The 72,089-nt window shown below is 37.3% G+C and overlaps 2 protein-coding genes and 1 long non-coding RNA gene across 5 annotated transcripts in view; 1 reads left to right on the top strand and 2 right to left on the bottom strand.

Moving 5' to 3' along the window:
- KAT2B (lysine acetyltransferase 2B) overlaps window positions 1–23,590 on the top strand; it is a 54,266-nt gene extending 30,676 nt beyond the window's left edge. Inside the window, exons 7-18 of one of the 2 annotated variants that reach the window (XM_072412419.1) lie at window positions 354–460; window positions 1,823–1,942; window positions 4,210–4,346; window positions 5,333–5,541; window positions 8,298–8,424; window positions 8,925–9,035; window positions 10,971–11,114; window positions 11,742–11,856; window positions 12,310–12,346; window positions 14,484–14,547; window positions 16,540–16,624; window positions 18,103–23,590. In XM_072412419.1, the coding sequence (XP_072268520.1) occupies window positions 354–460; window positions 1,823–1,942; window positions 4,210–4,346; window positions 5,333–5,541; window positions 8,298–8,424; window positions 8,925–9,035; window positions 10,971–11,114; window positions 11,742–11,856; window positions 12,310–12,346; window positions 14,484–14,547; window positions 16,540–16,624; window positions 18,103–18,296 (1,450 nt within the window). In that variant the 3' untranslated portion in view covers window positions 18,297–23,590. The remainder of the gene's footprint in view (window positions 1–353; window positions 461–1,822; window positions 1,943–4,209; window positions 4,347–5,332; window positions 5,542–8,297; window positions 8,425–8,924; window positions 9,036–10,970; window positions 11,115–11,741; window positions 11,857–12,309; window positions 12,347–14,483; window positions 14,548–16,539; window positions 16,625–18,102) is intronic. The other variant, XM_072412420.1, reaches the window with a different exon arrangement.
- Window positions 23,591–26,059: 2,469 nt separating this feature from the next.
- SGO1 (shugoshin 1) lies at window positions 26,060–41,916 on the bottom strand. Of its 2 annotated transcripts, none has more exons than XM_072412417.1 (10): window positions 41,799–41,916; window positions 40,414–40,570; window positions 40,137–40,333; window positions 36,684–36,785; window positions 35,782–35,846; window positions 33,894–34,039; window positions 31,128–31,982; window positions 30,336–30,548; window positions 29,804–30,002; window positions 26,060–28,477 (listed from the first exon to the last, which is right to left on the bottom strand). In XM_072412417.1, the coding sequence occupies exons 2-10, from the start codon at window positions 40,553–40,555 to the stop codon at window positions 28,348–28,350; spliced, it is 2,049 nt and encodes a 682-aa protein (XP_072268518.1). In that variant the 5' UTR covers window positions 40,556–40,570; window positions 41,799–41,916; the 3' UTR covers window positions 26,060–28,347. The 2 variants fall into 2 exon arrangements, with proteins under 2 accessions (XP_072268518.1, XP_072268519.1); XM_072412418.1 differs by having other exon boundaries at window positions 29,804–29,930.
- Window positions 41,917–47,630: 5,714 nt separating this feature from the next.
- LOC140332154 (uncharacterized) lies at window positions 47,631–66,764 on the bottom strand. The gene is made up of 3 exons (XR_011921038.1): window positions 66,245–66,764; window positions 62,357–62,472; window positions 47,631–48,188 (listed from the first exon to the last, which is right to left on the bottom strand). It is a non-coding gene; the product is annotated as an uncharacterized lncRNA (long non-coding RNA).
- Window positions 66,765–72,089: the final 5,325 nt, after the last annotated feature.

Here is a 72,089-nt window from a genome sequence, read left to right as displayed (position 1 = left end):
TTTGATATGTATTAGGGAATACCTAAAATACCAGTATACTTTACGGGGCAACGTAAGACAGTAATGGGGGAATGATCAACTGCAGGTAGACTATAGCAATACTTGGTATTAGTCTTCTGCCATCTGCCTATCTTTGTTTTGGACAAAACTTCCAGAGTGAGTTCCTATTTAGGGGAATATCCTTGCTGTTTGAAATGAGTGTAAATGTAATACTTGCAGTTTGCTGCAATTGACGAATACATGTGGCTAGCATAATCAGATAAGCCTTTGTGTGTTATAAAAGTTACTATTTTTTTTGAATATTCTTTAAATTTGCCACTTGATTTAACCAATGTTTTTGATTTTTGATTTAGATTCCTATCTATGCTGGAAGAAGAAGTTTACAGTCCAAATTCTCCTATATGGGATGAAGATTTTATGTCATCATCTTCTCGAACAAATGAGCTTGGAATCCAAGCAGGTATTTTTTATTTCAGAAAACAAAACTTTCCAGAGAGTCAAAAACTTTCCAGACATCCTTAAAATCTACTATTTTATTAGGTCTATTATCTTTCATATATATAACAGTTGAAAAAATAAATCAGGTTCAATCAGGCTAAATTTTATATACATTGGATTACAGATGTATTGTAATTACAAATCATTTGTTTCCTTTGTTAAAAATAGTGAAGATTTTGCATATATTTTATTTTTACTTTTTTTGTTTGACTTAGTCAAGGTACTGTATGAGAGAAAACTCAACTAAAAGCTGTTCATAGAGACAGCTTAGTAAGAATCAGGAAAGATTTACAATTATGCGCACAAACACTTTTCTATGACCTCAAGACAAAACTATATTTTTGCTTGGAGTTTTGAGGATGGATTTTTAGAAAACGTAGTTTAGCAATTTAGCTATTTAGATGGGAAGAATTCCCGAACTCTTTCCAAGGAATTGACACTTTCAACTTTTATTGGTCACTAAATAGTTAGGATTATTACTATTACTATTAATAATCCTAGCTATTTAGGGACCAATAAAAGTTGAAAGTGTCAATTCCTTGGAAAGAGTACAGGAATTTTTTAATGTCTCTTTTCAATGATAACATGTTTAAAGATAGCTTCTTATTGGTCTCTCTCTAAGGAAGTGGGATTGTTTTAGGTGCTTATACATCACCCAGTAAATGTGATCAGGTGCCTTTACACCACCCAGCAGTGACACACAGCACACTTTTATCATTTCAAATAGGGTGAACTGGGTATTGAAAATGATAAGATGTATCTGCAATCCCTTAAGCGGAAACTCTTCCAAAACATCTGTGGTGTAATATGTGAGGTAGAAACATGAGAACCATTTTTGAGATCTGTCAGTTGTGCGGTGACTGTGATGGTTTTATATTTATAAAGATAAACAGATGCATGAAAAAAAATGAAAGCCCAACTGCAGTGGGAATGAGGAGGACCCAAGGAGATAGGATAGTATATAAAAATGAAATCAATCATTAATGAAAGAAATGGTACCTCATTGCACCTATCATCTAAACTCCGTATAAATGTTCCTTATTGTTTGCAGTGCTCTTACTATTGCTGGTCTATGGGGTTGGTATTGTTAAGTGAGGGTTATCTGTAGGTTCACCTATTTGATAAAAATCCACATAATTATCACTATTAGTGGCATAAAATCTATGAACAGAACTTGAAGGCAAAAAAAGTTCTTCTGAAATTATACTGTGGTTATATGGTGTCAGTAGTATTGATATCAGGAGTTTTTTTTTTGCTTGTAGTAGCAAAGAATTTAACTCTGAATTTGATATTTTTTACACTTTCTTTTATTTGAACATTGTAGTTATCACCAATCCCCCTGTTTCAAGAACAGTCGCATATGTGGCCAGCCCATCATCAATGGATCAATCCAATAGTGGAAATTTGAGTCCCTCTGGCAAACCAGCACTTGAATCAAGCCTCAGTAAGTTAAAACTGGCCTGTGGTTTTGACCTAAAAAAGTCGTTATCATGCTCACAACTTTTTTTTTTTTTACAAAGCTCAGACAAGAAGCACTGTGTAGGACAAACATGTATACAGTTGTTTTCCTAAAAAAAAAACCTCCAAGATTCCCTGCTTATTGCACCAGCATGTTTGCATGTTCCACTGTCACAATAGATTACATATTGGCATTGGCAATATTACATATTATTCTATTAGCAGGAGCTTGAATTCCCAGTAGGGCAACCCAAACCAGACAGGTATCTTAAGAAGGATATTTGGGAAAAAATGAAATAACAGAATGATGAGAAGGGTATACAAGTATAAACAGATAATAATATCTTTTGTCTAGTGGTCCTTGCCCTAATTAACAATATAGAGGAAAAAAAAACACTTTGTTTCCTCGAAGATCATACATACATACATCATAAATATCAGAACACTAGATCAAATAAGTGTGAATATGTTCTAATGAATACAAAATGTGGGTTAAGGTTGAAGAATATTTGGAAATATAGGGGTGCTAATATAAACTCAGATAATTACATTATTTACTGGCTAGCGTCAAAGATACTTGCAAGGATGCCCAATGTTAAAGGAATCCATAGGAATAATCATGTAATACCGAAAACTTGAAGCATGGAGAAAAACAGAGGATATATTAGAAAACTAGCAGAGAAGATGAATGGAAATGGGAACAATAGGATTGTACAGGACACTGGATAAACTTAATAGATTTATGGTGCAGGCAACAGATATGATGATAGTAAAGAAAAAGCAAGAGAAAAGAAAAGAATGGTTTATTGAATAGTGCAAGAGAGTGGCTCAAAGGAGAAAGAATACAGGCTGATCTGCAAGATGGAAAGGAAACTACATTAAAAGCAGGGGGAATATAAAAGAGAATGTGATAGAAGTTAAACAGCTGAGGGGAAATAAACATTCTATTTTTACTAAGATCTGGACTAAGAGCTAAAGGCTGAATTGTACCCCAAGGGCACCATGTTTAAAGAGAAAAGAGTGGGATCTTATAACAGATATAAGGAGTGTCCTAAAAGGCCGACAAAACACTTCAATGAACTTTGAAGCAAGATTCAGACATTACTGTTGCAATAAATACTGTTTCACTTCTCATCAGGAGAGTCGAAGGGAGAGAAACTGACCATTGATTGGTTTAAAGAGACACCCATTGAGAAATAGCTAAGCACAAGAAAAAGATAACACCCAAGCAATGACTGCATGGAAGCAGGAGCTAAAAAACTAATGAAAAAGTCCTTTCTCTTAATTAAGAGAAGTTTTAGTAACACTCACCTGTTCCTGCTCCACCAAGCACTCGTCATCTTCATCTGGTGTCCAGGTGTCAGATCTTCAGCCATCTTGATTTGCCAGGTTAGGATGATGTAACATTAATTTAGTCTCCGCAGCCCTGGGTGATTTCTGGGATACCCAGCATCTTCCAGTATCCTACACTGAGCTGTGCGTGTGCTAAGTTCTGAGTATAAATGATGTAGCATATTAAAGCTTCATGGCCAAATCATATGTATAAAATGAGCTTGAAGAACAACAAGATGGTTTTAGAGCTGGAAAATCAACAACAGATTGTATCCCAGAAAATTCACAAAGAAAAACTTAGGGATCTTTTTATGATTTGTTCCAGTAAAAGTGATTTTTTTTTTATCTGAGGTGGGCAAATATTTTTGAAAAAATATAATAAAGATTGAAAATTGTATGTTCATGTACTTGAAATGTGTTTGGTAGAAATGTGTAAATGTACTGAGCACATATCATTTTCAGCGCATTTATACCCCTGACTGAAAAAAACATATTGCCTGACTTAGTCAACAGTCATGTAAAGTTATCTAATAAGATCTGTGAGGCTGCTAAAAAGATAGCAATATCTAAGATTGTATGCTCTTTATGGTAATGTCCTCTCCTCCTCCTGTGTCATTGTCTGTATCTGTCTGTCATTTGCAACCCCTATTTGTGTACAGCCCTGCATAATATGTTGGCATACATACTATAGTTTAATGATAAGACATGATGTCTGATGGCAAAGTATACAGAAAGCTATACCTCCAAAACACGTGGTGAATTGAAGATGAAAGCCAAAATGGTCAGTCATATTCTTTTATCTTTTAAAGGATTGGATTTACACTGTATATTTGTAAAATAGTACTCCTTTTCCACTTTCAAAAGAAAATCCAGGAAGATATTTTCTAGTGTTCACTAAAAAAATCACTGTTCATTTTCAAGGTGAGAAAAGGAAAAGTAGTGAACCTTATTCTGCAGAAGATTCCAAAAGACCCCGAGTGGTAGGAGACATTCCTATTGAACTGATCAATGAAGTAATGTCTACTATCACAGATCCAGCTGCCATGTTGGGCCCTGAGGTGAGTGTAATTTACCAATTAAGGTTAAGTCTGTTTTATTTTGTTTTCTCGTCATGCTCTTTTTCTTTTGTTGCTGCATTAACAACCCAAAAGGCTTTCGGCTAAATGAAAAACTCAGATGAAGAAAGTAAATTATTTGTTATGTAGCAATACTGGATTTAGACTGATGTCATTCAGATGCTATCTATAAAACATCCAGCAAAAAATATTATCATGGAAATGTTAGCCTTGTCAAATAAGGGTTATCTGTTTGCTGTGATTAAAAAGAAATATACTTAGGACAGGACAAATCCAAGGAGTCAGGTAGTCAATTCATTTCTTTTGGAACTATTAGTTTTGTAGTATTGTGTATAAGTGAGGCTATCATTAAAACTGTTATAAAACACATGAATCTGTAGGCACCAAGGTCAGCAAATCATATACCTCTAGCTTGATGATAAAAAAAAAAAATGCCACTATGCCTGAGCTTCCAAAGTGACTCAGAGCCTAGTCATATGGCCTGTGGCTACCAGGAGCATTTTGGGTGTTTTTGTATGTAGAGCTTGCAACAGGGAGAACTTGTTTTGCAAACTTACAGTGATATAACTGGCAAAACACAACCAGGAAACAGAACCTGTAACGATCCAATATGGTGAATCTGGTTTTATATATATATATATATATATATATATACACACACACACACACAAACACTCTGTGTATATCCGAAGAAAAAAAAACAGTAAGTATTTAATATTTATAGCTTCTAAAAGATCACTAGTTGTCTTTGAAGGGCTTGATCTGCTTACCTGTATTTCACAGTTTTATTATCATGTGCAAATTATGTGCAATTATCATCATGTACAATTATTTTAGATAGTTGTAAACCACAACTGAATAGTATTTGTTGCTAAAGCTTTGTGTGTCATACTATTCCTTTTCATAGTATATAATAATATTTATGTACAAAATATTCTGTAGTTTATTTCTTTTTTATTTTTCTTTAGACCAGTTTTCTGTCTGCTATTTCTGCAAGGGATGAGGCAGCCAGGCTAGAAGAGCGCAGAGGTGTGATTGAGTTTCATGTTGTTGGGAACTCTCTTAACCAGAAACCCAATAAAAAGATCATGATCTGGCTTGTTGGCTTACAAAACGTCTTCTCACATCAGCTACCAAGGATGCCAAAGGAATATATCACCCGCCTTGTCTTTGACCCGTGAGTTCTTTGTGCATGTTAAAAGATATCGTTATATTTTGAGAATTGGTATGCTGATATTTCATTACAGTAAAAGGAACAGTAGTCAGTTGTCTAGGACTGTTTTGTTCTCTAAGGACAATAGTTTAAATAAGAATTGTTCAAAGACAGACTTTATGCTATTGTATTTTGTACTGCTCAGAGACATGCTTGTGTTCTACATTGTTAACTGAAGTAACCTGCAGTTATTTATTTGTATTCCAAGCCAGGAATCATGCTTTTGTATTTGTACAAATTTCAATAGCTAGTCCACCTTCCGATGTAATGTAAAACCCCATGCTGAAACCAGTAACATAAACTTTTAGATCCACTATCCTTTGGGCACTGATTAGAATTAAAAATATATTCAACATGCCATCCATCAAAGACAGGTGTCTTCCTGGAGAAGAGCATCTATTCATTTTGTATGTCCTCATTATATCAAAGAAAAATCTCTGCCAGGTGAGGAAAAGATCCATGAATGTGCAAGTAAAGAAGATTTTCTGCTCTTGTAAAACCTGAACTGTAATGCAGAAAAAAAGTGTTTGCTTTGTATGGGTTTTTCTAGTGAGAAAAATATTAATATTCCAAAAATGAGCTCCGGTTCTCCATGATTCTGATCAGATCCACTCACACTTGTTACACCCACCTAAAGGAGTTGTTGTTAATATTATTAATACATTTATTAATAATAATCAACAGGATTTATATAGCACCGACATATTATGCAGCGCTGTACATGACAGACATATACAGACAGTGAGACAAGAGGAGGAGAGGACCCTGCCCAGAAGAGCTTACAGTCTAGGAGTTGTGTATGGAAATTACAAATTGTAAAAAATAAACTAAGGTTAACATAGGAGATGGATACAAAACCATTTTTTTACCAAATAAAGCTAGTAGAATAAAGATGTAAATAAAAACATACTGCAATGATTTCAAATCAATAGAATTATATTTAATTGATAATAAATTTAATGAAGATATCAAATGTCAAAAGCGAAAAGTGTTATTGTTGGGGCTACAAAAGACTGGAAAAGTTTTGTAATGGTAGGAAATAATGTCTGGTGGAATTTCAGGCAGCAAAATCAGGTTTTTTGGCAAAAGGTCAGTAACATAATTGGACATAAAAACAGCATCCCAAAGAGGCTAGGTCTTTCAAAAGTAAAGATTGGGGGGAGAGTACACCACTCTGTAGAAAAATGTGTGAGCAAATATTGAAACAATTCAAAAAGAGGATTTCTTAGCATAAAAAGGCAAAGAATTCGGGTATTATGTCAACAGTGGTACATTATATCATTGAACTATTAAGAGAATCCAGGGAAATATCTTTACACAAGAGACAAGGCTGAAAACCAGTATTGGATGGTCATGATCTTTGGTTCCTCAGGAGACAATTCATTAAAAAACAGTCACAATTCTGTAGTGGCAAGTCACTGCTTTTACAAGTCATAGTTAACATGCAAAGAAGAAAACCTGTATAAATGTGAACCCGAAAAACTGCCATTTTCTTTAGCCCGGAGGTAATCTAAATTGAGCTGAGAGGCAAAGTGAAAAACTGTTCTATGATCTAACAATACAAAATGTTTAAAGCTAATTGGAAAATATGGATTTTGTGTTCTCCAAACTTAAAAAAGACAAACTGTCAGCACAAAATTCAAAAGCAAGGAACTGTGATGGCAGTGCTTTAATGCATATGGTATGGGTACCTTGCAAATCTGGAAGACACCATTACCAGTGAATGATATATACAGGTTTTGGAGTAGAATATGCTGCATTTTGGATGTCTTTTTGAGGGAATGATCTGCCTATTTCAGCAAGACAATGACAAACCTTGTTTTGTAGGTAGTACAATGCCATGGCTTGGTATGGATGCTAATATGTCCTGCTAGCAGTTCAGACCTGCAACCCATTGCAAACAATTGGCACATTTTGAAATTAAAATTTGAAGAAGGAAACTTAAACTTTGAGCATATTAAATCCTAAATCAGACAAAAGTTAGCCAACAATTGGCCAATTACAGATTTTTTTTTATCCTTAGTTCCCAATAATTTAAAAAGAATAAAAGGAGGATTCAACACAATGGTAAGCATGCTCCTGTCACAACGTTCTTTTGAAACATTGCTATCAAATTCAAAAAAAGCATTTATTACAGAAAAAACAATATGGTTTGATATGTTGTCCTTGTAAAAGGGGTTTGTATGATTACCACAATAAATATGTATTTCACTGATCACTGGATCATATGCTGCCAAAATTGGTTTCTGGCAGCGACCAACTACACTTCATTAGTGGAGAGGGCAGCACAGATACTGAGTTCTGCAGAAAGAGTCAAAAGAACAGCAGATAGTACTTGATCTGTCTCATGAATTTATGCAGAAAGTTTATTTGGAGTTTTCTCTGTCACTAAAAAAAACCCAGTATAGTTGTGTACAGAAAACTCTATTAAAAAGTTTTTTTTCTGTTTTTACCAGGACACGTAGATATTCATTGTGCATGGCTGTGAGTGTACATAGCAACTTCCACTAAAACAGCTCTATAAGGTTGTCCTAAATGCTTAAAGGAAAGCTCACTGTAGTGTACAGCATCCATATAGAGATAGAAGTTAATATAGATCACTAAAAATAACGGCATGAATAAATAGAACATTCTTAAAGCTAATTTCTCCCTTATGTTTTTAGGAGTTGTGATTCTACAATCTGAGCAATTGATGTTTCTAAGAACATTTCTGTTTTTAGGAAACATAAAACACTTGCTCTCATCAAGGATGGACGTGTCATTGGGGGCATCTGCTTTCGAATGTTTCCAAGCCAGGGATTCACAGAGATAGTGTTCTGTGCTGTGACTTCAAATGAGCAAGTAAAGGTGAGATATAATTTTCAGAGTTGCTCCTTGCTCCATGTTTCTAATCACAGCTTTTTGTTGAACATCTGTTTAAGGATGAAGCAGGGTGGTGCATTTTTCTTTGGTACATTGCAGCAAATTTTACCAACCAAGGGGTGATGCTGTTTTTGCTTTTTAGCAGGGAAGAAATCAGTGTATTTATTAGGAGAGGTAGAGAAAGATCAGTAGTTCAGCAGGCAGGACCGACAATTGGTTGGTTGCTGAAACTGACTTTGTATGTAAGGTAATCTTTTATTGTACAGTTGTTCACTTTCTGCACACCCTAAAAATATACTGTACATGTTTAGTTATGGCTTTTGATCTTCCCTTACCTGAGTACAGATAACTGCAGCAGAGAAATAAATAGGAAAAGCAAAAGCATAGTATGTAACATTAAATAGATTGTCATACTTTTTATAAGTGTACTTTCAGAGAGCAATCTTACTGCACAGAAGTCATTTCTTTGTGTTTTTATTTTGCAGGGTTATGGTACTCATTTAATGAATCATTTGAAGGAATATCACATTAAACATAATATACTGAATTTCCTTACCTACGCTGATGAATATGCAATAGGCTATTTCAAGAAACAGGTAAAATGAGTTACTGCAAAAAACCATTGCAAATGCATGTGAGCATATATTGTTCTTTACAGCCAGAGTTTGGTTGTATTTTATTCAGAGCTTTATTCAGTAGGGCATACAGAGTTCCCTTGCTCTTAAATCCAAAATGTCTTCTTCCACAGTTCAGTCAGATATTTCATTTTATTTTACTACGGATAAGACACTTACAGTCACAGACATTCACTTGGAAAGAAATATGTAAAAGCAAATATACTTTGTAAAACTGTGAGTCACAAAAAAATGACATTATGGTAAAAACTGCAATAATGTTCCCATATGTGTTTACACACGACCATTTCAGTTCTCACACTTGTACACCCCCTATAGCCCTGAGCAAAGTATGGGCCAGTGCTTTGTTTTGGCAAAACTTAGCAAAAATCATTTTTTGCAATTTTTAGACGAGAAAAAAAACCTACTAAACATAAATATTTTTTACCATAGATCACATGTACACATTTTATTTTATGGACCTGAAATTTAAATCATGATCCTTGTATATAGCATCACAAAGTTATTTACAAATAAAATAAAGGCCTTTTTCTGGGGTTTCTTTTTTAAAGGGCCACTAAAAAAATTTAAATTGTAAAAAGTGCAAATATTATGGTTACAAATGTGCAAATAAAAGCTCATCCCCTTGATCTGCTAAATGATGAATAAAATAGAGTAGATACAAAAGTACCATTGATCATTTTATATTGCTATCTTCTGTATGTTTTTTTATTTTACAGAAGCAGCTTCTACAGTAGAGTAGTGGGTATGGAATAATATCTCAGCATGTCCATCCCTCTCTATTCACCCCCAGGGGTTTGGTGTGATGATCCAAAATAAATGGAGATATGTGGAGATTCTGTTACTATGCACACTTTTTTTCTACAACTTTAGTATTTATACAACAACCTTTGCTCTGTCATTTTGACAGCTGTCAATTTCTAGCAAGTGCAAAAGGTGAACCAGCAGTTGCACAGGACATTGTGTACTAGAGATGGCTTTTGTAACTTTGAATAAACTTTTTGTCCACAAATATTTAAAATAAATCTATTACTAGAAAATTCAGGAATTTGCATTGCTGACCTACTTCTAAAAATGCTATTTCCTGCTGGTTTTAACAGTGTGTAGTTTCTTTCTCGAAGTCAGAAGTCCATATTAGTGATATTGTGTGTGTGTATATGTATGTATGTGTGTGTGTGTGTATATATATATATATATATATATATATATATATATATATATATAGCATTTTAATTTTAGAAGATAATATGACAGTACTGCCACATAAAGAAAGGCTGATTAGATACCCAGAGCTGACACTTTGGAAGAAGGAGATTAAGTCACATACCCTCTGTGACCAGAAGTACACTGGTGATTCTGATTCTGATGCTTATTGGGTTTATTGAAGCTGGTGAGACAGCATAACAACCAGTCAGCATTTTCAGAAGATCAGTAATGACAGCCCTTTATTGTTCTCCACTCCACTGGTCTTGTTGCAGTGTGTCCTTACTACCATATACTGCTCTACAAACATTGAAATATTATTTCATGTAGATAATTTGGCTAAACATCATATTTACTTATATGACCCTCTGGGTGCTTATGGTGTTGACACCTTCATTCAGTAGGCAGTGCCCATGCTATATTTAGACTGTGACATGGTCAGTGTATACTGAGTCTTCAGTTTATTTTTTTATATAAAAAGGTTTAAGTAGCTGGGATGTAGGTAGAGCTTTAAACTTAGCTTTTATTTATTATCTATTCCTTGACCTAATCTTGCATATGTCATGCATTCTTTTCTTTAGTGCATGAACTATATTATGACTAAGCTGACCAGACTTCTTCACATTAATAATGAAAAGTTGTATTGTATACTTAATAGTATGTTTATTTCTTTTTCATTCTTACATATTTTAGGGGTTTTCTAAAGACATTAAAGTACCTAAAGCAAGATATGTTGGATACATAAAGGATTATGAAGGAGCCACTTTAATGGGATGTGAGTTAAATCCCAGAATACCGTATACAGAATTTTCTGTCATTATAAAAAAGCAGAAAGAGGTAAAGTACCATTACTGCTGGATCATTCTGTGTTAAATATACTCATAGTTGAATTTCTGTACATAAAAAAGGTTTACTAGTTGTGCCTTTACCTTTATTACTGTTTGTGTTCCATTGAACATCAACTTTGGAAACCTTGATTTTCCCAGAGGAGGTTCTTAGTAACCCCTTATACCTATTGGACGCATGTATGTAACCACATGTTTGTATGTACTGTGACCTCCGATACTGTTCATTTGTATAGACATACAAAGGCCATTGAATGCAGTTGTAGGTATCTCATAGACTGACTATATTACATCTTCTAATGTTGACCTACTTTGTAGTATGTGTGATTTGCTTTACTGTAACTTTCCTACCATCTTCAAGTTAAATTTCAAAAGTGACAATAGACTGGGGTTGGGGCAAACTTTAAAACTGATAGTTGACTTTTAAAGTGTTTAATTTTGAAAATTGTGAAATATAGTAAAAACATTGGTCAAGTTTTAACTGTGATTTCTGTCCTCCTTTGGGTAGAATGCACTACACTTTTTGTCCTGATAAAATGGTTCCAATAAAATTGGCTACAGTATTACTTTAAGCAAATACATTAGAATAGTGAACAGACATCTGCATTTACATTTACAGATCATCAAGAAAATGATTGAAAGGAAGCAAGCACAAATAAGAAAAGTATATCCAGGACTGTCATGTTTTAAAGAAGGAGTACGGCAAATACCTATTGAAAGCATCCCAGGAATTAGTATGTATTGCTTTTGAATTTTGCTCTTGGAATGTGCTTGTAAATAATCTAAGACAGTAGAGTAATAATATGAAATATTCATTTATCTTGTGCCTGGGGTCCCAGTCAATGCCGTATGCCCAATTTGTTGTTTTACAGACCGCATTTATATTGCAGCAGCTTCTTAGTACTGTCACAATACATGCTTTAAAGATTGTAAATACACATTTAGAGACTATTCCTTTAAAGTCATAGCATTTGCAACCATATTAAAATTTACCGCCACAGGAATAAGGATCTTTACTTGCCATGCTATGTAAATTTTAATTAAACACTACTGAAATTTTATTTTAAACACATGGATCCTTATCTTTGTATATTGGGTATTGTGTGTTATGTAAGTTCTAGTAATATGCATATGTTACCAATATGAAACTGAAGTATGCCCAAACTGTCTTGTTTTTTTATTTTTAGAAGAAACAGGTTGGAAGCCAAGCATCAAAGAAAAGAGGTAATTTATATTAAAGTTGCACACTAAGCCTTACAGTACAGTAGAAGTATTTTTTACCATGTAATACCGTGTAATATGGTTTATCCCAAGTGTAAATATTGAAAAGAGGGTGAAAAAAAGAGGTTTTTGCCCACGAGTTGTTTTAGTAAAATCCTTATTTATGTATTGATACAAATCAGATTTCATACATAATTATTCTACATATACCCTTAAGCATATATCCAGTCTAGTTTGTATGTCACCAGGCTGGAGTAAATATTCTAGACAAAATTGCTCTAGCTATTTAAAACAAATTACCGTATTCGTCTTATGCGGACCTGACGCGTTTTGGCTTTCTAGGCTTCCTCAGGGGAGTATGAGCTTAGGAACTTTACTGTCTATGTGTAGATACAGTACAAAAAAAATAACAATAAGGTACACCATACAAAGGTGACAAAAAATTCACATATTCAAAGTTGCAAAGAGATATTTGTTAACATAATAATATTAACGCATATATTATAAATTTGAATCAACATGTGCAAGTAATGTTTCATTTAATATTTTAAGTTATGTTGTATGCTTTGATAATGTGATGTTCACTGCAAAATTATTATGTGTTAAGAACTGTATATAGTGTAGTACTATATGTATAATAATAACAATAATTATAATTGGTAATACAGGTAAATAAATTTTAATATATGTGATATGTAGAGTGCCAATTTGGCTACTTTTGGTTGGTAGTACACTGATAAACGTAAGTGGTAACCGTGTTCTAAGGTTGTGCTTAGGATGTGTCCCAGCAAAGGTTGGTTGCTAATAGGAGTGAAATAACATAATTGTAATAGCGTGATTCAACTTATTGGAAGGGAACATAAAGTATTGGGATTGCGATAGGTTAAAAAAAATTACATACTTGGTATATTTAGATACATACCTGTTGAAAGCAGTAGTACTAATGCAGGTAAACAGGAAAAATAGGGGAAGACCCTGCAGGGTTGGATAGGTGATCACCTCATAGATGGGGGGATCACGCATCTAGGGGCTGATATCGGCTGAGGTGCCACTGGAGATGGCGCTTGGTCCCCGCAAGTTCCCACTATGTCAGGGAATCTAAGATGCGGGGTTAGTGGTCAGGGATGAATAAAAACCTCTTTCTTTCACCCTCTTTTCCATATTTAAATCACAACATTTCTGGAGGTAGAACAACTCTTAAGCTACGTACACACTTCCAATTATTATCGTTGGTAAACGAACGACGAACGATCCTGCACGATATCTGCGAACGATCGTATAGCACCGATCCTGTACATACAGATAACGACACGATCGTTCGCAGATATTGTACACACGATAGATGCGATCGTTTGAACGATACAGGAAGTGACGTGCACCACAGGAAGTGAGCGAACGTTCGTTCACCGCGCATGCTCAGACCATGGACGATCAATGAACGACCGTACACACGATAGATGGTCAACGATCGTCGTCCAATCCGATCCGCCGGTCCGGTCGTTCATTTCCAACGACTATCCTCGTTCGTCGGCGTCGTTGGTTACTTTTTTTACGAACGATTTTTGCCCAATCGATCGTTCGTCGTTCATTTCCAACGATAAAAATTGGAAGTGTGTACGCAGCTTTAGTCCTGCTTTCTATTTTGATACAGGAAATGAAAAACCAACATATGGACAGGCAAAATAAAATAGTAATAAAACCATTCTTAGAAAAAACAAAAAGTTTAAAAACCTATAAACTTAAAAAAAATATTGCAACTGAACACAACCCATATCGATTTACTTTAACAGTTCAGTATTTACTACCCTGAAATCCTATTGGCTGCCCTAGTCTACAGTACTTTGAACATTGTTTAATTCTTTAATTTCATATTGAATACCCTTCCTGGGATGTCTGGGACAAACCTGGGCAAATAATACTGAACATACATACGTACTGAAGAAAAAAAGTTTTCTTATTCAGGCTTATGGCAGGTTCATTGTCATTTTTTTTAATGAAGCTGGTTTTACTACTTTGCTGGAAGTCTCTGATTCTACTTTGATTTCTTTTTCTTTGTTGCTGTCTCCACATTTGTCTGGTTGTGCTTTCATCTTAATGTTTTGTCTTTTGTTTGGTTGTTTTTTCATCTTTTTGTTTCAAGTAAAGAGCCAAAAGATCCGGATCAGCTATACAACATACTAAAGAATATTCTTCAGCAAGTAAAGGTAAGCACCCACATGTGACATGGGATGCATGACACACTTTGTATCATGCAGAATTCTGTTTGTCAGCTGCTTGAAAGCTGACAAACAGAATTCTGTAATATTAAAATGTGTAAAGGACAGTTGCACCTTAAAAATAATTGAGGTAATGATCAAAGCCACTTGTTAAATCGGGAATATACATGCTATGACTTGTTTTCCACATAGACTAATATTCAGTGTGGTCTGCCTGATGGTGGCTGCTGACACCAACTGACTATCCAGATTCTCCCAGCATTCAATGTATTCATTCCTTCCCTGGTAAATCCTGCCACCTATTACCCAATTGGATTAAAACGAACATAGCAAAATCTTGCTTGTTTACTTGGCATTGTCAGCTTCACCTGAGACTGGTGTATCAGTCTTCTATTGGACATGACTGAGATAGAATGGTAACTGCTTGATTGCTGGTAAATCACTTCAGTAGACCAACAGGTGGGCAAGACAAATAGGGCTGCTTAGTTGGAGATGCTTTTCCAACAGCAGCACCTTTATCCCTATGTTTAGTTCAATTTTGCAAAATGTAGTCTAATGCCACGTTGTAATAACACTTATTAGAATTATTTCTTATGGTCAGTAAAGAGCAGCAGTTCTGTGCACAGTGACACACAGCAGCCAATCAGATAAGCCAAGTATGAATTCTAATCAGATTGTGTGTTTGTACCTTGTTTGCAGCCATCTGTTTGTATGCATGAATTTTGCCAAATTTGATAAGCCCAAATAAACAAAATAGTCTGTGCACTGACCAGAGATCCATAGTGGTATTCAAACTCAGGAAGAGTTAGTTTCAAACAAAGGGGAAGAAACTTCCCCCAGAGTGACTTCATGATGCCAGGACCCGCCCACTACAGGACTACAAGGGTTGTAACCTCTTATACACCTGGTGGAAAATGTTGGTAAATGTCATGATAGGACATTTCAATATAAACAATTTAGCTTTATTCCTGCTAACCTACCTACCCTCTTTTCTTCCAAATTTACAAAGGACTAAGATATACTGACATCAGATAATTGTCTAAGTGCCTTTAAATCATAAACCAGCTTTTTCATAACTAATTATATTGCCATTTTTAAATAGCCTGATGCTGAAGTTTTTGTTTTAGTTTTTGAAGCTAGTTTAGTGTGATTCTGTTCAGCCAGCTTCCAAACAGATCCAAAGATTTTCCATGGAAATAATAGTTTATTTGTTAGATCTCAGCCATATAGACTTTCATTACCTTTCATACATACACACTTTGGATTAATTTGAGAGCCAGATCCCCAAGGTCACTAACCCTTCATATGCTCTGAAAATCAAAATCTATTTTATCTGACTCAGGAACGCTCCTATTAGTATCAACGTCATCACAAAAATAATGCTTTTTAGAGTTCATCTCAGCTCATTTATTTACATCTAGAATTGTATGAGGTCAAAATGTCTTAAAGGCCCAAAGATCAGACTTTCAGAAAACAAACATATTTCATTTTAGCTTCAATCCCAAGAAAACAGGTTTATTTCCAAATTTATTTCTGCATCTGCACACCAGTTGTAAATTCTTCCTTTATTGTCCTACGCATCTTGTTGTTTTCCTCCTTTCTAGTGCTTTTGCTTTCCTGTATTTTTTTTTTATATTTCTTTTTCAAATCTTTTAAATGAAGTGTTGACTCCTTTTCAAAACAATAGCATTATCAGTCTTGAAGTCTTATAAGCGTCTTTCTTTCAAAAATTTCTTTTCAATTGCAATTCAGTTTCACACTGCTGTTTGGTGCGGATAGCTGGAAATCCTTTTGCATATTCCCAAGTGTTTGTCAGATCGCTATCTGTTCATGTACTTGTTCCACCCTCCACTTTAAAGCAAAACTTCATAAATTAGGACATTTTTTGTAAGTGATGACTATTGATGGTTTGCTTAGTACATAACAATTTCTATGTTTTTTCCAATAAAGTAAATGTTGTGCCTTTCCCCTTTATTAAAGAGTCACCAAAGTGCTTGGCCATTCATGGAACCCGTGAAAAGAACAGAAGCTCCCGGATACTATGAAGTTATAAGATTTCCCATGGGTAATTATATTAGGGATTTTATGTTATGAATTTGTCATAAATTGCTGATTCACCTGTATGGATATCTTCTCTTATTATGTGTATAATGGTGTTAAGTAGCAGGTAACAGTGCTAAAGTCAGGACATCCACATAGAATTATAGTAATCCTGTCATTTTCATATACTTTTACTACTTATACTTCTCTTCTATGCTCTCCCTTGCTGTTCAATTCTACTGGAGCCCTGAGTAAAAACCTTTTGTAAACGGCTGCATTGGAGCTTACACAGGGACCTTAAAGCTTCCCACTGCACCTGTGTGACAACGCTGCCTGGGTATTAGAAAATATAAAACAGAGGAGGCAGGTTGTCAGGTCAATCTGTAATTGTGCCCTGAATTGGAAAAGTAACAGGTTTGTCTTGAATGGACAAACTACTATGTTTACTTTATTCAGATTTTTATAAAATGTATTTCAGACATATTCAAAACATTTTCCAATGTGACTCCTTGCTGTACAGCCTTTCTATTCCTTCAGTGTTTGTGGGTGAATCCACAGTGGCTCTGTTCATGGCTGTACTAAAATACAGTGGTCAGTTTTATCACAGGTTTACATCCTGGTTCATTCTGCACACATAATAATAACTACTAGAACAAAATTTTAGAAAGGACAGCCATAAACTTTTGTTAGGAAAAATAGAGTAGCTCATCTGGAAAACAGAGTATTATGCAAAATTTTGAATTCCCAATTTTCAAAGCATGAAGGTAAGTTGTATAGACTTACTGACTATAGCACAGTTGAAAACATTACATTACAACTGTATAGATAGGACCTCTCTGATATATTGGCCACACATTAGGGAGGTAGAATGTAGACAATAAAGTTGTCAATTACTTATTCCTGAGCTGTATAAGAAGGTTCCATGCAATTCCTGTCTTGGTTACATATCCTGGAGCTGTGGTGGTCCACACGGGATTGCTAACGTCAATGAAGATGAATGAATACTCTGCTGAATTTTGCACCTGGGGCTGTTACAGGCATATAAAACTTAAAGGGGCAGAAACTTACCCCTGAGTGATGTCATGAGACCAGAATCTGCCCACTCCCCCATCCCTGGTCTGAGCCTACGATGGGAGAGTGGGCGGGTTGTGTCCGGAGATAAAACCTGCCTACTGCCTTGAGCCTGTGACCTGTACAGGAGACATGGTCCGCGGCTCTGGCCCGGTGTGTCCTCTGTTACCTGGGATTTTTGGGCTCTATTTGGTTTGGGGAAAGTCATTGAAGTGAATAGAATAGCATGCAGTGTTCATTATGGCCTTTTAGAAGTGTGAATTAGGGGTTCCTTAGAAGGTGATCTATTGTTGACATCTGTATGAAGTAGGCCAAATCGCACTCCGAATTCAATTACTATAATTGTTATGGTATGTAATTGTAAAATAAGGATTCTAATATTGCATCTGGTACCAGCATATACAGTAAATATTTATTTTATTTTAAACCCAGACCTGAAAACCATGAGTGAACGGGTGAAGAACAGATATTATGTGACTAAGAAGTTATTCATGGCAGACTTGCAGAGGATCTTTACAAACTGCAGAGAATACAACCCTCCAGAAAGCGAATACTTCAAATGTGCAAACATCCTGGAGAAATTCTTCTACAGTAAAATAAAGGAAGCTGGACTCATAGACAAATGAGGGGAGGCAGCAGTCTGTTATGTGCCTAATATCACTGGCCTGCCAGCTAGTCTGTGTAATGCATCACACTCGAAATTTGCACTTAGTCTCAGTACATACCAACCATATATTTACTGGCTATCTTTTAGTAAGCTAGTTCTTTTTTGTTATGTCTTCTTTTACAGAATTCATTAGAAATGGTGCTTTAAAAAGTTTTATGGCAGAGTGTATATATATATATATATGCTGACTTTACCTGTTTTGTATATTTAGAAGTGTTTTGTATATTAATGTAAAGTTAGGCATTTATGTGGCTTCCTAACCACTATTGGTATAACATTTTTTAGCTTGAGTGATAATAGGTTACAGATTTGCTTATGCTGGTCATAAGTTAAAGCATATTTTACTTACTGCTTCTTTAATTACAATGTAAACACTAATTTTTGGCTTTAGTAGGTTTCCCTGTTGTATGGCATCCTAAGTCTCTCTGTTGTCTGTCTGCACATATACAAGGGAGCTCCAACACTCCTTAGGCAGATTTAGTGACTCCTCCACTGACAATTTATCGTCAGAAGCAGAGTTGTCCAGTTATAAATTAACTATTGCAGGTTCTAACTTTATTGAAAAAAAAAAACTGTATTGTTTTGTTGTATTTGTTATTTCATGTACTTATAATGTCTTGCTGTGCTGGAATTACTTAGCAGCTATTTTATTCTATCTAATCTATTCTAATTTACAGGGCAGTTATTATGCAGGAAAAGGGTCCAGTGACAGGGGAGTGTTCCAGTCAGCAGCACATATACTCCATGAGTGGTGGTCCACTGTATGTGTTGGACCAATAGAACTAAATGTCTGCTCAATACAGAGTCTGGATTTAACACTTTCTGCATCACAAGACAGAAATAATTGCCCATGTTTATCACTGTTTATTATTAAACAGTATTTTTATTGCACCAACATACTACACAGCGCTGTACAATAAATAGAGGTAGCAAATGACAGACTGGCAATGACACAGGAGGAGGAGAGGACCCTGCCCAAACAAGCTCACAATCTAAGAGGTGGAGGAAGTTTGCAGCCCAACAACATTTCATACCATGAAAAACAAAGCTTCAGAACTTCAGGCAGATAGCTGAACACATATATGTGAATTGTCTTATCTGCCAAAGCATTTTTACTACTGTACAACCACTTCTGTAATTCATACAGCTCACAACACAAACAGAAAGGTGACACTGATTCTTCAGTTAAGGTCAGTGTAGATGCCAGATAAATGACATTCAAAGCAAATAATACCTGACCCATCGTCACATAATCATTCACTCAAAAACTGGCAAGAACACTCATTGATGAGTATTCATTTGTTCACAATGGCTTCTATTTAGTGTCTGTATGTAGCTTTAGAGCTAAGTAATATAGCATTGTCACCTCTTTTCCTGCAGCCTGATGACTGGACTATAAGAAAGCAGAAACACAACTGATAATTTGTTTTCCTAATGTCAGATGTGCATGCAGCAAAACCTAATTGTCTCTTACTACTGCTCCTCTCACTACCTACCAGAATCTACTGTACAGGGGATGACGGAGACTGATACCTGGACAGATTCATGTATTTTTGTAAGCTGTATGTAAAAATACATTTACATTTTTAAAACAAATGCACAGCTACAGTGAAGCACTTTTATATCTGTTTAGTTTTGAAAGCTTCTGGGGGTGATGAATGTAACATTGTCTGTGATATAAATATATTAATGTGGACAAAGTTATAGACACCTACATTTTCCATTGAATGATGTGAAATCTACATGTTAGGTGGCTGGCTACCGGTGAATATGATTTATAAAAATGAGAAATCTTCCAACAAGTGTCCTCATATCCATTGAATTAGCAGTCATTTATATTTACTGAGGACAAAGAGTGAGGGAAGACTTCCATTAAAGTGTATGTATAGCAACATACAATTTTTAGTTTAGACCAGAGTAGGTTTAAAACACCTTCTGTAATGTTTATGCTGTTTGCGGCCAATTAGAATTTGCACTCTGCTAGAGTCATCTTTTTTCCAATCAACTTTATTGCTGATACTGTTAATATCATTCACAGTATATTTGTCCAAACAGGACTTCTATTCTGTTATATCTTTCCTATTGAGGGCTTATGCATTGTACACACGTCAGATGATTCTCATCCGATTATCGCCTCAGGGACATTGGACAAGAATCTGATGTGTGTACAACGGCTGTCCAAGGTCCTTCATTAATCCGTTCTTAAGGATCCATGAACGGCAAACGACTGCAATACTAGTGAAGGGGAGAGAGCGTTCTCCCCACTCCCCTCTCCATAGAGCAGAATGGAGCTGTAAGTATCGTTAATGGTATACAGCTCTCGTTTATGTATCTTTCAATCTTTTGTCATTGGAAAGGATCGTGAAAGTCATGTGTATGTAGCCCTAATCCTAAATTAGAGGAAATGTTTGGAAAGTGAGGGAAATTTGCTTTTTGGATAGTTGTCACTGAAACAGGTGTCCCTATTAAATGATTTAGGGCTTGTGTACACTGGCATCTGTGAATGAAGCAATTACAGTGTAGATGTCGTGTTCCGGTGCTCACTGTTACATTTTGGTTTCTATATTATTTTTTTTCCCTTAGTGATGATGGTTACCAGAAATAAAAGAGAAGGTTACATAAGTTGAAAAAGATGTTCATCAAATTCAACCACTAGGGAAAAACATATTAGAAACCAGCATATTCAAGATAAAACCATATGTACATAATTGGTCCAGAGGAAGGCAAAATAGCCTAATAAACCTGAACCTCTAAGGCAGTAGTCAGCAAACTTTTTTTGGCCACTAGGCAATTTCAGGGGTAGGCAGGAGCACACTAGGCGGGATTCTCTCTCGAGTCCCACCCTATTAGCTCCGCCCCCTGAAGGGAAATCGCTCTACGCAATGTAAAGCTACGTACACACTTCCGAGCGACGAACGATCCTGCACGATATCGGCGAACGATCGTATAGCACCGATCCTGTACATGCAGATAATGACACGATCGTTCGCAGATATTGTACACACAATAGATGCGATCGTTTGAGCGATACAGGAAGTGACGTGCACGACAGGAAGTGAACGAACGTTCGTTCATCACGCATGCTCAGACCATGGACGATCAATGAACGACCGTACACACGATAGATGGTAAACGATCGTCGTCCAATCCGATCCGCCGGTCCGGTCGTTCATTTCCAGCGACTATTCTCGTTCGTCGGCGTCGTTGGTTACTTTTTTTACGAACGATTTTTGACCAATCGATCGTTCGTCGTTCATTTCCAACGATAAAAATTGGAAGTGTGTACGCAGCTTAAGGCAATCTCATATTCTTTGGATCAACAGTCTCTGATGTCATTTCCCCCAGAGGATAACTGTCAGCAAACAAAAGCTGACAGATTCTATCCCTTCCTTGATTTAAAATGAAGAACTAGATTTTAGTACTCAGAACAGCACACATGTATGGCATTCTGCCCCTCTAATCATTGGTGTTGGGAATGGGGTGATTCTCAGGACCACGTGGGAATGGGGTGATTCTCAGGACCACGCTGGGGATTCTCAAACAGACGGGAGGTTCTAATTGGATTTTCTCAATTGTTCATACACATGACACAACGTAATTTCGATCAAGATGTCTGATCACTCCACATTTGATCAAGGACCAAACAGGTTGCTTACAATCTTTTGCGTTTTCATATGTAATTACAATATTTTATGCAGTTTTTTTTTACTAGCTGCTGTTAGATTGTGACGGTGTTCATATCAGATTGACTTATTGTAATTTAATTTTCATGTTTTCTGTTATGTTGGCCCCAGGAGTTCAATTAGAAATGTTTTCACCCCAAATTTGCACATTTTGAAATCAGAAAATGTGAGAATCAACTTTTACTTATAATTTATTCATTTTCTAAGAAAATATAATGTGAAAAATATGTTAATAGGTAAAAAATGCTTAAAAAGGGTGAAACTTGTGAACAAACATTTATATATAGACCCCTAGTAAAAATGCAGTACTGATTTAATTGACTTGTAAAAATATTTTTAAACTATGACCAACACCTAATTTCACCTTGTGTACACTGGAGAAGAAAATCAATTTGACAGATTTTCCATTTTCCCCATTTTGTGCCTTTTAGTGAACAGCAAGTGAAAAGCTGAAGTGAAATGTAACTCGGGGTATAAAAATTTCATTAGTAGCATTTCATACTGGTTCTTTGCTGTGTGGCAGGATCTCTAGGAGCCCGTTACATCTCCTATTGAAAATGGATGGGCTGGTAATGCATGTTCTAAAAATGGACATGGGGCCCCTTTCGGAAACACATTGCATAGTGTGTATCTGCTCATTGTGGAGTTCTCCAATGCATGTCGATCGAAGCTGCATCACCTTAGTGTGCTGGGGTGCATTACAGCAACACCCCTCTCATTCTGTTAGGCTATAAATGTGGCTTTTCAGCTACTTGTTGGTGGTTCTATCTGTATATCTGGTGAATTTAGAAGAGCTGCATGCAGGGTCCCAGAAAGTAAGGGAGGCCCAGCAGCCTTTTTAAGATAATGGTTAGTAAGAGATACATATGTATTGTGTGTGTTCTTTCTGTGCTTAAATAATGTGCAAAGATCTGAACTAAACCCCACTGAAATATGTGTTTGTCTATAACTGGAACACGCTTATCATTTGACTTTTCAACTCTTCAATAAGAGTCACTCCTAGGGACTTATTTATAAAGCAGTGGATGTGACTTCTACCATCATCAGTCACTATGCATGCACATTGAAGATTTACCTGCAGTGAATGTTTGGTGAATGCCAGATTTATTGCATTATAAAAAAGGCCCCTTCAAGAAAGGATTGTGACTATACCATTTGCCTCGTTTGAGTTCATGGGTAGTGACACTGTTTGCTAAGGTTGTCCCATTTCGATACTAAAGGCATTTTTATGGTTTGTAACTTAAACAAAAATGATATTTTTCTATAGATATTGTGCAATAATGCTGGAGTAGAATATGTGGTTTTGCAGATGCTTTATATAGCAAAATAATATACCTTTGTAAAGTTAATATATTGGATTGGTTCAAATTAGTTTTAAATTATATAAAGATATTTTGCCATTGTCTTTTTGTGTAAAAATATACAAATAATGTGTACAGTAAAAAAAAAAAAAAAAAAAGCTTAGCTAACATGCACTTAGATTTTTATGTAAATACCAGTTTGTTAAAAAAAACAAAAAAAAACAACAACTTTGAATAATTAGTGGGAAAACATTAAAAATCATATGGTATATCAGATGCATTTTGTTTTTTTTTGTTCTAAAAAAAACTTTTATTAATGTGTATAAAGTGAAACAAAAGAAAATACACACTATCTCATAGAACATTGAGAATGAAACCATAAATCCTGGGAAAGATAGTCAACAAAGTTTCATACAAATGGAGTAAGCCAAGAAGTGCTATCTGCAGAAGGAGTATTTGCTCTATTACTAAGAGGAGACATGCACTGCCAACACAACCTTGAGGGAGAGGGGGCAGGAAGGGAGAGAAAAGGCAGGACCCCCGTCGGAAAAGGTTCCTACTGAGTGCCAGAAGGAAGAGCACAGTATAAAGGAGACTCGTAAAAATACCATAACAGGTCATACCACAGTGATCCCCCCAGCCCCCTTTAGCTGTGTGCACCAATCTGCACTTTAAAGAAACATCCCTGTTTTTGGGTTCTGTAATAAAAAGTTGAGTTACAATACACAGACTGCCACTAGTCTACAGTTCTTTCCACTCAGCTTTAAAAAATTTCTGGTTTGAACACTACCGTCTAGGAAGGAATGAATTAGCTCCTAGATCTCATTGATACAATGATAAGCATCAGCCATCAATCTAGGAACCAATAACTGCTGCGCTCTGGACATTTAAGAGAAGCGTCTTTTGTAACCAAATGTGATATAGCAAAACATTTGTGGGAGACAGAGGGAGGAATACTCTTGTGATCCTGGGAATCAGACACCAGGACCTCTGACGCAGACAACGCCACCGCATGTGGAGAAATGTACCCTCTTCATCCCCACATCAAGGGTGTAAGGGATCCAATAGCAAAAGCCTAAGGCTAACCTTAGTATAGTGGTATCCGCAAATTAGACTGTTTGTTGTGAAGACAACCCCTTTCAAAAAAATTGTGACGCACAGAGATCAAGTGATTAGTGTGTAAAAAGCCTTTCAACAGACCTGAGAGAAAGGCTAGGTTAAACCAAATCGGTGTAAGTGGGCCTGGAATGGAAAAGATACAATGAGGAACCACCACAAAGCAAATCTGTAAAAAAAACAAATGGATAGGCCAGGAGCTTTAGGTCACGATCTTTGGGTTTGAGCCAAGGAGATAAGGGCTACAAGAGTAAATTTGTTTCAGATAAGCAACCTTTTGCATGTGAACCAACATTTTAGCCAATGATGCATTCCTTTTTTTTTTTTTAATTAAAAGTCCTATACCTATGTAAATATTTTTAGTCACTTTGCTACAATTTGAAAAATGGGTTACCCGGAAAGTAAATATGTAACACAACCTGGTTGGTGCTTTCATATTGGTTCTTCAAATATCCTGCACCTGGACAGTCACTACACTGCTCCCTCCTCTCCTTTTGGTTCATCTTTGGAAAATAACTTCAATTTCCTTAACTCACTGGGGTAAATTGTTTTCTCTTGAAGTTTTACCCAATGATAAAAATTTCAAGATGTTGGAGATAAATGTTTAACATGGTGGTATAAATCTTTGGCAATCCTTTGGCAAATATTCCTAGACACCCCTGACAAGTGCTGCAGATCATGTGGGACCATGGCCACACAGGAAGATTTCTACAGATCTGTCAGTCATCTTACATTATTATGTGGACTCTGCTAGTCTCTCCTCCTGTGTAACAAAAATCAAACTGTGTACTTAGACTTTTGGTATTGCTTCCAGAAAAAAAAACAAATAAAAAAAGTGTACCTTTCACCTGGAAAAATCCTGTTTCTTTTCCATTAAGCCCGTTCATTTTTTTTTTAAAGGGTTTGTGAACCCTTTAAAATGTGTTATATTTTTATACGAATGTGATCTAAAACATTTGATTTTCAAACAAGTCGTAAAAGCAGATAAAGGCAACCTGAGAAACAAATGTAACAAAATGACTATATTTGGTCATGTAGTTAGTGAAAAAAAAAAAAAAAAAAAACTTTGAAAGTCTTTGGAGCTGTGAGGGAGCCAAAGAAAGGTAAACTGCAGATATGGATTCTGAAAACAAAATGCTGGACCAATACTAAAGAGATTCTTAACATTTGCAAGTCAATTGCTTTTTAGGTAGGCCTTTCATTTACAACGTATTATAGTGACCTGTCATCACAGAGAAACATAGGCTTTCCATAAAGAAAGAAAAGGGGTGTATTCTTTTCATGACTGCTATTATGTTTAAAATCTATAAAAGAGGTGTATCTGCTGGGACAGAGGAAGGTGCATACATTTTCTCTAACCCATTATGTCTGTTCACACCATAGACATAAATTGGCTTACTGGACAGTAGCATCCTTTAACATACCACCTGTTTCATGTGCTAAAAATATTAACATGGCTATTTTACCCAATGTCCTGAACTTTAAATTAACCAGACAAAATATACCCTGTAAGTGTACATGTCCGTTACAGGATTGATAAACCTTTCCACTATAATCAATTTGACTTCGGTGCATTAAAAAAATGAACACTGCAGATCATGAACAATACACAAACATACAAATACGAAAAAAGTCAATGTTTAATTACATAAATGCCATGCCAATTATTAAAAAAAATCTTTCATTTAAGTAATAAGTTTATTACAGACCTAAATTATTGGAACCGATTTACATTTAAAACCCAGTGCTGCCCTAAAAGGTTCACTGGCACAAAAAGCGATGGTATTCTGATAACTGCACAAGGTTAACATATATAATGTAAGTAATTACTTTTGTTCACCTAACATGCCTTTAAATAATATATAAGCCAAGGCAACAAGAATGTAAAATCAGCCTAAGAGCCAAGGATGAACGTCTGAAGGAGCCAAGAAAGACCTCAAAACCATCTCAGACCAATTTAAAATAGGAATACACCAAGTTACCTGAGCAGTTGTAACAAAAGTATAAAATAAAGAGGGGAAACCCATGTGAATATTAGGTGAATTTTTTGAATCACCATGGCAGTACTATCTTTTGTCAATGCTCTGGTAACTCTCACCTTTGTGGGAAAAAAAAAGAAAAAAAAAAATCTGTCATCATTAAAAGTATCAACCGTGTAAAGAGCAGACCTACATATAGTCAGAGTTTAGGACAGACAAAAACCATTCTCAGACTTTAGGTCTCCCTTAAACATCTTTATTGGACAACTTAAAGTGGGGAAAATGTATTAAGCTACCAATAACAAAAATGGCAGCTGAAAAATGTGTTAAAATATCATCCTAGACAATCATTATTACTGATTAAAATCTAAATTTGCTGTTATTTTACATGACACAAGAAATTACAATGTTTGCACTTATAAAGAAAAGTGCTGCAGCTGTGATTACATAATCCAGGAACATTTAAAAAGCTAAAAACAGGCAATTGCAGCAACAGCGCCATCACTCATCTATAGTAGGGTTCAGTGAGATTGTTGAAGCCCAACAGGCAGCACTATGTATAACATCTCCATGTTTTGCACTGAAGTTTGCATTAAAAGGCTTCAAGGAAGCTGCATAAAGCAGCCTGAAGTCTTGCAGATACATTAAAAATGCTTGAACTGCACACACATTAAAGCTTTTTGTAACACTTACTGATCCAATGGCTTCATTACTCATCTGACTTTACTAGTGGCAGATTTACTTTTGGTCAGAAAAGATTAATAGCAGAGACCGAGGCATCCAACGTTTCCACACAGAGGTCAGCAATGGCAGCTTTCTTATGTTTCTCAGTAACATTATCCCTTAAAAGCTATGCGTTCTCCATATAAAGCTTCTATAGCACAAATCACAAGCATCAGTGGCTTGATCATCTGATTTTTCCTTGTCTGTGCATAATCCACCTTAAGTGCAGACAAGATGGAGATCAGGTACATGCATAAAACAAAACTAAACAGCACTGTGTCCTTGTGAAACATGTAAAGATTTGTTAGATAAACAAAAACCACACAGTACTATAAAAGTAATGTGAATATTTCAGTTCTAAGTCCATATCATACATCCAACAGTGACCAGAAAGCAATCACGTCTAACACATTTAGTTGCACCCTTTCCAGGGTTCTGGCTGGTTCAGGTTGGACATGCAATAAAATCACTTTCCAGTGGAAACTTTTAAAGCTGAAACATTCACATACTTTTGAGTACCCTTTTCTCATCTAATATAATAAATACATACTTATTTCACAACGGTATGGGGCTCTGCTAATTTTGTTTTGACCATGTGTTATATACATAGAAATCAGATTTTTGCAGGAAGAACCCATTTTAGGAACTTTACCAATTTTCTGTTGCATCACTCTTTTGGTCATTTTAGCAAGAGGGGTGATTTTGCTTGGTCCACGTCAAACATAATGGCGCACAATAATGGTGTTAAGTGACGTCAGCTGAGCAATATGCTGGATTATGGTCTTGGGGGACGGTGAGCACATACAAGTTGCTACAAAATTGATGGGATGTGTTCAATCAGAGGAGCGTCCTTTGTGGGAAACAGTGGTATTTACTACAAGGTAATGATGGATATCCATAGGACACTGGCTCCTTATGTATAACAGCTTCACTTGTACCTCCTCGTGATCCTTTTAGGAAGTTCATGCCAAGAAACTAGAATAATAAATTGTACAAATAGTCCTATTTGGAAAGGAAAGTGATTAAGGAGCAAAGGCTTGTACAGACACAGACTAAGGATTTACACTTACATATTTACAAAATGTATATGTATTTTTAAATATAAAATGCAAATTTTTAATATTTACAAACCAAAAAAAAAAAATAGTCTGGATTGATCCTGAAAGTTTTTTTTAGTAGCTTGCCAGGTTTTACCCTCTCATAAGTGGTTACCTACGACAGCCAACAAACGCCTCATTGTATTTTGCTAGAGACTTTCTGCTCAAGGATTTCCGGTTCTTGAAAATAGGGGAGCTTAAAAATTCAGTATCTGTAAATGGATCACCTCTTCTCAGTTTCCTGAAAACAAGGACAAAAAAAAAAAAAAAAAAAAAAAAAAAATGATAAACATAGTTCCTAAAATTAATTTATTACTTTAATAATTGCAACTTCATACCCAGACTTGGAATGGTCTAAAATGGCAGTACAGGCTTTGTCTTAATCAGACAGACAATGTATGTTATCCTATAATTTCCTCAGGATAACATGCTGCATTCATGATTATGTGGACCATCATATGTCATCCACTACATCAAGGAGTTTAGATTTTTTTTTTTTTTTAGTCAGACTGGGAGATATAACTAATATATAATAAACATGCAGTTAAGTTAACTGGCTTTGCCTCAAAAAAAAAAAAAAAGACATGACTGAAGTAGGGACATTTGTAAAGCGCAACATAATATGGTGTACCTATATAAATACTGTGTAGTAATAATTTATATATATAAATATATATATATATATATATAAATATATATATATATATTGCACACACACACAAACACACATACACTCTTTATAAATAACCATCACTTTTGATTATTGTAATACAACCAAGCAACATATAAGAGCTGTAGTCATGGGTTACAATATCCCATGCGTCACACAATGGACAACCAAATTGCTAGATACAAGGTAGCTGCCTGCCCCCTGAGATGACATACCACCTTACTACCCTATAAGTTCACTATCAACAGCACTCTATTTAAGCATGTCAGAATGGATGCATGTCAGAAGAGTGGGGCTGTTGCTTTTTCTTAGAGCGCCGAGGTGTGGCTGTCTAAGGTATTACCTCGATTTTTAATCTGCAGTTAAAGTGAAAAATATTACTGTATATATAGCCCATTACAGTAATATATTAAGAGTAATTATTAAATTTTGCTTTACCCTAGATATTACAAGGGTACATGCAAATTTCTCATATTCAGGAGAGGGGGACTTCCTGGTAAATTTTGCCCCCCCCCCCCCCCCCCATAAACTTTTGTGTTAGTGTTAGTCATTGGGAAAAAGACCACCCTTTCACCGCATTCTACACCATGTCTAAATTACCACTCATCCTAGTCACTGCAGTGATGGTAGAGTTTTATTTTATAATTTCACAGGGGGCAGATAAGCCCCCCTATGTAATAGTGGTAAACTGTCTTCATTAACATCAGTGGTCAATTTTTGGAAAAGAGAAGGACTTTTTTGCTAGAAATGATGAGGACAGATAATGTCATTTGTCCATACAATTCTCCATTCAGTGAGTGTGTGTGGGATCCAGAAGTTGTAGGCAGCCTGGTGGCTCAGTAAGCAGACACACATTTTTAACATTCACAAAATGCCACATAAGATGGTCTCACTTACTTGGTGAGATTTGGCTCTGCATAATTAACTGTTACTGTGCACCTCCTTTTCCTCATGTAGGTTCCCGACAGCTTCCGGTCATCACCATTTGAAAATGGAAAAGAATGTTTCTTTGTTTCATTACCTCCTGAGCACAAAGACAAATTAGTGACATCAGAAAGGCTGATCCGCTGAGCTGGTAATGCTTCTTCAGGTTCATCTGAAAATATATATATCAATTATATATATAGCACTTAAAATAATGTATTGCAGGTTGATATTAGCTGTTTAAATGGTGGGGGAAAAAAAAAATAAAACAAGCACGCACATAATAGGCAAGCACATTTAATAACTATTCCTCTATGCTATTGGCTAATCAGTTGCACTTTATTTATACTGCGGTCAACAATCAGGAATTTTTCACTCCTTAAGCAAATCAGCCTCTATATATTCCCTTGAAATGTTCTTGACTAATACAAATTAATGGTCATTATGTAGTGTTTTACAAAGTAAACTGAAGAGAAAAAAAATTTAGTATTGATAGATGACATACGTATACTTTTGTCTGCAGAGAAAAAATAATGATCTTGATCCACATGGATGTTTTGTCTTGCTTTATATGAACATTTTAATACAGAATTTTCTTTGCTATCTTCCTCTGGATCTGCTGTCCCAGTGAATCTGGTTTGTAGATCTTGGCCATTGGATCTTGGATCTTCTTGGCCATTTATACTAATTCTTTGGTTTTTCTTTGCATTACCAGCATCTGTAAGAGAATAAATGAAACAGTGAAGGTTGTTTATCAATGCTATAGATTAAAATAATCACACAATGGTCACCACACATGCTTAAAACAGTACAACCCAAGGTCTGCATATATTATCCAGTCAATAAAAAACATTACAGCCAAGATGTTTCATTGGTTCCAGCACTTAACTTATGTCCCATAATCATTTAGGACTCTAGGCACATCAAGTGTTCACAAGCGGGAGAGAAAATGTGATCCACAGGTTGGATATTTATTTTTTAGACAGCAATGAAAAAGTATCGGGGATGTAAAAAGACCCCTGCAAAACTACTAGAGGCCAGTAACAAGGGGTGACTCTTCACGTAAAGATGGTGATTTTTTGGTCAACATTACATAGAAGGTGCAGCCTAGAAACACTCTCTACCACATGTCTTAAGAACAATTGTGCTAATGTAAGGAATCACTTCATTTCATTGAGTTCATCAGCAGTTAGATTTGACTGGAGTCCAGCTGTAACAAGGCAGATGATTCCTTCCATGATCTAACACAATATTTTGCCAGAAAGAAAAAAAAAACAAAACAAAACAAAAAACAAACCTTGTTTGAATCGATCACTGCTTCTTTTTCCCATCTTCTCAGCCGACTGCTGCTTGTTTCTTTTAGATCTAGGCCTTAAAGGAAGTGAAGTTGTATTTTTCTCATTGCTTTGATTTCTTGACTTAGAAGGCAAATATAAACTGTCATTGGATTCTTCTTCACTAGAGCTACTTTTATTAACATTTTCTTCCTCTGGATCTTTGTTCTCATCTGAATTTTCATTGTCTTCTGGTTGCTTGCTCTGCTTGCTTTGACGGAATGGAGTAACGTGTATGCTCTCTTCGAAGAGAAAGTCATATGCATCACCTGAATTTAAAGAACTGTTCATTTTGTCTTTAGAGGCTACCGACTTGCTTGCACCCCTCTCTCTGCTCTTGGACCTGGCTCTTGGTTTTGGTTTTTCCCAAGGCTTTTTCAGCTGGACAGTTCCTCCTCCCTCTGCTTTGTTTTTTCTAGCTTTCTCACGACCTGGTCGTGGATCATTTTTGCTTTTCGACATTTGCTTTGGTTTAGGCTCAGGTGTTGAACTTGATATCTGAGATAATTTTGTAAATGGAAGAACGTCAACTTTTGAGGGACTTTGGCTGAGACAAGCATTTAACCCTTCATCAATAATGCTTTTATTGAGGCTATCCTCCACAGGAGCAGTAGGTTCTGGTTCAGAAACTTCAACCATGGAATTTAAGGCAGTATTTCCTACTACTAGATTATCCATTGAAGACTCTTCTATGCAAATATCTAAACTAGAAGCACGGCGCCTCAAAGATACGTTTTTCAGATATTTTATGTCATCTGTATTCTCGGAGTCAGAATTTTCATCATCTGTTCCAGGCTGATGTAAGCTAGATTTCCTTCCTAAGAAAGAAAAAAGGAATATGTACACTAAGTATTCTCGAAACAGCACCCCTTATTACACTTGTAATCTGGAAAATCAAAACAAAGTCAAAAGACACAAATTAGAAGTCTAAGCATCGGATATCCTTACATTTTATGTTTCATAATAACAGACATAATGGACATAGACAGATGTCTATGTATGACAATAGACATAGACAATAAAAAACCAAAACCACCCCAATCTTTTCAACATTATAGGAGTGACATTTAGAGCTTGATATATATAGCATACTGGAAACACCCCACAGACAAATATTGGCCACCCCATGCCCCAAGTTTAGTAAGGGGACAACTGTTAACTCTATGGCTTTAGTCAGCAAAGGTGATATTTAACAGAATAGAACACTACAGAGAATAATACTATCAGGATCTAACCAGCCCACAGCAGTAAACACATTGAATCTTTAATTAATGGGGCTTTTAAGCCATTCAACACAGCCTATAAGATCTTTAAATTTAGTGTTAAAAAACTTTATTTATTACATCCCATTAAAAAATAAGAACAACTGATAAATAAAACAATTTTTACATGTGTGTCAATAAAAAATCTTCTGCGTGGGATACCCCTTTGATGTACAGGTGTCCCCACTTTTTTTTATGCATTTCACGGAAATGAATCCACTTTTGCAGGAAAACAGGATATCTACAAATATAAGAGCAGCCCACAGCAGTAACAAGTCCAAATGTAAGTTGTGTCTGCACTTCAGTTTTTAGGGAACCTTAGAAGTCCACCAAGTTCAACCACTAGACACTACAATCACAACTGATTGACCCATTTTTAACTACTATTCACATGAAAGGAACACTTCTCCACTTTGCCGTCAAAATGTAATTGAATATTTGCTACTACCACCAATGCCAGTGTCCTGGGCTATTAATGCCGATTAAAGGTTTAAATACTTTGAGTCACTGACCGGAAACAAATTGGTGGATTAGGAGTTCTTTGTAAATTGCTGATATGGAACAAGTATGCAGCTAATGACAAAGTATTGAGGCCAGTTACAACCAGAGGTAATTGTTCAGTATGTCAGCAGTTTCAGCCTTTATCTTTCTCCCAATAAAGGTTTTCATTCAAATTAAAAGATTGTGGACTATAGGATGAATGTTAAATGAAACTGTAACCTTAAAGTGGGGTGCAGAAAAAAAATAGTTTCACAGGTGAAAGCAAAGGATTTTTTTTATATATATTTCCCTTTCAAAACCCCAGAGCACCATTTCAGGATTCACTAGAACTGAAAAGGTCAACTTAACTAAATTAGGAAAGGACTACTCAAAATTGAAAAGTTCCAAGGAAAAATAGAATTTCTATTCAAAAATATAAGTTTTCCTAAATTCTCTAATAGGAAATACCTACTAGTCAGCAAGAATTTAGAAGCTGTCTGTACTTTTTACTTAGATTTCTTTAAGCAGCACTAAATCCTTTCTTAAAACGGACAGGTCTTTATTTGCAGAAGGAACAGGTGATGTCCCTTCTGCAATAAAAAAAGCCTTATCCACCTGATTGCAATTTTACAAAAACAATCATCTGTCCCAGTTCCATTGCAGGGTGCCATCATCCCCTTTCTTCATCTCTTCCTTATTTCAATCTTCAGCTATCTTTATTGTAAGGGCCTGGATAACTTACCTCCTGAACAGGCGTTCACACAGTCATGGCAGTGGAGTACAGCGATCAAGCAGATAAGTATGTTTTATTGCAGAAGGAACATTGCTTGTCCCTTTCTCCAATAAAGCCCTTTCTGATTGCAGATTTTGAAAGTGGAACCTTAGCTTTAGGACTTTAAACAAGAGACAAAATTGTCAAGGGACTAAAGTGTCATATTGAAAGTAATGAAAAGATTGATATTTTTTAGCTACTTATACCACTCTGACCTCTAGATAATCTCTTCACTGCAGGTCCATTTTCAGAATTCTCTGAAGCTACATTTTTGGGATTTCTTGTCTCTGTATTTGAGTAGCTTTCAGACACACTGTTAACATTTCTCTGTACACCTGAAACAGGAACACTCGAATGACCCCTATAAATAAAACATAGCGCAAAAAGATTACTATTTTGTAAAAAAGAATCAAACCCATTTTTAGGAATATAAAAACACAAATAACAGGTTTATAAGTGAATACCTGACATTTTAAAAACCTTGGAATTACAGCCTACTGAAATATCAATGTGTGATAAGTTCAAGGGAAAAAAAAAAGAAAAGAAAAAGTGCCAATTACATATGCACCGTATATTTTTACAGCAAGGGGAAATGGCTGAGGACACGAAAAGGAGTAGCTTCAGCAAAATGTCCGTTATTATTTTAATGTCTGGTATTTAGCTATATTTTAGAACCAATTAACTTTCATAAAAAATGTGTTGTAGCAATACTTAGTGCCGTCATCTTTAAAAACTGCACACTGAGCTTGATTTATCAGACTTTAGCATCATGCACTTCATGCTAAAATAGCATATTAAGAATGAACACTGCACGTGGGAGGTATACAAAGTACATGTTAATCAGCCAGAAACCCAAACTACATGTTAATCAGCCAGAGTGCTCCATACCTGTTTGAGATAAAAGCAGAACTAAACCCGCCTCTCCTCACAACTCTATCTTTTATGACCAGATGAGGGGGAGATTTTTTGGTTTATGGCACCTGGGTATGTTGGAACTATACAACTGTACACTTTGGTTAAGTTTGTTTTATTCCTGAGGAAAATTGTCATGTCTTTTCTGCAATAAAGAGCCTGTCTGCTCACACTTTATTTTACAGGTTTAGTTCTGCTTTAAAAGTGTGCCTCTAATGCACTGAAATCCTAGGCTGTATTGCCAGCCCTGGCCAGTTTTGGCTGCACAAGTGGTCTGTAGTCAAGAGGGAGAACTCCGACAAGCTGGATAACATTGCATAGGAATTTAGTTCAGAAGACTCAGGAGCACATAAAAGTTAGGAACTTTTTGGATTTCAGATGAATAGGCATTTTTCGGTAGTTTCATAAAATTTAAGGATTAGTATTTGGGTCTAAGCAGTACCCTAATCAGTGTAACCTTTTGAATTTCTTTGCATTTGCCTAGGCATTCCTTTACTTACAGTCTCCTTGTAAAACATCAGTTGTGCAAGAAGCACTGTTGCCAATGACTTCTAATCTTAGGAAATTTAGAGTGAGGTTCTGAAATATCCCTATTGTGCTGCCTAAAAAGGCAAAGCAAGTCAGTTATGGGGAATGGATCAGTTGTAAGCAAACTGGTGACTAGTTCAGTTGGCCTCTGTCTACCTTTTTGGGCACATCTACCAAAGTTCAGTTCCTCATTAAAGAAATAAAACATAACAAATGCTATATATTGCAGTTGTGTGCCACATTTTTTTTTTTTACTTTGCTTGGACATACATACTTTCATTTTAAGATTTAAAGGAAGCCTGTAATGAAGATCCAGGGTCTACCTTTGGTGAATGCTAATTGCCTACTAAGTCGATCCTAAGGCAGAACAAACATGCAGATCAGGAATTCACAATTTACTGCGTGTTTTTTCTGGGTCATAGACATTGAATGGATTACAGCAAGACACAGCCAGTTACCTCTATTTCACGTGTGTCCAAAGAATGTTTGATATTCTTTTTACATTTATAATCACCAATACAGTTTTGGAGCTTGTATAGGTAATTTAGCAAGGTTTTAGATAGAAAACAAAATCTTTCCCAATGCCTCCATAGCAAATCACTTTTTAAAATAACATGAATACATTTTTGTAAAAAATTTAAAAATTAAGATCTAAAAACTCACAAGCTGCTATTTGTCTGAATGGGACCTGAACATTTCTCCATGACAGAAAAGGTAGCTGTTGAATCCTAATCAAGAAAAAAAAAAAGATACATAAATTTAATATATTCTTCACATAACAAGAAACTGCCACACCATAAGATAATTGTGCTTGGGTTACAAAAACTATCATATTTAGACAAAAAAAGCTAGTTTAAAGTTTACACTGGCCCTGAGGTTGCTGTATTTTGCTGCAGCAGCTCCATAGGGAATGAATAGGGGCAGCTTTGAGCGGTACTAGTACAACTCGCTGCTGCCAGTTGTCAAATATGCAGATGCTGGGTCTTTAAGAAGAACAGCAAGGTCCCACCTATGGAGGGGGTGGGGGGGCGGAGTTCAGTGGGGTCACTCAATCCCGAGGCAGGAGTGAACCTGCTCTAAAGATATTGGTGGGAAAAAAAATAAATTATAATTACGGTTATATATTGCTATTTGCCAAGAGGAATGAAAAGCAATAAGCAATGTATGGATATTTGCTGCTGTACATTAACCTGGTTTAGAGAAGGTTTTTTGGTTCTGTGCCTACAAGCCTCAAGAGATATATTAGGAGCACACTAAAAAGCAGTGAAGGTGATAGTTGCAGGTGTTAAATCATTGCCTTTCATTTGCAAACACAAGCACCAGGAAGATTTACCCGCTGTAAAGATTTGGTGAATCCTTAATTCACTTGCTTGCTTGGTTTAAAATTAAACTTAAAGTCTATTTTGTTTGAGGTTCTATTTAATTAAAAATGCATTTAAATAAATGGTTTCATGGTATTAGGGTTGTACCTGTGCTACAAAGCCCGTGGCTCTGGACGTACAGTCAGAGAATAAAGGTGTTATTGTATACAATGCCAGATACTGCATTTATGAAAAAATACTTACATCAGTTGAACACAAGGCATGTGCAGGGCCAAGAAGGTTTGCAGTATCCAGCAAATTGTGAGTGACTTTGGCAATTATTTCTCTCAAGGATGCCAACTTTGCCTGTAAATAAGAAAGCAATACCCATACAGTTCATTAATGAACTCAGTCTGTAATCTTTAGGAAAACAAAATACCATACCTAATGAATAAGTTCAACTACAGCTGGACTGTTCTTGTGGTGGGTTCTCTGAAGTATCCATAGAAAACAGGCAGTCATAGTGTGAGCACTGCAGACAGCATTTGTACATTTGTAGCTAAAAGCCAGGAAATACCTTTCTGTGAACAAGTCTTTAGGGTCTGTGTACAGTCTTAAAAGCAAGTCCCATGTATTATACTTTCGAGTAAAATATCCTAACAAAAAAGTTCCATTACCTTGCTACACACGTTAGCATCTGTTGAAGTTCATTTTCTGTTTATAAGCTCATTTACCTTAAATCAGTTGTAATTAGGATTAAATTTATTTTTGGGAAATTTTGAACTCGGAGTCCTCAATTTACCTTCAGCAGGGACCTCTACTAGCCTTACAAAGCACGCTACATGGCCAAAAAATCTATCAGTAAGATTAAAAGCAATTTCAGATTTGCAGTTGACTGCAGTGTTCTACTGTAGGGTCAACCGCACTCCCATTGAAATGACAATAAGGCAAACCTAATTATAAGTCAATGGCTGCAAAAGATAAATGCTACAGGATGTATAAACTGCCAACTAAGAAAAATAAAGTTATGGAGGGGAGAAATACAAGACCCTGTTAAAAGGAGAGGAAGCAGCAGCAAAGTCCTGCATAAAGGCAAAAACTGCATCACTGCACAGATCTGGAGGTAACACAAGATTTAAAATACAAAATGCAGATGCTGCTCACCTAACGGCCAGGTTTCGTTACCAAGACCTGGTTGTTAAGTGAACAGGTTATTACCCCGAGCGGTAATCCCAAGTGTGGCTTGGGGTAAAAAAAAAATAAAATAAAAAATAAAATGCCGAAAGCAGTAACCCAGAGTGTGGCTAAAAACATAAAACTAAACACTTACCTGGTCCCGTTGGTGTCCTCCAGTGTCTTGCCCGTCGGATCCCATCCTCGGACCGCATCCTCTTCATCTGATCTTCCCCTGGTGAGTGCACATACCTTACCCAGGAATTCCCAGGGACATTGGTGTATGCGAGGGGAGCGGCGGGAAATTCAAATTATTTTGTATTGGATTCAATACAGCTTGAATCCAATACAAAGTAATCAATATATATGCTACTGTACAATTGATTATATTGCATGTTTCAGTATTTTTATGCAACTTATTTTAACAGATTTTGGTGTTTTTTTATTTAAAGTTTATTAATAAATGTATTCAATTTATTAAATATTGGACATATTTTAGTTATGCCTAAGAATTATAGGCCTACAATGTAAAATAAATTTCAATGCAAAACAATGTACCGCTTTTGGCATAAAAATACTGACATAATTAGACCGCCAGGGAGGTTAAGAGACCATGGAAAGCATAGTAAAGAATCGGTCAACAGAGCTGTGTGTGCATGTATAGTTTACCCATCAGAGAGCCGCTTGCTGGTACAAGCCATCGTTAAGCAGGTAAGTCATTGGGGAACTGCATGAAAATGGAGTTTACTATTACAATCTTTATGCCCCCTCTACAAATCACCTATTAGGAGGTGCTAAATGTAGCTACAAATGATTTCATTACCCTTTGTCTTTTGCATCATTGGGGATGACACCACAAAGATTACTGTAGAATGCAGAGCAGGCAATGTTGCTGCAATGAACCGAAGAGTCCTCTCACAAAATTTTGACTGCGCAGAGTTCTGCAAGAATATTCCCAGAACAATAATCTTCACCTAGGCATAGGACAAAATTTTACTCCTACTTTTCTTCCCAGGTATATTTGAGGAAGAGTCAAAGATTCTATTGCAGACTTTCCCCATTTTAGAAAATGGGCTTTAAGAACCTAAATGTATCTCATCTCTAAAATACATAATCTTACCATGAAAACTAAAAAAAGATTGAGTATGTTCAGCATGGAAGGCACATAAAATATTTTTAGTATATTTTTGGTTTTAGACAAAAGCTGCGAAAGTAAAAAATATTGGTAGACTTTTAATTGCTTTTACATTTGCTCACATTTATCTGACAAATAGAAACGGAGAAGAAATGATCAGCAATAAAATCACGCTGGGGGAGTTTAGTTCCTTTTGACTGAACCAGAAGGGAACAACCAGGAAAACCTTGAAAATTTGACAACAAAGCGATAGGACAAAGCGATAGGCTCCTAGCAAACTAAACTCCAACAGAAACAGTGCAGAAGCAACATTTGAAAACAATGTTCATGTAACAGCAAAAATCAGAAGACTTTCAAACCTCTATATGATTACAGGTATTAAAAGAAATACAAAATAACCCAAAGTGCTGCAAACATGATGCGGTCTGGGATTTAAACAGGTCAACCATAACCAAACCCCAAAGTAAACACACATAAAACTGAAAACATAATAAAGGCTACTGACCAAATTTAGCCAATTTGCCATCAAGCCAGGGTCTCTGCAGCAAGTAAAATAATTATCTAGACTAGACCTGAAAGGCTTCAGAGGGGAATTGGAAGATTATTCCCAAGGCAAAAACCTGCTCTAAACCTGAGAGAGACCGTAAAGTCTAACCCAACAGGTCTTCCACATGGTCCACAGCAGATTTTAAGCAGCCAGCTGTGCAGATTGAAATACTCATAACACTAAATTGTGAGCCCCTTTGAGGGACATCCAGTGACATGGCTATAGACTTTGTGAAGCGCAGCGTAATATGTCGGCACTATATAATACAAGTTAATAATATTGTTATTATTAATATAAAATCAGGGGCTGAAGGCAAAATTTCCTCTTCTGAGCTCACAATAGATTTCTGTTGCTGGAAATTATCTTCTCTGATTAGTTCAGGTGACAGTGAAATGATTGAGTGCTGTACATCTCTACAGAGTGGGGAGAACAAGCGGGAGGCATTCCACAGTGTCGTCCTCCATAGAAAAGCACAATGACCTTGCCCAGCCACTTGTTCATCAATCTGCCACGATGAGTTGAAGAACAACTGGCTGGAGAAAACTGTAAATATGCTAAAATTACACCCAAAACCATGACTGTTCATCTCAAAAGACAATCATCTAACGTGTGTACATAGGGGACATGTAATGTACAACTGCAGCTGTCCACTATTCTGGTTTTCTGGTTTACCCTTTTATCAGAATGCTGGATTATCAGATTTCTCCATCTTTGCTGCAGGAAATATAGACCAATCACAGAATGGAATATATTACTGTATGAAAGCTTAGTCACTTTTTGACAGCACAAACAGTTACAACTCCCTTAGTACAAGGAATTTAGGAGATTGGTATTAATAATTTGTCCAATGACTTGTACTCACGTCTGACTGACTGCTTCCTTGTTGCATGTGGAGTTTTCTCCTCAACAGAAAGATTTCAAACATCATCCTCTGCTGCTCCCTCTTCAAATGAAGAATGATATCCTGAGCTTGTCTGTACTTAAACTTTTCAGCTTCCAGAGCCTGAGCCAAAGCCTTGTTATTGGCCTGAAAACTCTTTAAAGTTGTGGAATTATTGTCTGGGGAAAGTAGAAAATACATTACATATGTATATCACAAGTGTCAGCCTATAAACTCAGGGAAAACAAAACATTCTTACGGATGATCTTGGCTTTTGTAGACAACGCCTTATTGACTACTGCCACCTTTGCAAGTTTTTTTGTTCTCTTTTCTTTCATACGCTCCTTTATGTTTTCAAGGCTGTCCTGAAAGTCCTTTTTCAAACATCTTTCTTTCGCCATCTTCCCCTCCGTGTGCTGTAAATATAAAGGGAAATAGTGTCACAAATATTACAAACATCATCAATGGAGATCACATACTGACCCAGTATTCTCCCCGGTATTATTTTTTTAAGCTGGGTGGGAAAAAGCTGTAGGTCAGTGGTAGCCTCTCTAATGTGACCCAACTTTTCAGTACCCACTCAAAAACAGCCGGGTGATTACTGAAATGTGCCAGGTAGTGCACCGAGCTAAAAAGGGCTGAGGGGGACACTGCTGACCTGTGGAAGGGAACATATATATATATATATATATATATACACACACACACACTTCCTTGAAGGTATACAAAGAACAATCTTGTATATATATACACATATATATATATATATATATATATATATATATATATATATATATATATATATATATATATAGACAATTTTTTTCCCCGTATTGATCAATGCTCCCTCTGCGCATGCCCGAGATACTTGGGCATGCGCAGAAGGAGCCTCCCGGGTTGCATGACGCGAGATCCCGGGAGGCTTTGTGCTCCCATTCAATCTTGATCACCTAGGCAATCGAGGATTAAGGGGCAGCAATGAACCTCTTTTTTTAGGTGAAACACTTAAAAAAACACTAACAAACAGAATTTTTACTTTAAATAAAAAGTTGTCTTCTCTTCTATGTAAAGTAAAAATTCTGACTTTACGCTTGAAACATCACTACTTCCCACCACTCCATATCCACATATTATGTGTTACTTTCCCCGCCTCCTAGATTGTAAGCTCTTCGGGGCAGGGTCCTCCCCTCCTGTGTCACCCTCTGTATCCGTCTATCATTTGCAACCCCTATTTAATGTACAGCGCTGCGTAATATGTTGGCACTATATAAATCCTGTTTAATAATAAATATTTTCATTTCAAAGTAATAAAACACAACAAAGGCCACTTTCTGTCAAATGTTCAAAAATCACATTCTAGAAGTCATAACGTGACATAATTCACCAGCAGCAATTACACTTTATTTCTTCCATGAACACGTAAACCCAGCTTTGTTCCCGTTTTACACATTATAACCCTCCCATAGCTGGAGGCAGAAGCCCGGTCTGAGGTAATACACCGGAGGCATTTACCGTGCACACAACTACCGGAGCTTCGATACATACTCCCAGCAGTGATAGGCCTGCATGCAGTGCAGCCTCCGCCCCGTCCGGTGACACGTTCCTACTGTATACAGCGCCGCTCCCCGCCTCCCCTCCATTTACCTGCACGTTCTCCGCTCCCCCTCAGCACCGTAACCCCGAACACCCCGTTTAGCGAACACCAAAACCAGTAAAAATGGACGTCATTTCAAACATAGCGCCGTACACGGCGATTGGCTAGCTATTCAGTCATGTGACCGGAAGTATCCTAGATTCAAACCGGATGTTTTTATGAGGATAGAAGACGGTGCAGACATATTTGTTTTGGGAAGGGGGCAGCTCTTATTCTAATGTAGTGAAATATTGTTAACCCTTTCGCCCCCTAAACACTTGCATGTCCACACATGCTAAAATAATCAGTAATATTTATCACCTACATACTGCATAGCCAATTAACCTACCAGTATGTCTTTGCTTAGGAAATGTACTACTAGAGTGTAAGGTCTTCTGGCCAGGGTCCTCTCCTCCTCATGTGTCACTGTATGTATCTGTCTGTCATTTGCAACCCCGATATAATGTATAGCGCTGCGTAATATGTTGAAGCTAAATAAATATTGTTTATTAATAAATACATGGAGTGCACCCATTGAAGCACAGGATGGACCTACACATGACATGAAGATACAACTCCTAACATTTAAATGAAAAGGGACAAAGCCAGGGGCAGCGTCAGTGTTTGCACACAGCGACAAATGTGTATGTGGTTCAACGGCCGGTCAAAGATTATTTATTTTTTAAAAAACAAGCAAAACATAGTCTAGGTACACAACGTGCAACAATTATTGGTAAAAAATAGATGAATAACAACCGATAAACGATTATTATATTAATACAATTATATTTCTGTACATGCTGTAAAAAATATAGTCATAATGTATAATATAATGTTCAAATATAATCCACCAATAATGTACACACACAAGATACAATCATTCAAACAATGCAGAAGTGATGTGTACCAGATAAAGTGTACAGCAGAACAATCCACGATCACTGAACGACCATATACACAATAGCGAACAATTGTCGCCCAATTAGATCCTCTGGGACGGTCGTTCGTTTACAGCGACATTCCTCATTCATCGGCATCGATGGCCAGTAGTTTTGTTAACAAATATCGGACGATCAGTCATTATTGTTTGTTTCCAATGACAATTTTTGCAATTGTGCAGGTAGCCTTAGTTTATAATGTTTTTAAAAGATAGATTCTTTGAATGTTGGTCAGAAAGAATAAGGAATTCAGCGTATAAACTGTTGAAAATTCCTAAAGTGACACATTAACATTTGTTTCATCCAACTTTTTTACATCATCTGTAAAAAAAAGTATTATGATAAATTACTGTTTGGGCACATTAAGAACAGGATTGTCTTCTTCTGTATCATAAAAAGCTTGTGTATTTACTCAAAAATCTTCATAGAATGTTACGGCAGCAGTTCAATAAGAATACATGAGTGTAAATTTGTGTGTGTGTGTGTGTGTGTGTGTGTGTGGTGACGCCCGATGGATGTGACGTCCAACAATATAGTTATGCGATGTATACCATTCCATACATTCAAATATGATCATACATACAGAAATAGAGAATGAAAACAATATGCTAATACATCAATTCTGTCAAGTAAGATAGATATATCACATATGTTTTGCCCTTCATTTCACGTTTAGTTACGTATATGAGCATGATATCATATAAAATTATGGGTTTCTAACATCATCCACCCTGTAAAACGTTTGATGGAGATGTTTCCCTAAATAAGCCAATTTACAGTGGAAGTAAATGAAAAAAAAGATCATCCGCATCATCCTGGAATCCTCCTTCATCCCGACGCTTCATCGATATCTTCTTCCCCATTCTTCTATCTTCTGCATACATCAGAAGCCTCCTGGAATGTGTGGCATAAGTAACCAATTCACTCCTATTCTGTCTTTATCGCCGCAGTATTAAAGCCCCCCCTCCAAAAAAGAAGGTAATTTTTACCTTATAAAAAAGAGTTGTCTTTTTTGTTTGGAAAATATTTTAGGTGCACGTTAAAAAGCTTTGGCAATGATTTTTTCATGCTTTCTGACAAATATATAAAGTACCTCCCTTTTAAAACTCCAATAAATTATGTTTTTGTGTTTTAAAATTTTATTCAATAAAAGTGTTTTATTGAATAACCCCCGAGCAGTAACCCCGAGTGTGACTCGGGTTGAACAAGTTGCTAAGAGCGGTAACCCCGAGTCACAATCGGGGTAGCTAAACCAATGTAAAACAATAGTAAATGCAGTCTTACCTGATCTACCGGCGTCCTCCTTTGCGATCCTCGTCTTCTTTCTTCCTCCGGCCGGCATCCTCTGCATCCGATGAGTCACCGGGAATTCGGTGCGTGCGGATGTTCCGTTCGGGGCATGGGGTGAAATTCAAATCTATTTGTAACGCATTGAATACAAAATAACTATTGAATGCAATATAGTGGATTTATATGTGTAAAAGCAGTACATTTGTCTTTCATGAACATTTATTTTACAGTATAATATAATAATATAAGTATAATATTTTTTTTTAATGTTTTAAAAAACTAAAAATGTTTTTTTTTTTTAATTTATTTAAATTATTATTTTGACATGATTTTGTGTTTCAAACTTTATTATACTCATACTATTATATTATACTATAAAAATACATTTTTATGAAAAACAACCCCTTGCATACATCTTCAGTATGAAGTAAAATAAGGCACCCTGTGGTATAGATCTACTGAACAGTGTCAGTAAGGTACCATTGTTTCTTCAGAAATGCTTAGAGTATGATTTTCTTGTGTACTCTTTGTCTGGATTGTCGCGGTATATCATCCAGCAGTAGTCAGCCATCATACTTTCATTCCAGAAACCTTGGTATCGGTGCTCCATTAACGGAATGTCCTGGTGAAAACCTTCTCCTTGTTCGTCACTCACCATACCAAGATTTTCCGATAAGAATTCTAGATGTGAGTGAAAGAAATGTATTTTTAATGACATGCAACAACCCAGTTTCTGGTATGAATCAAACAGATTCTGAACTCCTTCCTTGTATGCAGGAGACTTATGGTTGCCCAGGGAATTTTTGCATAGCCACTTAAATGCATCTCAAGTTTCTAGCTCAGCTGCTGGGAGAGATTGTTTGAAAACATCATCCTGCAAAACAGACCTGTCCCTGTGGCCTTATAATAATCCCTTCCTTCATTTTTGCACTGCTTATGTTTGGAAACTTTTCAACAAGGTATGAAAACCCATGGAGTGTGATTTGCCCATGGCCTTTACATATTTCTTCATCAAGCCTTACTTGATATGGAGTGGTGGCAGAAATATTTTATGCAGATCAACCAGAGACAGAAACTTGACACTGCTTGTTCCGGGCTTATAGATATCTCTTGGTAGCCAATCACTCTTGACATAATGGTCTCCCGTAGATCGGCTGCTTCAAAGGCAGAGGAAATATTTTGTGAATCCTCCTTGCATTCCCATCAGCAAGCCAATAACCTTTAGATCGCCACAGATGTTCCACAGGTGTGTTTTATACTGGATTGCTTCAAGTGGTAACTGGTCTGAGGACTCCTTTAGGTAAATAAATGGGCAATCAGTAAACTTGGTTTGGAATTACCATTATGCAGTACGACTGCTTTCAAGCTTCTTTTAGAGGAATCAATGAAGATACGCCATTCAGATGGAACAGGCTCTTGTGACAAACTGAGTGCATTTCTATCATGACAGTAGCACAGCGAGCCATCACTAGTGAAGAGTGTTTTCATGTTATGATTTCATTTTTTGTAGTAAGTTACAGTTACACCCCTTGCACGCAATTGCTTCTGTTAAAGCCTTAAAAAGTTCTGCTTGGTCTTTGGAGAGATTTAGATCATGAGATTTGACCTGAGATTTGACCTGAAGTGTAAGGCTAGGCTAAATGGAGGAATAGTAATGATAATAGTAATGTGGTCATTACCAACAACACTGAAACAAGTGAAAGCAAAGAGACTGTCAGATAACCTCACGTGCAGCCGGTCTTATAGATCTTTTAACCTCAGTCACGGGAGGGACCGTGAAACAAGTCCATCATGTGGCGGTACTGGAAGTGGCAATAAATCATCATGGGGAACAGGCCTAATTGCAGAATCGAGGCTGGGATATACAATTTTGTGCTTAGTTTTAGCCGAAAATCCACTTTTGTTGACGCAACAAAAATAGTAGTTGATTAGACGGTCTCGTGGTTCTCTCCACACCATCAGGATTGCAAATGGCATTACTGTTTTACGCCGATTTAGCCAGTCACACGTTGGAACAACTGGTGCAGATGACATGGGGAGCCCAAGATTTATCCTGGTCACCAAGTGGACAGAGGAAATATAATTTGTATATCTTTTTTAGTTCTGTGGTAATTTGGGGACGTTGTGCTTTCGTCGTGAATGAACCACACACGTAACAGAAACTCTCTGGATCATTAAGGCAATTTCTAGGCATGATGATAAATGAAATCAATCGCAGTTAGAGCAGTCTAGTCTAGATGCCCACATAAAATTATATCTGATGAAAATGACATGTTGACCTGTGTTATCAATAGAAGAACATCTTCAAACATCACTGTACTATGCTATTATCAGGCAGTAACACGGGGCCTTTCAGGGAACTACAATTATATTCCCTGATGTTATTGGTGCCATCTAGGTGCAGATTTTGGAATTATTATAATTATTAATATTTTTAAACAGGATTTATATAGCTCCAACATATTACGCAGCGCTGTACAAAGATAGGGGTAGCAAATGACAGACAGTGACAAAGGCAGTGAAGAGGACCCTGCCCCGAAGAGCTTACAGTCCAGGCAGTAGGGAAAGTCTCACACAATAGGAGGGGAGATTATATCTCAGTGTAATCCACTATATGTGGCCGTGAAAAACTAAAGCTTATTGGGACACCGTGATGACAACTGTGGGCTTGCAAGCTATGTGGATAGTGCCTTGGCTGGATTCCAACCTGGGACTCTAGTGCTACAAGGCAAACATGCTAGATACAGTATATATTAACATGGGGGAACCTAAGTGATCCAGCAAACCTGTATCTGTTTTTTTTTTTTTTTAAAGAAACCCATTCCAGGTTTGCTGGATCACCCATATTCTTCCATAATAGTTTATCGTCTCAATTATGGTATGTGGACTTGTACCAAACCTGTCAAGATGTTAGTTGTATTAAGTCCATCTCCTCCCTAGTTCTACTGCAAGTCACTTTTGGGATAATCATGGGCCTTGCCACATTCCAACTATATTACCCAGTGTTGCTGTAGTCTCCTCCACATTATATTGACCAGGACCATATCCTTTCAGTTCTACAATGTCTACAAAGGCTGAATTGATCATTTTTTGAGAAAGTTGCTGGAACTTCCAACTACCTCTTGCCTACAGGTATGTAATTTTTTTGGCTTAACTAATTACCATTGACACTTCATCAATACCTGTTCAGTTCTTGTTGCTCTTTTCATTGCTCTTTTTCCTGCCACCTGCTTTCTGTCAACTTTTCCTACATCAAAGCCTGATGGCTTCCTACAGCAAAACAGGCCAGAAGCCACTAAAGTTGCTGACTCATCACTTCTTGAGGGGTGTTCTGGTGAATACCTTATGTATTCCCATGCTGCCTGCAAGGCAGTGAACCTCTAACAAAGCCTTTGACCACCAATTTCATAGCCATGCACTCTCTGGCTTCCAGGAATCTGAAGACTTCACTGAGCCAGAGTCGCAAGGTGTAACAATGAAGCCAAGTGCGAGACAGAGTACATAAAACCTATTTCTTAAATTACGAGGGAGTGCTGAGAAGTTCCTGGCTTTGCCCAGAAAGAAGAGAGCCAGACTTATGAAATAACACATTTATTCAACATATTCCCCCCTTAGGCTGACGCACTTGGTACAGCGTAGTTGCAGCTTTTCTAGACTGTTCAAATAAAAGTCCTTTGGTTGGGCCGCAAACCAACTCTCAGCAGCATATTTGACGTCAGAATTGTCCTCAAAACGTTGCCCCTTCATATGTTTCTTCAAATTCGGGAACAGAAAATATTTCGAAGGGGCCAGGTCAGGTGAGTAGGGGGGATGTGAGTGGAGACCATGGATGTTCAATTTGGCAGCCACAACGTTGGACGTGTGCGCAGGTGCATTGTCCTGCAAAAAAAGGATCCCTTTGGTCAACTTTCCACAGCGTTTCGTCTTAATTGCCTCCTTCAGCTGGTCTAGAAGGTTAGCATAATACTCTCCGGTGATACTAGAGCCCTGAGGTAGGTAGTCCACCAACAGAATACCGTCTACAGTCCTGTAGGAAGGACACTTCCCCAGTGTTTGTGACATCTCAGTGTGAATGTCCTTTGCTGACTTTCCCTGGAGAAACAAAAACTTCATGACGGCCCGCAACTCCAACAATGTGAAACTTGCTTGTGCCTCTGCCATCACAGCTTCTCACTGAAAGAAAAAACAGTTTTAAGAATCGCAAAGACCTGATATTGGCACAGTTACATACTAAGATATCAGACTGTCATATGTTCCCAAACTCATTTTTTATTTCATCTGGAAGGGGGCAAAGCCAGGAACTTCTCAGCACCCCCTCGTATTATTACACAGCTTTTAAATAGCGCCAACATATTACGCAGTGCTTTACAAAGTCCATAGTCATATCACTAACTGTCCCTTTAATGTCCCTATCATAGTCATATGTCTTTAATACAGGTCAATTTTTGGGAGAAGCAGATTAACCTAACTACATTCTTGGAATGTGGTAAGTAACCCACGCAAACATAGGGAGAACCTGCAAACTCCATGCAGATAGTGCCCTGGCTGAGATTCAAACCTGGGACCTAGCACTGCAAAGGTGCTAACCTCTGAGCCACTGTGCTAGAATACCCAGGATACCTGGAAATAATTAGTGAAGAGTTTTTTTTTCGGATATTCCCCACAGTACTTTAAAGTCAGATATTCCCCACAGTACTATGGGAAAACACTATATACTTGAACAGTAAAGACATTTATGTTGACATAACAACATTCTAAATACTCATTTAACTAATTTACTCCCTATTTCAAAGTATATCAAAAGTCAACAAAACAATGCACCTAAGCTATGTACACATGTCCAATGGTTCTCGCCCAATAATCGGCTCAGGGCCGATATCGGACAAAGAATCTGGCGTGTATACAGCGCCGGTCGTCCATCGTCCGAACGACTGTCCCGGCAGATCCAAGGACGATGGACAACAAACGGTCCTAATGCAAGGGAAGGGGGAGAGTGGGCAGAAGGGTTCTGCTCTGACGTTTTCCCCCTCCCCTCTGCATAGAGCAGAACAGTGCTATATGTATAGCACTTGTTCATGCATCGTGCAGTCCTTAGTGGTTGGAAAGGATCGTAAAAGATCCTTTCCATCGACCAAAATTGTGTGTACCCAGCTTTAGGCCCTTTAAATTCCGTTTTCCACTGGACTGGGTATCTTTAATTTGCAGAGGAGGTAAAAATAAGTTTAGAAACTCACATAAAAAGTAGGCACTGTTAAAGAAGTTTAGAGTGACTTTAAAATTATGACTTTCAGAAGAGATTTGCATAAACTGAAATACAACAACATATATTTATTGACCGCGCCGTTAGAATTATACGTACAGGTTTCTTGCAGCTAAAAGGCCGCTAAATCAAATTTGATGTCATATGTTCTGAGTTTATGAGCCATTTAAATTTTACCTGTACTATCCTGGTGAGCTGAAATCTGTATCTAAAAATGTGATTGAAATTATTGAAGAGAAAGTATTAAATGACAAAGCCCAGCAGGGCTAGAAAGTTTTTTTCATAAACAAACTTCACGCTTTGTAAAACTGCAGAATATATAAGCAAATGTTAAATATTTATAGACAATGTGATTTAGGTGTACAACAAAGAATTCCTAAGGGGATTGTTATATCTAGGTGCTGCTTTTCAGCCTCCTTTTGTTTGTTTTTTGAGACTAAGGAAAGGGAGCTAGGTAAACCTGATCATCCTTATATCTTATATTTTAAAACCTATTTAGGATTGGATTTGTGTATGGCCAATTTAGACAGTATCATAGGACAGAAGGTCTGCAAATGTAGGCACACAACTAGCAGATAAATTTATAGTTTGGGACTACCTTGGGTTTGATAATAAATCTTGCAAGGTTTGGCCCGTTCAATCAGCAGATTTTTTTTATAATACAATGTACTGTTACAATGGCCAACATATGGGGCTATATGCCATTCCACAGAGGTAACCAGATTTTATAGCACTGTTTGAGATTTTATTGCAGCAGAGAAATTTGTCTGCTTTTATCAGGATTTTAGCTAGACTAACAGCATTTTTGGGCACTTATCAATAGAATTTTTAACACACACAAAAAGTGAAATGGTTTTATAGGGTTTGCATACATTTTTAGGTTATCATTCTAGCTTTGACCTGGTCCAGGAAATGCATTACCAGGAACATACAGTTAGAAAAGCCCATACAGTCAATTTGCATGGTCAGCTGGGAGCGCCTGACTGAGTATTGTAGTTCCTTTGTTTGCCAATGAATTTATGTTGGTTTTTTCAAAGCTAAAACAAATACTATGGGATATCATAACTGCATATGTAACATTAATAAGGATGTTGACTTGCCCCTGTGGCAAGGGTTGATATGGAGGGGATCTGCTCTCATTGTAATGGGGGCAGGTTTGTGTAACATACTGAATGCAAGGGTCAGTGTTATTACAGTGCCACATATATATTTCACCACCATGCCATTATTGTTGGAATGCAGCAGAACTCCCATGCACCCACACTGTATACCCATACACTGCATACACTCACACTGCATACACAAACACACGCTCTAAATAAACATACATTACATACCGATTTACATGCAAACAAAAACACACTATTTACACATATATAGAGCTGCCCTCTGGGCCTCATACTAGGTTAATCTTTTTCAGGGCCTTTCGGATCAAGGCCCATTATGGAAGTACCCCCTATTGTCATGCACATAAATTCATACACACAATCACTTACTTCACTGGTGGTGGCAAGTTTAGTGGCTGTCCAGAAATAAAATGATGGGCAGGCACAAGTGGCACAAAAACATGGGCAGCATGCAGAACCAAGTAGTAGTTATGCACTTTAGTTTATCTATGGACACTGTTTGAATTAATTATTTTTGGGGGGGGGGTTGCTCTTATTTATTGGTATCAATATATTCAAGAATACCACTAGATACAGAGAAACAATAAGGATATGGATCAGCTGAAAGCACAAGTCCGGAGCTATATAGTAAAACAAAGGGTAGAGCACTCTGTTCTGTTAAGCTTCATCATGATGCTTGTTTGCACTCACTACTTATGTATGCAATGTTACCTATGAACAGAGTCCTATAAAGTGAATTTACTGCAAACAAATATACTTGTGGAAGTGGTATTCTTAGTGGTTTGCACTCCCAAGCAGGGTCATATTTATTTAAAGCCCACTGCTGATGCAGGAACACTTGAGTGATGACATCTCTTCTTACAGAACAAAACTGCAAAAAACAATTAAGAATGTGCTTGAGTATTACTAAGGACCAGATGTACCTTACTATGCTCAAATGTAACATACGAAAATAGCAGGTGCACTTTTTTTGGTTGAAGAGACTTAATTAATCTGTCCTGATAAAAAACTACTTTATCTATCTATTATAATTTTTTACATTTCTGTAGGACGCAAGACTGAATCCGGGCGCTGGGATTATGTTAGTCATCAATGTTCTTCCAATAGTTGAAACTAAAAGACTTTGGATCTGGAAGAGCAAAGAGAGTAGATATCAGCAGCCATGTATACAGCAACTAGGATGAGCACTGACATAAAATTGCTGATGAGATTAAGTTTAGTTACCCTAACTGTGTATTCTTCTAGATAACACCAACATAGCTTCATCTGCTCAGGAGCCCAGCAAGGAAAGAACTTTCGGCAGAGTAGAATATTGAAGAGAGAGAAGAGAAACTCTGGGAGATAGTTTCAAACCTTTATCAACACCCAGTTCATCCCACTGGCCTAACTCCACCATCATTGGGTGGATAAAAAACCATACCTGAAGAGAGTAACCCTTCTTACATAGACTTATGGAGCCTTGAACACTGACAGGAGCAGTCAGAAGCATTTATTACAAAAAACCTAAAAGTATGGACCCTACCCCACCTTTTAAAGTAAGACCCCCCCCCATATGCCTATGATCTATATACTGTCATATTTGTAACATTCATCAGTACTAAGATCAAACATGTTAAATTAACTCTCTGGCCCTTTACTGTGCCCAAAAGATTCTAAGAAGTCCATGCAAATTTCAGTTTTTAGTAAATGAAGCACAGGCACTGTCCTCTTGTATTATACAATGCAGTTATAGTGAAATGTAGAGTCTGGTAAGTACTTAGAAACTGCTTAGAAAAATTTAGGGGCTCCATGTACTCACGTAATGCCTACAAACAACACATAGGGTCAGTCTGACCTGCTAGTTCTGCATACAGGTTTGCTTTAAATCAGAGTCGTGCGCTGATATGAATACAATTTGCAAGCAGTCATGTTTTTTGCTTTTTGTTTGATGAGGCTTTCATCTTTTATTTAATGTATTACATAGGATTAATTTGTTTCTAGATAAGCAGAGTCAACTGACACCAATTTTACGGTAACATGATGCATGAGCCTTATATTCAGCTATAATGACAAGGACATCAATATCTTATTTTCCACCGTAGCAAACTGAGGTAAGGTGAAATAAAAGACATGCAGCAAACCTGTTAATTGTGTGCAGAGGACACACGAGGGAGTGATAAAAGAATACCTAAACTCTAACCCCAGGCATCTACATTTTCACAAACTCCCATGTTTAAACACATTTTACCCCTGCTTAGGTATAATACATTAACAGCTGACTCACAGTATTTTAAAAACTCATCTTTCCTTTCTGCCTGAAAATATAGTTCCATCTGTGCTGCTTAACCATTCCAAATGTGAAATTTGAGGGTCTCCTAGACTGCAGAATTAGTAACTTTTCTTTGTTTGCCTCAAGCATTGTGTATTACATATAACTTCCAATTTTATATTCTAAAAAACTCCTAATTCAGTTTTTTCTTCCTTTGTTAAATCCCAGTTCTGCTAAACTACTTCAGCCTCTTTGCAGCTCCGTTCTTTCTACTTGAATGCACTCTGGCAATGACTGCATGGCATTTTTCAGTGCAGAATTCATGATGGTGACAACAGTGGGACCATATCAGTAATATGCTGAAGCAGCCACTTGTATCTCTATCTATATATATACATGGAAGTGCCTAAAGATGGGTTATTTGAATTAAAGCTGCAGGTATATTTGTATAAATTAATTTTGCAATTACAATACCAAGTTAACTTTATATTACATTTTAGTGATTTGGTTTACATGCTTTAAAGGTCAAATATCAGTTTTGATTATTTCTGTTAATGCGGACATATCACCAACATTTTTTACTTTGCATTTTATATAAAGTAAAATGTATTATTTTTTTTTGTTAACCCCTTTTTTAAAAAAAAAAAGGGTGTAGCCCCTTCCCTTTAGCGATAAACATAAAATGGGAGCGCAGGGCCTCCTGGGATTCCCCACATCACACATCCCAGGAGGCTTCTTGCTGCTCCTTCTGCAGATGTCTGACATAGGGCATGTGCAGAAGGGGCATTTTCCTACATTTAAAAAATTTGCCAATCTCACGCATGCACAGTTCCCATTTGTTCCCCATTTACAGCGGCTTCATCACCTAATCTTGTGCCTGTGCAGTGCGAGACTAGGTTTATGATTATTGAAAAGACAATAGGGCAAATTTTGTGCAAAATTTCTGCTATCATTACAAATACTTAATCTCTTTTAAACACCTATTATAAAATTGTTACAACAATTAGCACAGACGGAGGAGGTAGAAAGTCTTTTTCTTTCCAATTAGAGAAGCGTTCATTAAAGTGTATGTAAAAGCATTTTTTCCAGTTTTGCTTTGTATTCATCCATTGATATAAACATTTTAAAAGCAAAGCAATCAAAGATAAACTAAAGTGTACTAGCCATGTCAATCAAAATATAAACATATGATACTAATAAAGGATAGGCATCTTGTCGTAGATGCAAATGCCTGTGTTTTTGGTCTTGGTAAGAGCTCTGGGGCGTATATCCAAGCTGTTTTTATAGCTATGGCTATTCTGAAAGTCTAAATTCCATCTTTTGGAGTTCCTCCATAAACAAAAATTCATTGCTCACCTTTCTATGCTTTAGTACTTACATTAACCAAGACCTCTAAGCTCAGTCCATCATGGAAATGTGCCATAGGGATGTGTTATCATATAGCCTGGGCTCACAATGTAATGCAGCATGGACTGGTACTACATGGAGCACTGTTCACCTCCCATCCCTCATGTGGAGAAGGATTGAGAAGGACCCTGCTTATCACATGCAGGGAATGGGGTGTAGCACCATTTAGGTTTTTAGGTCCTAATTTTACCTAGGACTAAGACCCGACCACTTGTCATCTTACCTGTAATAACCAAAGCATTTTTTTATGACAATGGGATTCAGTTGTCTGTGAATATTAAAGAAGTTTAATTTTTGTACTCCAGTTTGCAGACCTCCATTTTCTCCTTCTTGAGTTGAGTATTATTCCCTTTCTAAACAATTGTATTCACCCATAGGATTGTAGAATTGGAACAATGATAAAGGATTTCAGTATATGGTAATTTGACTTACAAATAGTGCTTTCCTTCAATGTGAACACGGCTTCAGTCTCAGAACAATGGATGTTTTAGAAACATGTTCGGATATAATGGATTGCTGTGAGTTTAGAACAGTTTTTACAATTTTGATGCACAGAATACAGTTGTGTGAAATGACTTTACAATGGTTATGTCTAATCTTTTACAATTCACGAAATACATAAATCAGGAAACCATGCAGGACTTGTTCGGGTCTCTTCATTGGGCTTTGTATCTCTGCATTGGTTTGGGTGTAAAACAACACACAATAGATTTTATTGTGTAAATATTTATTTAACAAAAATCAAGCCAAGATGGAGAAGCCATGTGTGAAAAACAAAGTACACCCCCTGATTGACTAGCTTGTAGAACCACCATGTGTGGCAATACTTTGAAGATTACTTTATTTTTTACATGACTTTCTTAGCCTATCACATAGTTGTGGAGGAAGTTTAACCCACTCTTCTTTAAAATGTTGCTCTCAACTTCTCAACTCTCTTCTTTTATCCATCTTCCATTTGCAAACGTGTCATGCTGCTTAGATTACAGAGTGGCTAAGTATAAGCACCTATTAGAACATTAGAAACACCTATTAGAACAGGCATTTCAACAAATTTCTGCTTTTCAGGAAAGTTAAAGTATGTCAAGCCAAACAAAACAACATGTTGTAAAATGCAAATACATTGTAAAAGAGAAAATTGAGTTAAACATGTTTCTATATAAACCATACCTCATCTAATCTATCAGAACACCACACATCAACAAAAACCAATCTAACACAACTGGCTACTTGATTAATGTTACCCACTGCCTCTGGTTTGCTGTTGATGACCCCACTACCCCAATATGCTCTGAACTAATAGTATTTTAGGCCAAGCAGCAGAAAAGCAGACTGCTGACTCTTTAGTATTTAATAGTTTAGCCGATTTCACAGCAAAAATTCTATTTTTGCAAGTTGAGATTTTTTTGTGAAAATAAACTAATTTTGCAAATTTAACTTGTGGAAATTCTAAATCAATTGTATGGGCCCTAATAATGCATTGCAGGGGAAGTCAGGGTGACCTAAGAGAACAGGTCACAAGTAAAAAAAAAAGTTCACCTTTCAATGTTTTCAGACTGATGCAAAGCCCCTGAGTATATATATATTTATTACGTTGAACAGTGACAATATGTCACAAATGAAGTATTAATAGGCAATTAAAAAGCATTATTATTATTATTAAAAGGCAAATGTAGTTTTTCAAAAATCACAGTGAAAGTATAATCATATTACTATAAATATATTATTACAATAACTTTGTAAGCCTCTTGCCTAGTAATGTCCACTAGGTCCAAGCAATAAAAACCTGATATAGGTCTTACTCCCTCCTTGCACTATCCAAAATGAAAAAAGCATGCTTTGGCACATACTATAAATATTATACACTCACTGGCTGCTATACTTGGCTCATCTTGCCAGCATTGGGTTGAGCCGCCTTTTGCTTTCAGGTTTAACAAGGTGCTGAAACATGACTAGGGCACAGCAGAAGAAGCCATGAACTGCACCTTCCCCAATCTAACCCAACTTTCCCATTAAAATAGACAACACCATTTGTTGGAATAAATTGGCCATAGCAGCTCATTTTATTAACCATTGTATATAATAACATACTTTTATATATACATCAACATATGTACAACATCAAACAACAAACTTTTCATGACAGCCTTCTAATCCACCAGCCATTGTTTTTCTTTCTAGGTCCATGAAACAATTCCTCCCATCCTAAACCTTTTTACCAAATACCTCCGCTCACTAACCAGGCCCCCAGCCGCTATCACACCGCCTCGGGGACAATTAGCGGATAAGCCCTTTTAACACCTAGCCCTCACAACAACCAAGTGTCCTGCAGGACCACCACTAACGAAACAGAGCCCATCCCCTGATAGGCCCTACCCCCTTATTCCCTTTCTTCCAGAAACTTAACCCATTCATGGACCTAGTAAAAAACCGCCCCGCTGCTTTGACAAATGCCCAAACCTTACTTCCAAAAAACAGGGTGGGAGGGTGCACCAATAACCCCCCAATCAAAAAAGTTATTCTTTCCTGGCCTTTTTTTTTTTTATTATTTTTCAAATTTCCCGCACTTTCTTTTACCCGCTCTCTCTTTTTTTTTTTTTTTTTTTAACTTTACCCCTGCTTTTCCTGCCTTCCCTTCTTACTCTGTCATGCGGCCCTTCGCTTAACTAGCCACTAGTGCCATTTAGGCAATGCTTATTTGGTACTAAGGGGCCTAAAGTTTGACAAGAAAACATCCCCTACACTATTATACCGCCTGAATTATTGATACAAGGCAGGATGGATCCATAATTTCATGTTGTTGATGCCAAATCCTGAACCCACCATGAATGACAAGGAATTGAGACTCATCAGACAAGGCATTTATTCAGTCTTCCTTTGTCCAATTTAGTAGGCCTTTTCACACTGTAGTCTCAGGTGCTCATTGTAACCTTACAACAGAGGTTGGCAAACTGGCCAGATACGGCCTAGCCAGTAGTCCGTTCCGACCTAACACCCCACTGGTGTATCGGCCTAATCCTGGCTTTTTATCCCTCCCTTCCCTATTTACTGTGGCCGGCGTTAACACTTACACCATTGGGTAAGGGGACATTCCCTCTCCTCCTATGTATTGCGGAGGAAAGAGATTTCCCTGCAGGGGTGTTCCTGGTAGGGGGCGGAGCCATCAGCGTGGGATTTCACAGAGAGTCCAGCCTAGTGTGCCTTCTTGACCTCCTGAAATGGCCTAGTATCCAAAAAAGTTTGCTGACCCCTGCGTTACAGAATGGCACCCGGTGTGGTCTCCTCCTACTCTAGCCCATCTGCTTTAAGGTTGTGCTTTCAGAGATACTTAGTTGTAATGAGAGGTTATTTGAGTTATTGTTGTCTTTCTTTCAGCTTGCACCAAAAAGGCACCTGACTTCTGTTATCAATAAGGCATTTTAACATATAAAACCGCCCCTCACCAGATATTTTCTTTTTTTGACCATTCTCTATAAACTCACTATACACTATAAAGATGGTTTTGCATGAAAATCTCAATTCATCTAGAATTACTGAGATACGCAGACAAGCCCATCTGGTACCAACAACCATGTCAAGTTCAAAGGCATTAAATCACTTTTTATCTCCATTCTGATGAAAAAAGTCAAAACAGCAAGAGGGGGCCACAAGGTGTGTAGCACACCTACTATGTGAATAAAAGCTCACATGCTCTTCAACATTGGAAGGTGTTTTGGTGGGGTCCTCAAGTATGTAGGCTGCTATTCACAAAGCAGGGGAATTGGGATACAGGCTTGTAGCATTTTCTTGCAAAGAGGATACCAGCCAGGTTGGTATTTTCAGGGAGCATGAGAATATGTTTTTTTATTTGTGTATTTTTATTGTTGTCCTCTAAAGAGCCTCTTCCCTCTGTACAATCATTTCCCAAAATGTTTTTGCTTTTGCATTGGTCCCACATAGTAGAGCCCAACCTGTAGATTCCCTTATTTACAGTAGAATGACAGTAACTGATTCCCATCAGGGAATGTTTGAGGCAATGCGAGATTCCCTGCTTTATAAATTGCGCCCTAGGATAACTAGTATTTTGTCACTGAATATGTGTTGCCTTTAAGAATACAATAATACTGTGAAAATATATAGAAAAAATGGCAAAGGTTTCTTTTCATAAATTGCCTTCATTTATACTATGAAGCATGTGATATTTCTGCTTTTTAAGCATTATCCACTTGTCAAACCGAAGGCCTTCACACCTATAATACCGTTCTTCATAACAGTCATTGGGCTGCGTTGGCTATTACTTCATCCTTGTTAAGTGTAAAAGGCTCCAAATATAAATTAATATGCAGTGTTTGGTTTTATGGTATATTTATTGATTTTCTCATTTTTAAAAATGAATTTTACACCTATTATAAATAACCTGCATTTAGTTTTCTGCACATATTGTCATTTATTATAAATGTAAAACAATTTTTACTATTATCATCTTTCAGTTGCTTTTAACTATTAGGTATAATCGTGACTTTTTCCATTTTATTTTTTTAACATAAAATGGAATTTCAGTGAATAAATTACTAAATTTATCATTTTTCTAAGATGGTGTCATGTGGACAGTTTGATAAAATAGCTCATTATATTCACTGAAGTGAAATATGAGTTTCATCAGCGCATTTTCATCAGAAAATTAGTTTGCAGTTATCAATATTGAAGAAAACGAAGCATACTTCGATACAATGCATTGTACAAAATACCCAAATGCATTTTCACAAACACAAATGAGAAGAACATTATAAAAAGTTTACCTAAAGTACCAATAAACCTTTTTCCAAAAATTACCCTGTGCTGTGTTTTACAAACTAGTAATCAACACTGAAACGTTTCAAGTATTCTCAGCTCCTTTTTTTAACCACTACCATGCACTTTGCTATCACTTTCTGTGTAAGTACATGACCATGCATAAAAATAAACAATTGTACATATCCTTCCTTCTGACCACAAGTCATTGAGGTCTATCACATGGTTTTCCGTAGATGATGCTGGATGTGTTCTTGAGCTGTGTCTTGCTACATCCAATTGTAGTTCACTTAGATAGAACACATTTTCGTGTGATAAATCTTTCGCTTTAAACAGGTCATAGGATGACAACTTTATCACCCAACTACCAGATGTGCTTGGTAGAATTTTAATGTTCTAGGGAGCATGGGGCCTTTCAAACAGTGTTTAGCATTGAAGAAGTTATAGATTCCGTCATGGTTTTAGGTACCTAGTGTTGGGGAAGTGGTTTTCTTGACAACATTTGTTAAATTCTAAATATCTAGAATATATATAAATATCTAAATAAATTCTAAAAAGTCTAAATATGGGCAGTGATGTCGTTAGAGTTTTCTGTGTATATAATTGCCCATATTTGGACTAATTACACATTTGGGAAAGGACATAATTGGAAATTCCATCCCATGTCCAGGATGGGAGATCTGACTAAGGTTAAATGGGATCCTTGTTAACCAGGGTTGGGCAGGGGGGTGGGATACAAAACCCTTTTCCTTGCCAGCTTCCCCTTCTGGACAGTTTGGTGGTCAATGTAGTACCCTCTTCCATTGCTCTTCAGTGTAGTGTTCCCATTATTTTGCTAGTCAGAGTAGTACCCCTGTTGCATTAGTGGTTAGTACATTACCCTCTCATATTGATGGTCATTGTAGTGCCTACTTTTTCTGCTGCTCATTGTACCTGCCCTCAGAACACTAGGAATCTTTAGAGCACCTTTTCATTTAGTGGTCCATATAGTCCCCCAGAAACATATTTACAGTTACATTGTTGTCAGGTTTTAAAAAGACAAAAAGACTATCAAGTTCAACCACGAGAGGAATAAACATACTAGAACACCTGCATATTTTAGATCATTGGTCGCCAACCGGTGGTCAGTGGTCCGCAAGAAGATTTTGGTGGTCTGTGAGAAAAATTACCTGGCTGGTGCACCTCCATCTTCCATCGCAGGCTCAGACCTGTTTGCTAAACATCCAGGGGGACAGTAGAGCAGGGCTGTGGACACAAGAAAAGTTGTGTCAGTACGGGAGACATCATCAGTGAGGTCAGGAAAAGGATCCAGCTAATCATGTCCCCTGTATGGACACAACTTTTGTTGCATCCACAGCCCTGCGCTACTGTCCCCCTGGATGTTTAGCAAGCAGGTCCGAGCCTGTGATGGGAGAGTGGGCAGGTTCTAACATCATCAGCTCACTCTGGGGGATGTTCCTTCCCCTTTGAGTGACACACGGCTCCCCGCACATATGCTGGACTAAAAATTGGGAATGTAGCGGTCTGTAAGGTACGAAAGGTTGGTGACCACTGTTCTAGATAGAAATTTAAATGCACAGTTGATCCAGAGGGAAGCAAAACCCATATAAACCATTGTTCAATTTACTCCAACAGGGGGAAAAATCCTTACTGATTTCCTAAAGCAATCAGATCAAAAGTCTCTAATATCATTTCCTTTAAAATGTATTTCCCAGTTATATTGTGTATTTCTAGAAAAGCATCCAGCTTTTTCTTAAAGCAATCTGTAGTACTTGCTAAAATTACTTTCTGAGGGAGCGCATTCCACATTTTCAAGCACCTTACTGTGAAGAATATCTTCCGTATGCAGAAATTAAACTTATTTTCCTTCAGACATAAAGCATGCTCCTCCTCCTGTTTTTTACAATAACTTTCAAGTGAATAATTTTGCAGCAAGTTTTTCATATGGACCATTTATAAATTTATATAGGGTGATTATATGCCCCCTAAACACCTCTTCCCAAGGGAGAATAAGAATTTTGCCTTAGAAATTGCAGTTTGGAATTGAATGCTATTATAAAGTCTATTGTCTACCAAAACCCACAGATCCTGTCCAATATTCCCAGATTCCCCCTAGACTGTAAGAAGTAATCACATAAACCAAGTTTGGTGTTGTCTGCAAGCACAAAAATGGTACTTTTATTCCCAAACTCTATAAAATTTATAAAGATGTTAAACCTCAGTAATGGTCCCAACACTAAACCCTAGGGTACATCTCTATTGACCTGAGACTATTCATCTATTATAATATTATTTTCTTGCAAAAATGCTATGTTGTTGTTATGCACGTGGGTGTGGACCCACTGTGCCACTGACTGGGTATGCTCCGGAGGGGCGTAACTAAGCTGCTACCTGGTCTTCACTAGAGCCTCTGATGGTAAGGATAGGCTTGGGCCACAGGGTAGCTGCCAGGTGCCACTCCAGAGCAACCCCCAGGTCAGTGGCAGCTGACCAGAGGGGTCAGGGTACTCGGTGCAAGCATGAGGGTGATGGCAATCAGGGAAGGTCCAAAAACAAGATCCGAGGTCAGGGTTAGGCAGCAATCAGGCGAAAGTCCATAAACGTAATCCGAGGTCAGGGTCAGGCGGCAATCAGGCATAAGTCCGTAAATGTAATCCGAGGTCTGGTACACAGCAAAGCAACCAGAGGAAACACCTTTGCACTAGGAGTTAGACAGGCTAAAACCTTGAGATTGCTCAGGCAACTTCCTGTAGTAGGAGGTGCCTTTAAATACCTGCAGAGATCCAGCCATAGGCTGTAGAAACAGAGAGTGTGTATGTGTTACCTCAAAGATTAAGAGCACAGGTAGTGGGGTTACTCTACCTGAAAGATAGGACCCGGCCCCCTTGCCTGCAATTAGGAGCAGCGTCGCCGGCACGACCCACAGGGCTAACAGTTGTTCACAATCAAACTCTCCAGTATCTTCTCAACTATATATGTTAAACTTAGCGGTCTGTAATTACATTGGTGGTCAGTGTCCCCTTGGTTGCCCCACTTGTGTGAATAAAGTGTCTTGTTCTATTGGTTGCAGAAATAATTTGCTCTGTTACATAGAAGTTTTTGTAGAAGCTAAATAGATCATTGATGTCAGTGAGATATGTACTTGAAAAAAGTTATGCTCCAGTTCTCGTGCCACTAGATCTTCTACAAACCAAGCAAAAAAATCCATTCTCCTGACAGTGCTTGCAATGCAAAATATGTGTGGTGGCACCAGGGCAGCCGAGTGAAAATCCGGGCCCCGGTACAAAGAAGGTGTATGGACCCTTATACAAAATTCTACACACATGTATGTGTGTATATTATTATTTATTTCTAACAATCATAGATTACACTAATACATTTAGATAAGTATGTAAAGGTATAAATGTAATAATAAAGTCCGCTAACCGTCAGGCCGTTTATATTCTCAAATCTCTCGATAATGTATACAAAAAAGCACGCCATTTCAGTGGGTCCTTTATGCTACAATTGCAGCATTTAAAGGGAACTTTACCTGTGCAATTATTTCTTCCTTCACTGTCCTGTAAAGTCTTTGTTGCAGTCCACGATGAATCAGCATGGCTCGTGTCCTGTTTTCTTCTTCCTCCCGGGATTCGTCGGGAAATGAATCTAGGAATGAACACGTGAGAACACTTGTTAATAGCCACTTTCACAAGTTTTTGTTCATTGAATCTTGAATGCACCGTATTATGTCACTCAAACGTATTTTGTCATTGTCACAGCCTTCTATTGCTTCGCACTCACTCAACGCTTACAATCTTGTACACTACATTGCTGCAATACAATAAAAATTAAATGAATTAAATAGATAAATGTTCGAATTATAGGAAAAATTATGGGATGCGTTGGGCCTCGTGGGCCCCCTTGAGTTTTATAGGCCCTGGAGTGATGTAACGACCGCACCCCCCTCTCCTCGGGCCTGGGTGGCACCTTGGTGCCCCTTTGGTTAACCCTAATCATTTTAATATAATTCAAACTCTGGTATCATTAGAAAGTATGCAAATATTATTAGCAAAAACTTAAAGTTATACAAGTTTTTCCATGACAGACAGAAACAGACGCATGCATAATAGCCAAATTTCCTAAATATGTATATGTGTTCATATATATATATATATATATCTGAATGGGAGTTAGGCATAGAAATAAACAGTTGTTTTACAATGCAAGCAAATAGAAAACATTCCTGGATGTTACCAGTGCTTTTGCATATCATAGTTCTCTTCCTAAATGGCACATTGACATTTTTAGAGGATGTGTTCAATATTTTTTTTACAACTGAATGCTTACATCGTAGATATTTCACATCTTTATTACTTAAAAATAATAAAATATCTATGTAACAGGCAGGCTGCAAGTACTACTAGAAAATAATGTATGAATATTTCATTTCATCTCACTAAAGATTGATTACAGATATCCAGCTACAACTCAGCAATTCTTTATGCATGTTTTATTCAGGTTGTAACATTTAAAGGCAGAGCTGCAGTCTGTAGCAATATTAAGTTATGCTGTGCAATCTATACAAGTTCTTGGCAGAAAGTCTTAGAAAGGTTATGGGACAAGCAAGTAGTAATATGAATGTATTTGGATAAACGTAAAAAGATATAATTAATTTTGGAAAGGTCATTTATGAACAAGATAAGAAATATTGAACACTTGTATATATCAGATGCATTTGGCTAGGATGTTTTACCCTTACATGTCTCAGACTCATGTGAGTGCACCGCTGATCTTTGTGCAGCACTGGGCTATATGTCAGAGCTATGTTTAGTGATCACTAGGAAAATTTCAACCAAACTTGCTATGTTCCACCATCACTCAGAAATGCATATCAGACACGAGACATTAAACCAAACTTGCTAGACATATGACTCAGACTCGTGTGAGTGCACCGCTGCTCTTTGTACAGCAATGTGGTATATGTCAGAGGTTTATTTGCATGTATGTATTGATGTATGTATGTATGTAATTATGTATTTGTGTGTGTATGTATTGCTCAGTGACAGTGTGCCTTTTGCTTACATTTTTGGCCTATGATAATGCCTTCGAGATAACGTAAGGCAATTGGCCGATTGCATTCAAAAGCAAAAAAAATGAAACAACACCGAAGGAAATCCTGAGGACAGTAATGGAAGACTTGCCACGCTGTGCAAGAAAGCTACTAAATCTAGAGCTATAGAGACAGTACAACAGCATGAGGCCCGACTACAGGCTACTACATCTAGAGCAGAGGTAGGCAAACTCCGGCCTTTAGGCCAGATGCGGCATAGCTGGTAGTTTGTTCCGGCCTGACGGCCCCTGGCTGATCCGGCCGGCAAACCGGGGTGGAGCCAGGACAAAATACTGGAGCCGGAGCCAGCAGAGCCCTGAAGCCGTATGCATCTCTTGAGCCTCTGTGTTGTGGCTCCCTTCCCAATTTACTGCTGCCAGCGTTAACATTTCCGCTGGTGGGGTAAATAGGAAACATTCCCTCTCCTCCGTATGCATTGCAGAGGAGAGGGATTTCCCTTTAGGGGGCGTTCCTGGCGGGGAGTGGAGCCATTAGGGCGGGACTCTAGATGGAGTCTGGCCTAGTGTGCTCCTGCTTAACCCTGAAATGGCCTAGTGACCAAAAAAGTTTGATGACCTCTGATCTAGAGCTTCGGAGACAGGAAACTAGTACAGGAAATGAAAGAGCCACTACAGCTAGAGCTTCAGAGACAGTACAACAGCGTGAGACACGAGTACAGGAAATTATAGAAAGTGCTACTAAATCTAGAGCTTCAGAGACAGTACAACAGCGTGAGGCACAACTACAGGATAAGAGAGATAGAGCTACTACATCTAGATCTTCAGAAACAGTACAACAGCATGAGACCCGAGTGCAGGAAACGAGAGAAAGAGCTACTACATCTAGAGCTTCAGAGACAGTACAACAGTTTGAGACCTGAATACAGGAAATGAGAGAAAGTGCAAGTATTATATTCAAAAAATTAGTTGGAATCTTTTTATAGAATTGTTCTCAAACCTGGAAAAACCTCTGTAAGTCCTAACAAAACATTTGATGTTCATAAATAGATAATAAATTGAAGTTAAGCCCTATGATGCCAATTCCTGAAAGTGTGCTCACTAGCAAATACTAGGCCATTGCATCTAAAAAATTGACCTCAACTTTAGATTTAGCTAGTGTTTATTTAAAAAAGCAATTATCACAATATTAAAGACATTTGCCTTTTTTAAACATTTTGCCTAGGGGTTTTATCCATGATCAGCTGTTCTGTTCAGCGCAGAATAGATGGGGCTGAGGAATAAATATCTAGTAACTGTAGCTACATGATATGACAGGTGACAGAATGACTGAAGAGCTATTTATTTATTCTGCTATTTATAGAGAGGCTTTTGCTTTTGATATCTCTCAGAGCAAATCACCTCTGTGATTTTTGTCAGATAGGACATAAAATGAAATCACTTGACTTGTAAAATATTACCGTACTCTAGAGACCTAAGGACAGATACTAAAATTGACCAATTTACTGTTTAATGATTTAATGATTGTTTAATGAACAATTTAATGATTAAGTGAGCTAAGCAGGTTGGCTGCTGAGTGTAATATGTTACTTTACAACTCTACTGGGCAACTCTTTTTTTTTCAGTAGCATAAGGACACTTGGTTAGACTTTCAGTATGGATGTAGAATTCTAATTTTGAACCCCAGGGAGTCTTAAAATACAATTTTGGATGGCCCCTTTTAGGGACAGTAAGGGTTACTTCTTGGTTAATGAAACACAAAGAAATACCTATGGAACATACACATGCAAAAAACATTAACACCAGTAGATGTGCTGTGCCTTGTAAAGTGTGAAACAAACTAAAACATATGACATGAGTTTGTTACATACTTTACATTAGGAGACAGCACCATCTACTGGTGGCCTACAATAATGCATAAATGCAAAATTTTTGGGCACTTTTATGATCATTTGATAGTTAGCAGCAGTAATAGTCAAATTTTGTGGCCTTGGTTTATATTCAATCAAATACATTTTCAAATAAAATTAGCATCTAGGTTTACGTTCGGATCCATTTTTATTTGAATATACCTTATTTCTTCTTTCTGTAACAGCTAGCACTCCTTTTGAATCTGCTTCAGCTTGCACTAGTGTAAGCCGTGTACCGGGGGCTTTCTAGGATACAGCGAAGTCACAAACAGGGAAAAGCAGCCCACTGACACCAATTTATATAAAACAGGAAGTACTTTACTGCATACTATCACAATAAACAAAATTCCAAACAATAACACAAAGGAAACACATTAAATACATTCACCCCAGAGGTCAGCACAGCGTCCTTTTTCAAGATTGGTTATTATGACCTGCCACATACATGGACCCTAACTTACTAACTATTGCAGGTATAATCTCAGTCTCTGGTATTTCAGGCGCCAATCCTATAATGCGGTGCGTGCACGATTTTACTGACCCGGGTCTTGTTCTAGATCCATCAATGTCTTTAAACTGAAAAACAGCAACAAGTCTCTTCAGCAAACATGAGGTCCTGCAGGACAGACAGCTCTCCGTTCCTCAGCTTCTCTCAGCCTTTCTGGACAACAATCCTCTTTCCTCTGGACAGGATCTACCTTGGATGGTTGTCAGCTTCACTCAGCCACAGCTTCTGAGTCTCTAGGAACACGCTGACCCTTGGATGCGAATGGATTCTCTTTTACACACACAGTCTTTGCAAGATGTCTGCTCTCCTCCTTCCTGTTTCCTCTCCAGAACAACCACACTTCCTATCAATATGAAAACTGGCAACCTATTCAGCTGTGTTAAGAAACAGCGACATCTTGTGGTTGAAATGCAAAACGTCAGTAGTCTTATATTTAATTACAACCATTAAACAGTGAATGCTATCTTCTCAATCTCACACTAGACCACTGGTGATGCTTTTCATGATAACTTTGGGGATGGGAATGGCTGCACAAGTCATAAATAGGTCTGGCTTAGGAGAACCAGTGAAGCAGAAACCTTCATGAGCCAGAAATGTAATTTTTTTATTTACCCCCCCCTTCCTTTTTCCAGTGTAGGCAATTGTTTAACCTTTACTATTCCTAATTCATTACATGTATTTGCCAGCCGTATAATAATGTATTGATATTGTAGAATAATACTTGATTTTAACTAGGTTCAAGTCCTGTAAAGCAGAGGTCAGAAAGCCAAAGACAGGAGCAGTTCAATTAGATTTTCTGCAGAACAAAGGGCATGCTGATAGGATAACAAAACAGAATGGCAAATTAATGGGCTCATCAAGTTGCTTAACTTCTTCCTGCTCAATCACAGGGTGGGGTCTGGTCATGCAAGTAAAATTAAACTGCAGCAAAAATTCATCCCCTCCCTTCAATACAAGGCTGTGCTGTGAGGCAAAGCTGCATATGTGTTAGGACTGAATGGACAGAAATACAAATGCTGTTGCGTGTTAAACAATTCTCATATTTAGTTTTTCTGCGTATTTAGCTGTTTGCCTTCAGTGACATTCTAGTGGGAAATTCAGTTCAGATTTTGTTGAGTATTGCTTTGATTGCAGCAGTTTCTGTTGAATATTCATCTTAGAGCTCTCAGCAAACACTCAGCTGCAATCTAAAAACATAGGATGATTAAAGAAGTTGGAAAAAAAGGAAAACTTCCTTCAGATAAAAACATGAGACTTGATAAGATAAAATTGTCAATCTGATAGAGCTAATATTTTTTCAGATTTACTGAAGTCTGAAGTTGTTGTTGGCATTTGAATAATATGATCAGGACAATAATAGCATCCTATACCTGTAACACCTAATTAGGTATGGCTCCTGTCAGAAATATTTTATTGTTCTAACAAATAAAACAGGAGATTTATTTGCATTGTTTTGGGTTGGTATTTTTTTTCAAAGGCACCAAAAAGCAAGAACTCTCTGTGATCAGAACAATCATATGAGTATGCCTTTTTAAAAAAGGAATATAAAAAAGTGCAATCAAATTGTAATCTTTTTTTTTCAAGTTCTCACATCTGTTGTGTGTGCGATTGACTTACTGAGTCACTGTAGTTTACTGTAATCAGTGGAATTCTTTGAATCCCTGGAAGGTTACCTGTGCCTGTATAAGTCAAAACCTCTGTGGTGCTTTTCTTTGCATCTGAACAATATGGGCTGTTATGTTCTAGTCTTCAAAATTGTATTGTGATTTGAATTATCACAGGCTAAACAAAAATAAGGCTGTGTTGATTTTAATTATCCATTCAAGTTTAAAGAGATCCAAAAACCACAAAATTTTGCTGCTCATTACTGGATGTTTTACAAAAAAACATTTACGTATTTCATTGCACTTCTTAATTTGTAACTCACCAACTTGAGACTTTCCCTGAGGTCCCCGAGACTTTCCCGAGACTGAAAGATGATGATTAGAGTGCTAACTCCTATTGAATGAATGTGTTTTGTCAGCTGAAAGAATAAACTGTACACTGGAGACTGAAATGTGCACAAGCATTGTATCCTTCTGCCACACTGAAGAAAGCTAAATATTGGTGTAGTTGCCGGATGAAAAGGCACAGCTCTGTTTTGGTGTAGTACCGGGCTAAACTAATAAACCAACTGGAAGATAGGCGAATATTGTGGATGGTGGCTAAAAATGGGAGAACTATTCATAGGAGAGGTTCTGAGCTGTCAATTCTGCCTTTTTGGGGGCACTTCTGCTTTTTTGGTGCTTTAACTTGAATATCCATTCACATGCAGAAAATTGGAAATAAAAATTAATTGCACATGATTTGATGGTTGAAGTCAACAAAACTAAAACAAGCTTTAAAAGTGTTATACCTATTTATGTATGAATACAGTAAGGTCCATAAATATTTGGACAGAGACAACTTTTTTCTAATTTTGGTTCTGTACATTACCACAATGCATTTTAAATGAAACAACTCACATGCAGTTGAACTGCAGACTTTAAGCTTTAATTCAGTGGGTTGAACAAAAGGATTGCTTAAAAATGTGAGGAACTAAAGCCTTTTTTTTTTACACAATCACTTTATTTCAGGGGCTTAAAAGTAATCAAAAAGCTGAAAATAAAATGTTCATTTTTAACACTTGACAGCCTGTAGTATTGAACTCATGGACATCACCAGATGCTGGGTTTCCTCCTTTTTATTGCTCTGCCAGGCCTTTACTGCAGCGGCTTTCAGTTGCTGTTTGTTTGTGGGCCTTTCTGTCCGAAGTTTAGTCTTCAACAAGTGAAATGCATGTTTAGTTGGGTTCAGATCAAGTGACTGACTTGGCCATTCAAGAATATTCCACTTTTTTGCTTTATTAAACTCCTGGGTTGCTTTGGCTGTATGTTTTGGGTCATTGTCCATCTGTATTATGAAACGCCTCCCAATCAATGTGACTGCATATAGCTGGATTTGAGCAGACAGTATGTCTCTGAACACCTCAGAATTCATTTGGCTGCTTCTGTCCTGTGTCACATCATGGATAAACACTAGTGTCCCAGTGCCACTGGCAGCCATGCACGCCCAAGCCATCACACTGCCTCCGCCATGTTTTACAGATGATGTGCTATGCTTTGAATCATGAGCTGTTCCACGCCTTCTCCATACTTTTTTCTTGCCATCATTCTGGTAAAGGTTGATCTTGGTTTCATCTGTCCAAAGAATGTTTTTCCAGAACTGTGCTGGCTTTTTTGGATGTTTTTTGAGCAAAGTCCAATCTAGCCTTTTTATGCTTGAGGCTTATGAGTGGCTTGCACCTTGCAGTGCACCCTTTGTATTTACTTTCATGCAGTCTTCTCTTTATGGTAGACTTGGATATCGATACGCCTACCTCCTGGAGAGTGTTGTTCACTTGGTTGGCTGTTGTGAAGGGGTTTCTCTTTACCATGGAAATGATTCTGCGATCATCCACCACTGTTGTCAACCGTGAACATCCAGGTCTGTGTGTCAACTGATAGAAAAACAGAACAAGGAGAAGGGTTTTTGTGGCAAAAAAATATATTGTATTAATGATTATTTCTTATAATACATATCACAAGTATTGTTCAATGCAATATTAGGCTGCGCAATGATTGGAGATCCAGATCATTGTTGTAAAGGCCCTTCAAGGGCACTAGAAAATGAAATTCTGACAGGATTATATAACATATAAACAGTGGTATCGCAAGTGTATGTCGATTGTCCGACGCGTTTTGCCAATCTTAGGCTTCTTTAGGGGTGATGTTACATTTAGCGGGAATGAACACAGTACTTTGAAGTATCCAGGTTCACAGTAAATGCTTAATGTCAGTATACAGACAATTGGTACCAAAGGAACAAATATAATGAACTTGGTATATATACATAAAATACAATCATGTGGTGGTTTATAAAGTGTAGTAGCAATGCATATGGAATAATGTGGTCAAGTACAATTAGAGACAATAATTTGCAATACATGACAATATGAAAAGGAGAGAAAGGAAATACATATTCCTTGAAGATAATGAATATGTATGTGTAAACATGGGGAAAATCCTGGACAGTTAGTAGATATAGAGATAGCCCCTCTGAAGGGGAGGATGGTGCCTTAAGTTAAGGACCCAAAGGAGGAACCTATATGTATGTATATTCATTATAATCTGCAAAATGGTGGGGGAAAAAACGCTAAGTTTGAATAAAATAGGGAGAGACTAAAATGTACTCTAATGTGAGACAAGTAAATAGTAGGTATATAATATTACTGGATACTTAAACATAGTATAGGTTACAGGGTTATCTATGCTTGGTTATCTATGCGCTGTGCCGAAGACAGATACTAGGACAACGCCTGACCCGATGGAAGAAACCCCCTGACAGATAGACTGAACCTCCTGATGGATTGAAGGTAAGTGTGATTTTTTTTTGTTTTGGGTTTACTTCTGCTTTAGGTTCAGTAAACAAAAAGCTACTGAAATAAAACTCCACCAACTTGCTAAAATTAAAATGCAAAACGTTGCACTTTTTTTGAAACTATAATAAAGCAAAATAAAATTTCATAAACAGTGCACATCATAACCAAATTCATGATTCGGTTAATATAAGCTAAATATTTATTTAATTCATGTTATTGCATTAGAATTTATGTTCCATAAATGATGATTCTATTACTTTAAACATTTTAGTAATACCATTTTGTCATCTTATTACAGACCTTTAATGCTTTTTATGAGAAATGTTACTGAAAAATGAAATACTGCAATATTTGAGCTTGTAAATCTAATGAGAATGTGTGTTGTTTTCTGCTGACTATGACCTGGGGATATTACAGATGGTACTGCATATATTTTACCACCACATCTGTTGATGAGATTGCATGACTATGCAAGTACATTGCTGGCTTTCATTCTTCATTGCTGTGTCTCCGAAACTAAAGCTGACATTTAAAATACAATCACTTTGGTCTCACTTCTTATCTGCCTGCAGGCAACACTCGCCGTTAGGTACGGTTTATTGATTAGCCTGTTGTTATGGTCGGTGTTTACTGTGTTCATAACTGTAAAGGAAAAATTCTGTTTAAAAGGCATTGTGGTTTTCGAAGAACAATAGAAAAATGGTATTTACAGATAGATACATGTACTATGTAGTAGCGCTGTACATTAAATAGGGGTTGCAAATGACAGACCGATACAGACAGTTACACAGGGGGAGGAGAGGACCCTGCCCCTGAAGAGCTTACAATCAATTTTCAGTATCATTTTATAATGATGCTGCCCTAACTACCTTGCATTGCAATCTAGGTGACTCCTAAATTCAGTTAGCCCACACTGCGTCTGTACGTCTAGAGATCAGGCATGGGCAAACTACGGACTGCGGGCCATAAACGGTCCAATACGGTGGTTTCTTTGGTCCTTTGGGTGTTCCGCGGCTCTGGCCGGTGCCACCCTGAGCAGAGTCAGGAGAAGGACCCAGCTGGGGGGGCGCACCGGCCAGAGCCGCGAAACACGTCTCTGCTCGTGGAGGTGGGGCGGGCTGTGTCCCTGAACACAACCCATCCACTCTCCCATCACAGGCTCAGATCCTTGTTGGGAGAGTGAGCAGGGTTACGCCATCATGATGTCACGTTTAATGGCGTCATGGTGGCATAACCCCGCCCACTCTCCTATCGGCCTGGCCCCTCTTTCGAATTTTTACTATGTGGCCCCTGACTGAAAAAGTTTGCCCACCCCTGATCTAGGTTTTATGGATACAACACTGGAAAACTATTTTGGGAT

This window comes from Pyxicephalus adspersus, chromosome 5 (assembly GCF_032062135.1).
Source record: "Pyxicephalus adspersus chromosome 5, UCB_Pads_2.0, whole genome shotgun sequence".
Taxonomy (NCBI): domain Eukaryota; kingdom Metazoa; phylum Chordata; class Amphibia; order Anura; family Pyxicephalidae; genus Pyxicephalus; species Pyxicephalus adspersus.
The sequence above is the reverse complement of the archived record's forward strand: the minus strand, read 5'-3'. Positions and strand labels throughout refer to the sequence as shown.

What these genes read in the sequence shown, in the direction of transcription:
- SGO1 (XM_072412417.1), bottom strand. Translation starts at nt 40,555, where the DNA reads ATGGCGAAAGAAAGATGTTTGAAAAAGGACTTTCAGGACAGCCTTGAA. An exon ending in TACAAAAGCCAAGATCATCC is followed by an intron (nt 40,334 to 40,413) that starts GTAAGAATGTTT and finishes TACTTTCCCCAG; the next exon opens with ACAATAATTCCACAACTTTA. An exon ending in ATGCCTTGTGTTCAACTGAT is followed by an intron (nt 35,847 to 36,683) that starts GTAAGTATTTTT and finishes TTTCTTGATTAG; the next exon opens with GATTCAACAGCTACCTTTTC.